This window comes from Micropterus dolomieu, linkage group LG23 (assembly GCF_021292245.1).
Source record: "Micropterus dolomieu isolate WLL.071019.BEF.003 ecotype Adirondacks linkage group LG23, ASM2129224v1, whole genome shotgun sequence".
NCBI lineage: Eukaryota > Metazoa > Chordata > Actinopteri > Centrarchiformes > Centrarchidae > Micropterus > Micropterus dolomieu.
Window position 1 is genome coordinate 20,588,628 of NC_060172.1, and position 57,148 is coordinate 20,645,775.

Sequence of the window (57,148 nt, forward strand, 5' to 3'; positions counted from 1 at the left end):
CATAAACAGCTTTTGTGGTCTGCAAAATCTCTCTTCTCTGGGGTGAAAAAAAAAAAAGAGCAAGAAAGGAAAGAAATCAAAATCAACCCGCATTCATAATAACTGTCAGTCTTACAGTCAGTTAATTCCCTGTGCTATTGAGCCTGTATATGAAAACTGAGAATGAAAATAAATATTCAGAGGATCCTGGTGTGATCAAACCATCCTCAAATGATGAAATCACTCCAGACTGGGAAGCCCCTCTATTCCTCCCTTCGCTATAGCTTCAGTCACGCAAACCACCTCAAATGGGTTTTTATATTATAGTGAATTATCTTCTCCGGGGGGAGCAGAAGGTTGAGATAAAGAGAGGTCTGTTAGCAACTTACTGGATCAACATCAGAGATGGAGCTATTGGTGATGTGATGTGGTGCAGATGATCATACTGCTGAATCAGCTAGTTTGGAAACCAGAAACTAAAGACCCTCGATCCCCTGCCTCCATGCGCAACCAAACTTCCCTTTAATCCTCAACGACCCCATGCACACCAGACACACACAAGCCACCACCACGGCCCTCTCCTCCTGAGCTCCTCACCCCTGGGAAAACCGTCCCCTCGCTAGCAAACTCTCGTCACTGCTCACCACACCTCCATCTCTAATTTAACCAGAAACCTCATGTTTGGTGCCAAGCAGGCTTTGCCTCAGATGATCCCTCGTGTAACCTCCAGCGCTGAGAGCTTTATTCAAACTAAGTGTCAACATTACCTTACAATCAAGCTGCAGTCAAGGCTCTCAGGACTTGAGGGTGGAAATCAAATAACTGCACATTAAGATCAGACGTCATTTGGGTTTCCGTGAATGAAGCCAATTCAAACTGACGTACCGTGTGTAAATTTAAAAGTGGGGGGTGGAGGGTTGCAAACACTTTCACTGGCATGTTTCTGCTTAACAATGTTCAAAAGCAACAGGATTTTTTTTTCTATCTTAAGTGTGAGGACGTCTGTTACATGGTTTCACACCAAACCAGCTTGGTCCTCAGTTCAAACAAGCTAATCCAAGTTGTATTTGTCTTGAATGATTTTTTTACTTTTTACCTTTTCCACAGCTAGTGTCCATTCTCATGGGGGATTCCCATGCTCCTGTGTAAGTCACATATTAACAGATAGAATCAATGTGCAGACGGAACATCCCAGTAACAAACAGATCCGATTTAAAGCTGAGCTGATAAGTATACCCATGATGCATCATGTGAATGTCTAATCTGATTTTATTTGGCATATTCATGTGAGGGTTGTATACATCATCTCATATATCTTTTGTGGTGGCAGACATTGGTTACATGCTTCTCTGTTTCCACACTAACACAGTGGTCCAGTAACTAAGCATGCAATCTGATGGGATGCCTGCCAGGATTTCTGATGTCCATTCATCATCCGCAGGACATTTGCATGCTTACACATTCTCCTTGAATCTCACAGAGACAGGGCGAGTCTAAGAAAAATAGGTTTCACATGCATGCATGCATGCATGCACGCACAATAATGACCGCTCTCTGTAGAGGATAAAGAAAGGAGGTGGGAACCTTGGAAAATTCGGTACAGGAAAATCACATACAATAACTTTGAGGTGTGAGACAAATGAGGATCAGTGTCAAGTTAAAAACTGAAGTGTTGGGAGCAGAAAAAAGGCAGACTTTATTTCACTTTAATCAACAGGAATCAGTCACCAACCATTTTAGATTAGATTTAGATAGATTTTTAGATATTAATTGCACTTGGCAACTTACATTCTGCTCAAAAATGACATTTTTCTAGTATTAGGAACATGATGTTGCGTGGAGAAAGCTCTTAACTAATTATCAGACCATTAAATTAAACCATGTCTGTGCTGACAACATAATTAAGTTTGTTATAGTTAAACCTATAGAGTTTTCAATAGTCCCATTGTAGCTTTAAAAAAAAAACAGGGAATCTAGAGCAGGGTACACTTAAGCATTTTTAATGAAAATGAGTGAATACATATAAGAGATTTACAGCTACATTTATATATTTAACAATTTCATCTATTGTAAGACAGCTTACAGGATTAAAAACATATCCTAACATAACATATTTTCTTTATTACCATGTCTACAATAGCTGGGTATTTTATGTTGGGCTTTACATGTCTGTTACTGGCTGATGACATTTGGGGGTAGCATGTCAGTGTGCCTGTAAGCCTGGACCAAGAGTGACACCTAGTGGCTAATATATAAAATACAACATCACTTACAATGTTCTGTTCTTAAGCTGCATGGGAAACAGCATACATATTTAAATAAGAGTCATGCCATAAACACCCACAACTTAAAAGACAACCTAAAAATGAATGTATTTTATTTTGTCACCGCTAACTGGTGAATCTGTGACTACAGAAAAACTAACCTTGCAACTGAACTCTAAGCACAGAGTGGGGAAGGGGCAGCCTGATTATCAGATTTGTCATTTTGTTTCACTTCTTTCAAGTCGGTTTGAGTCATTTAACAACTCAGAGATGTGGACGCAATGCAGAGGTCTACAGCTAAGCCGAGAATACTTTTTTCTCACATTTGTGATTGTGAACCTGATTGTTCTTGATGTATTTTGCCCTTTGGATTGTTGACAAGTATTTTAGGATTCCAGTTAAGATCCATGGTTTAATTTGTTATTTTAATTTCCTGAAGATGTTTTCTCTTCATCTTTACCACCTAACATTAGACATGATAACAATGTCTGCATATTTTTATTGACCAGATGTCTAATTAGGTTGAAGGCCTTCCATCAAGATCGCTGCAAAAACACCAAATTCTTGCAAGTGCTTGCACCTAATCCTTGCCAATATTTAATCACATTATCGTTGTTTAAGACACAACACATAAATCTCCATTAGTGGTGGTTTTAGCAAACAAAAGGAAGTCTTGTCCATACAAATTTAATGTTAAGAGTCTTTCTCTACTGTTCTTTGAAACAGTGTCAGAGGACCTCAGTAGATTCTCACAGACAACCACTTCCTTGCTGTTTTGTTTATTTATTTTTAAATTGTACACAAAGACATAAACATACACATTAAGGAAATTGATAATAGATACCACACGTGAAAAACATTTTAATTGTTTGAATATTTGCACTTTTGAGATAAACTTCAAAAGAAAGAAAATAAACAAAACACAAAACTATATTTGTGTATGTGTGTCCAATTATATTTGTATGATACATTTGGAATTGATTCACAAAACAAAATAGTGGTTACTAAAAATAAAATAAAAAAACTATGTCATTGCCTGTTTTAATTTAATAGTTGTAGCAGAGTAAAGGGTAGACACATAAAAATAACATATTCTGGTCACACTTTATAAACCACCCACCATTTTTCCATCAAAAACCTTTAATTAACTTTAAACATTTAATTGTTATCTTTTTGTCATTTGAACTTGAAAAGCTTTTGCCATCATAAGGCTCTTTTCCTTCCTTATCATACCAATCGCCTAACATTAATGTTAGAGGACAACTTTAATAAAAGCGTCATAAAAACAGCATAAAAGCACTGACTGGTTCCTTTTAAAATTCCCAACCTCGCTCTGGGGGATACATGCTTCAGGGTTTGACCTTTTTTAGACATTCACATGTACAGTATGCTACAATATTTGCTCATTTAATTTGGGTTCCAGATTTTATCATTAGCATTTTATTAACTAATTGTAGACTTGTTTGAAAGATAAAACGGTAAATAGTAAACAAGATTTGTGTGACATTGCATAGTTGGTGTGTTGAATTAAGTTTCCTCTTAGAAACAGTTGCCAGTGGAGCTGTAAAGACATTAACTAATATTGCACTAAAAAGGAGAGACAAAGAGACAAGTCACATGGCAAATCATATCGCACTGTAAAACTATATGAAAAGTGAAGTTCTTTTTCAATGTGTAGCAGTAATGTCAGGCCATTTTGAGGTATAAATAATGTCTGAAAATGCTAACACACGATTCCTAATTAAAGACCTGTTATATTTGATGCATGTATGTCACTTAACATGTCTTCACTGAAATGCTTTATATCCTATTTATGTTACCACATTGACATTTATTTAATTCAACAGTGTTCTTAATCACTGTTTCAGAACATACACAACTCCAGGTGCCCCCCCCCCCCATAATATTCAAGTTAAACAGTGCAAACAACCACAGCAAGAGTAAGACATAAGAGTCACTGAGGTACTTTTGGAAAGGTATCAGAATAAATGGCTATATATTGTATTTATTAAGTGCTGGTGAGATTTCTGCAGTCTATGTGGCTCTGCTAAGAGGACTGGTGTCGTTCTGATCTTCAAAAGAATCCTCCTCCCCTGAGACGTCAGGCTCTGCCCGTTTTGCCTCTTCGGCAACATCCACTCCTATCAGACCCACCACCCTGAAATGTGGAATAACAGGCATAAGAGAAGCAGGCAAACATGGGATACATTACTGTCTCTATACTATTCCAACTAAAATGGGCAGTTGCCTCCTCTACATTTTTTCCTCTACACACCTGCCCCGGCTTGCCCGAGTTAGAGACATTTCCACCAAACACTTTAACCTATCAAAATTCCAATGTTTCAACGAGACCTAACACCCAATTGGAACATGCAAGCAAGACATGTGCTGTTTTTTTCCTGTATTAAATGGGATAGTGATGTTAAAAATGGCTGCAACATACAGGTTTCAATTAAGATTGCTGAACCAGTGGCTTTGTTATTCTATAACTACCCAACTATGTAACAGAAGAAGCAGTACATGTGACAGGTGGGTTCACTTAAGGGGTTTTGTTTCACACTACACCGGAGCCAGCAGCACTACTTTGCCAACTCAGATGATAAATGCAGGAATGAGGAACTGAGTTTTCTTGTTTGCTGACAGCCCCAACTAAAGCACAGCATTTCTCTTTTCTAGTTAAGCCAAACTGGCAAGTAGTGACTCAGCAGAAAAAAGTTTGTCATGTAACTCTAGCCACAGAGTACAGCTCTACACCTGAAGCATATCTACGACAAACTGCTCCGTTTTTATTGTAGAAAGAACAAAAAATAAATAAATAAAAAAAAATACCTTGGGTAGAATACTCTCTGCTTAAATTAAATAGTTCTCCATCTCTCTTTACCAAGACAAACAGACTGACTGTATTTGTATGTGTTGGTCAAGTAATTATTCATCATTAATGCAAAAAAAGGACACAATGCATGAGAAGAGTTTTGAAAATGGAGAATGGTTCCTGCTTGCAACGTGTTAAAACATAACCTGGACAAAAAAAACAAAAACACTGATGGATGACCCATCTCAAGCACAATTCAAGCTGTGACATTTTAATATCTATGGCATACTAAAGTGAATGAGGCCAAGAGAGCCTGGTAGGTACAACAGGAAATTAGTTGTTGAAATTTGTGATTGTATGCTTTAATAGCATTTGTAATAAAACATGCAAAAGCAATGTGGTCATTTAATGTTGTGTTATCTACACTGGTGACAGGATGAACTTACCCTAGGAGAAACAAAGGGATGACACAGAGTCCTGCAGACAACAGGAAGATGAACCCAGGGTACCATGCCACCGTAGCAGCATAAACACTGCTGAAGACTGCGCTTGATACATTGTTATTTAAACTCTCCAGAAAGGAAAGACAGGCAAACAGGGCTCCTGCAAAAACACATCCAGGAAAGAATAGAACAGAACAACTACTAAGATATGGCAGGGTCACTGACAAGATAGCTAAAAACAAACAGTTTAGTTCAATGATTCCCCTTCACTCTAAGGTAGAGAAACTTGGAGTGCTTTGTTTTCAGTTTGCTGTGACAGGCAAGTCTTCAGTGGACTCAAACACAGACATGGTTTTGTGGCTCCTCTAAAGCCTTAAACTCACTCACCCTGCTCAGACTTTGAGATGATCTTTGACATCATGGAGCGTAGAACAGGGAATGGCATGATGGACAGAAGCATTGGCACCCTCACTGTGGTAAACAAATAACAGACAGACATTATATTATATGTCATATTGCATGCAATGCACTATAATGTAGCCACTCCAAATTGTAAAATATATACAACATAATTAGAGTAAATCCATATTTCACAGTTGTTTAAGGTTATGTTTCCAAACATGTGCAAAACCTTATGAAAGTAATTTAATTTGGATAATGGCAACATGATAATTTAAATAAACTATGAAGTGATAACATATCCAAATTATCTCTTATTTATAATATGATCTGACATGTCTTTTTTTACAGCCATTTATTTTAAATACAGCACTTTGAGCTGCTTGTAATATTTTGGAAAAGGGCTACATAAACAGATATTTACATTGCTTCATTTGTGTTGGTTATTATTAGTCAGTTATTAAACAAGGCTAAAAGGTCAAAACTCCAGTACATAATATAACAATTTCCAATATCTAACCTACAGTTAAAGTGAAACTAAATTATACATTACTTCTCTGAAAACAGGGCAAGCTAAAATAAAAGCAGGTACAGGTAATAATTCAGTTCCAGCACATGGTTAACCTTGTAAACAGCTAACAGGCAAGGTTTAGTCATTCAGCAGCACAGTTGTTATAGACGTTTTTCCTCACCTATGAACATCAGTAAAGTGGTCTTAGCAAACGCCAGCAGGACCATGCCTGATACGACGGACAGGATCCCCATCAGGACAATGACCAACTGCGGCACACCACAGTACGTGAATGCTGAAACTCCCACAAAACTGACCAGGAACACAGTGGTGGACAGTGCTGAGCCGTAACCAATCAAAATCTCAGTCCAGCACAGTGGCTCATTAAGCTCATATAGTGTGATCAAGGTGATCCCACCCACATATGCAAAGGAGAAGCTGGTGAAGATGAGCATCAAAAGGATCAAGACAGTTGTGTATTTGCGGCTGGCCCCTGCAAACATCTGGTAGACCCTGTGGATCATTTGTTTCAAGGCTGAGCGCTGAGGAGACCCATCTAGAATAATGGCATTAGTGGGAACCTTCTTTACAGTCTCTTCTAGGATGAAAATGGCATAGATTAGGATCAAACACTGGCATAACGCAGATGTTAGGAAAGGCCAGTTAAAGCCTGCAGCTCTCAGAAAGTAGCCGGTTGATATTGAGGCAACCCCAGACAACAGGCCAATCATCATGTCCAGTCCAGCCATGCGCAGTGTCTTCTCACGACCATCCTCACACAAGTCTGCTATATAGGCAAAACAGCCCCCCAGAAATGTACCCAAGCCGCCAAACAGAGAAGTGAGAATTGAGGAGCCAATGAGCAAGTAAATGTTGAGCTCAAAGAAGGACACTGTCAGGAAGGCCGAGGTGTAGATCAGCGTGCCAATCAAAGGCATTATGATTGTGATCTTTCGTCCTCCCTTGTCACTATAGGCCACAAGCAAGAGTGTGACAACCAAAGAGGGGATTGTGGAGAAGAGGTCTGTGTAAAGGAAGAAAATAGATGCCTGCCTCTGTACCTCCTGGAAACACAGAAAGAGAGAGCATAGTTAAGCGTAAAAATGTATGGACTAACACTTGATTGTCCACATTCAACTGTGATAGCAGGCCTCAGAATGCAAAATAACTACTCACATGCTGGCAACAATCCTACACATGACATAATTTAAACAGAGATAGTGGCAATCTAATGTCATGAAAGCAGTGCAGGTTTTCTTATTCAGGGCCAAAGGAACAAAGTGAACAACAGGTGCAGGAGTGGCTAATCTCAGACAAAAACAGGCATTTCCAGATCAGTGCGTTTTCTCTCACTTCCTTGTTCCGTTTTATTCTTCTGCTACAGGTACATGACCATAAAAAAAAATAAAAAAAACAAAAAAAAAAAAAACGGTACTAATACCTTTTGCTGAAGACCATTTCTTCTAAATCCTTCAGTAAGCCCTGGTGTACTGCAGACTCAATTGTTGTGAATTGAAAAGTGATTATGTGCTCTGAAAGGATAAGTGATTTAATAAGATTATCACTCTTTTGCAAAAGTGTTGCTACTACAGTATGTCTGTATGAGTTCAGAGCAGTAAACTTTAGTCTCATGTCTCCCTTGCATATCACCTTATAGCGCAGGAACTGAATCAGTTCTTTTTACGTGAGCTGTGTCGCAAGAGGGGATCTGAAAGGGTTGTGAATGTATGCTGTGTCAGGTTGAACACAGCCGCGGATAGTTGCGATATCCAAACTGTAGTTGTGGAAGAATAGATTGAGCTGCAGTTTATTTACGGAAGCCTGACTTTTTGCTGTCAGTAAGACATTTCTTTTCATAAACACACAGAGACCATGACACAATGATTTCAGTCATCGTCACATGCATAACAATATAGAAGGCAGGCCTGTCTCTAAAGTCTAAAAAAAATTATTGACATTATAAATGTTATTACAAAATGTCAGTCGTTCTTAGACTGTAAATGTTGTGTTTTAAGTGGAAGGAAAAATATAATGAAACATGCTCCAAATATTTGTAATTGGGAATACTCCTTTGCCTTGAGTTGCTTAAACGCATGCTCTCTTACATCCAGTGATTAGTGACTTACCTCATGGTAGCTTGAATAGTTGCTGCTGCTGTTTGCTGCACATCTGGAGGTGTTGTCAGAGATGGGGTAGGTGGTGTTTGTCACCTGCTGCCAGAGCCTCCGGTACACATATTGCTGAACAAGAGGATAGATGAGAAAACTGGAGAAAGCGTACAGGGCAACCACCGGCTCCACGAGGAAAAGACCCTTCATTTTGAAGGTCAGCAAGACTCCCTGAAAACACAGAAGAAAGGGTGAAAAGACAGGTTAACTGAAGCTGGGTTTTTAAAATATGACAGTGCTTAAGTAAGGCACTGTCATTTTTGTTTTACACTAAATGTAACTAATTTAGAATATTAAACAGCTCGATAAAGACCATTCTGTTGTAGCAAGTTGCAACCTTCAACACTTCACTTAGATGGTCAGGTACAGTATGCAGGGTAAACACACGAAAAAACACAGTTCCTCTTTAAAAAGCACAAAATTTTCTACCTCGTGGAAGTGCAGATAATATTTGTGTATTTGTTTTTGCCTTTTGAGGATCCTCCATAAGAGAGTTCAAGTCCTTTATTTGTCCCCAAGGGGCGATTAGTTTTGCTGCAGTAGCAAAGAAGTTGACACCCAGTACATAACAAAGACGACAACATCGATTAAAAATACAGGGTCAGACCAATGGGTAGATGAATACCACAACATTAAAAGTTTAAGTTCAAGTGAGCCTTATGTGCAGACGTTACCTATTCTTTACAGAGTTAAGCAGAGAGATAGCAGAGGGAACGGAGGAGAATTTATATCGATTTGTTTTGGCCTGTGGTTGACCGAAGCAGGAACCAGAAGGCAGTATCTTAAATTCTGCACGCAGGGGGTGAGAACTATCAGACATGATGGATTCTACCTTTTTAAGCACATGTCTATTGTATAGTTCAGTTAGCTTTATCTGCTGAATCCCAATGATTTTGCTGCTAACTTCATTTACCATTGCTGATGTGTTTTGCCGTTTTAAACTAAGAGAAGCATACCAGCAGAGTTTGCAAAGCATTATAACCATGTAACTTTAATGTTTGTTTGTTGCCTTAAATACAGAATGCTGTTGATCTGGGCTAGGTCGATATGTAATTTAGGCAACACACAATGTAAGATAATAACAGCTTAACCAATACCTTATTTTCTTATATAGGGTGTTGACAAGGACATACAGTCTAACACATACCTTTCAGAAAGTCGCTTTGATCAAGTTTCAATCCATTGAACCCGGCAAACATTCTGTTTACGAGGTCGATCAGAGCTCATTTTATACTGAAGTGCACGGCGTTGTTATGAAACACCCAAGTCCTGCCCGTCGCCATGTACGATTGGACAGCAGTCCACCAAGGCTTCGTTTATTCGACAGAGGAGCTGTCAGTCATAATTTAAAGTGGACGATAACAATTTGTGACTGTAAAATGCTTTTTAATGTATATTAACCTAACGTGTTTGATTTACCTCTAAGGGACTTCTAATGGATTTAGCTTGCAATTTTTTGTTATTTATGTACCAAAAAAAATGCTTCTGTTGCCCTTGTAGAAAAGCGCACGCTACCATTTCACTACGTATTACGGTAACGTGAGGTAGGCGTGCTTTGCGTCGGAATGTACCATTTTGCCAACACACCGGGAAGGATTTTGTTGTGACAGCGGAGTAACAGCCCGGCGGGGGAAACGGTAAGGTGAAATCCGTAGCACTTCCTCTGTGTGATTGAAATCGAACATACAATTGTAAGCTAAAGCTGAAATGTACATGCTTGCACAGATGTATATGATTTACATGGCCGAGTCGCTCAAATTAATGCATTAGTAACTGTCTTCTTGTTATCCCGGACGTTCAGGTAGTAAAATGACCGTATACCATCATCAAAATATCGTCAGCTAACCATAGCTATTCCTGTGATTAATTTAGCTCACTTAGCTAACGTTGCCAGCTAGCGTTAGATAGGTGAAAGATAGCAAGTTGGTTTCGCTTTATCATTTTATGTCTCTCGTTTTCTTAGTTTGTTTGTCAGTCTAGCGGCTATTAGCTGGCGTGTTAGCGTTAGCTTCGCCTGCTGCAGTTGCTCTACAAAGTCGTGACTGTCCGTGTCAGGATGGATGATATATGAGTCCCCCGGCCTACCTGCGATATTCAGTTAAAAATAAGATTAATTTTTCATATGTGAGTGGGCTCGTAATGTATATGTCCGTAATTGACAGTGACAATGAAAGTTTTCTCGTCATTCTGATCATCTCGCAATTTGTAACGTTATTGCATAATAATGACATTTCCTTAATTGGAAACGTTAGGCGATTCATTAGAAATTAAGAAAAATGAAACCCTACTATTGTATTACCCGCAAGCAGAGTGGTGTACAAGTAACAACATTTAGTTTTTGTAACGCATTTCTTTGGTTCAGTCACAACGTATGCAATACATCATTTTATAACTAAATTTTTGATCCAAGCATCCTAAAAAGCAAGAGCTGTAATATCTGATCATGTCATCTCTCCATCAAAAATAATTAGATCATGCTGTTCTCTAGTAACAATTAAATTGCAGATGTTGTGTCTGACTGGGAATGCCTCTTATCTGATCTTCTGTCATTCATTCTTTTTGGTTTCCAGGTCATAATATAGGTTTTTTCATCTCGGATCAGCAATGGCCTTCAGCAAGGGATATCGCATCTACCACAAGCTGGACCCACCACCCTACAGTGTCATAGTGGAAACCAGGACCAGGGAAGAATGCCTCATGTTTGAATCTGGGGCTGTTGCCGTTCTGTGTAAGGCACCTTGTTTGATTGCACTGTAATGAGAGATTATTGAAATACTTGTTAAACTCTTGCCCCAAATAAGGATGGTAAAGGGGAAATAAAGCTATAAGAGACATATGATTGACTGTATCTGTGCTATGATTAAGTCACAGGCTACATTTAACTTTAGGTTTAAGGGAGAGTACTACTAATGTTTTCTTTACATTAATTTGCTTTTGTTTGTATCTAGCGGCAGCAGAGAAGGATGCCATTAAAAACACATACACCAAGATTGTTGATGCCTATGGAATCCTGGGCGTCCTCCGCCTAAACCTGGGTAAGCTATAGAAACATCTTCTTTATTTATTGCTTCTTGTTGCAGAAATGTCCTGGGTCCAGTCCAGATTGTGACCCCCAGGTTCTTGTGTGACTGTGAAGGCTCTCTGGTTTGTAGTCCTGGTGCTGCTTACTTATAAGCTGCTTTGTGCTGTCCTCTACATGACCTTGAAGGCTCTTGTTATCACAACAAGGAAAACACAGTGTAAAAGATTAAAGCTCAGTCTTATAGATGGCTGAGATTTGACTTGGCTGGTGATTTCCTATAAAGCTGCACCAAAGTTTAATTAACCATTTCTTGTGCAGTCTCTAAATAGTTATTTTTTAAATATTGTCTTAATGAAATGCTTCATATCTGTCGACATACTGCTTGGTTCCAACCTTTTCCTTTTTACAATCCACCATGTATAATGTGTGTCCCTTTCTTTTTGCCATACTCCACCTTACTTCTGCAGGTGACTCCATGCTTCACAGTCTGGTGGTTGTGACAGGATGCAGCTCTGTGGGGAAGGTACAGGATTCAGAGGTTTTCAGGGTCACACAGACAGACTTTATATCACTGAAGAATGATCCAGCAGATGAGGACCGCATCGCTGAGGTGCGAAAAGTCCTGAACTCAGGACACTTCTACTTTGCCTGGTCTGCCTCTGGAGTCAGCATGGACTTGAGTCTCAATGCACATCGCAGGATTCTAGAAGACACTACAGATAACCGCTTCTTTTGGTAAGACCATGAAATGATTACTTCCAAGGTTATAAGGAGACTAGAAGGCAGGTGTTTGGCTTTTAAAATCTCTGTAGTAGTAGATGAACTGTACATAAGTGTTATGAAATCTGCACTGTAGACGTTGTGGTAAAATACTTTTTTCTGAATGTGTTATAATGGGGTCTGTGTGATTTACTGCTAAGGTGTGAGAATTCACTGTTTGCACTGAATTTGTCTGTGTGTTTACTATTGTGTCTGTCTTTTATGAACCAATAGGAACCAATCTCTGCACCTGCACCTGAAACACTATGGAGTAAACTGTGACGACTGGCTGTTGAGGCTGATGTGTGGTGGTGTTGAGATCAGGACTATCTATGCAGGGCACAAACAGGCCAAGGCCTGCATCTTCTCCCGCCTCAGCTCAGAGCGAGCTGGCACGCGATTCAATGTCCGAGGAACAAATGACGATGGTCAGGTGGCCAACTTTGTGGAGACTGAACAGGTGACTCAGACCTTTGACAGTTTTCTTAAATCTCTCTTCTTATGATGAGGTAATTTGATAAAAGCTGGTGATCATCAGTTGCATCAGTTTCTATAAGCTATAGGCATGTAAGTTCTGTTGTCAGGTGCCTGACAGAGCAAGCCCAGCGGGAGGCAGTGACATATTCTGCCAGACACTGAAAAGCTTTAGCCAATTTGTTTTTGCTTGTTTACTCTTTTCTTCATTGGTGCAATATAACAAAACAATAAAAGAAGTGAGACAGAGTTAAACAATGGTGGACGTGTGGCATTGAGACGGGAAAGCAAAATAGTTTGACATTGACAGTAATCATCATCATATACATATACATCATCATACAGAGGAAATGGGAGTGCAGTGCCAAGTAGTGTGGAAGTAGGAGTCACGGATGAATTGTGTGCAGTCAGTTTTCAGTGTGCGAATCCCATTTTAAACATTTTTTGCCAAGTGAGGTGCACTCTGTGGATTACCTTGTACTGTATGAGCTACGTGTAAATGTTAGTTATTCAGGAGACAGGAGTCGGCAGTGGGATTGATGAATAGGTCTTGTTGCCAATTTACTGGTGTTACAGATATTGTTGTCAGATTTGGATATCAGTTTTTTGTTTTTCTTAGATGGGAGTTTTTTTTGGAGATCTGTTGTTGAGAAAATCTGGAACTAATGGCTGAATAGGGATAGGACTAATTGAAAACAGATCATTTGTTTTTAGGTGTGTTGTCATTTTTATTGTTGCTGTTCTGCCCATGATGGATATTGGTAGCATTGTCCAATGTTGAAAGGTCATCATTTATTGTTCAGTGTAATTGGGTGAGTTTCAGATTAAACAACTCTGGCATGTTTGGGGGAAATGTTGATACCTAAATATAATATAAAGTGGTGTATGGGTTGCTGCTCCCAGCTATTTATGCTGAGAGGGAGGATGATTGGTTTAGTCCAGTCAATAGAGTAGCTTGAAACACAGCTCTATAAGATGGTGTCTTGCAATGATATTGAAGGGTTTTGGAGGAAGTGCACTATGTCATCTGCGTAAAGACTAATTTTATGTTGTGTGTTAGCAGTTTGGAGACCGGTCATATTGACATGTTGACGAATGGCGGCTGCTGGGGTTTAGTGAAAATTGGGGATAATGAGGGGGAGAGTGGGCATCCTTGCTGGTACCACTGTACTGTTGAAAGCTTTAAAGCTGTGATGTTAGTATTCTTTGTGCATATTGTGGCCTGTTCAGCTTCACTTCAATTGCATATTGCCAAATCAATAAAAGGTTATCTCAGAGCAGTTGTCATATTTAGCAGGTCTAGACCTTACATAAATAATATTATTTACAGAGACCCAATAATTCCCACCATGAGCAAGCACTTGGTGACAGTGGCGAGGAAAAACTCGCTTTTAATAGACAGTATCCTCGAGCAGAACCTAGACTCCTGGTGGTCAGCCAACTGCCTTGACAGAGGAGTCATGTGTATGGAATACTGACTCAGTTAATAAATAATAGGTGGAATAGTCTAAGTGGTTTCAACATGTATCATGGACACATTTGTGTTTAGAGTCACGTGACCTTGATTAATACAGTCTATTTAAACACTGGTTATCTATTGACTGTTCAGGAGCAAATCTGTTGCACGCTTTTATTTCAGTCCACACATTGACAGAAAACACATGACTATGAATTTGCAAGCTTACTTTTCAACTAACTGTTTCAGAAAATGACTCAATTAGCAATTTCCCTTTTTTATAGTTCCTTTTTTCCTGTTTCAGGAAACAAACACAAAGCTGTAGGTTGGACAGAATAAATGGAACTACTAGAGTTACAATGCAATGTAATGCAATGCATCCACACGTATTTGCTGCCTCAAAAATGACCATAGAGGTCAGTCAACATTAAAGTCTGAATAGAAATTGAACATTACAAGCTTCAGATGTATTGTGGTAATTGCAAAGTTTTTGTGTTGGATAATATGGTATTGTCAGGTGTTCTGATTATTTTGGCCCTGTAGTGTTGACAGCTTTTGGTGATGCTGAATGATTTGGGCCTCACAAATGTGCATGTGTCGTTCTGATTTCTCCTTTACGTTTCCTTTGTGTCCTGACAAAGCGGCCACAGACACACATGCTAGTATTGTTTAGAGTCGTTTCCCTCTCTACATTTTACAGTCATAGATGATTTTAAATTATGTTAGTTTGCTATAGTTTTAATAAGGCTGTATTACTTTTAATTTCCATAGTTTGTTTTGTTGTTTGGGTGGTCGATTGGGTCTGTTTTGAAATTAAGTGTTTAATCTGTTTTTTTTTCTCTTTTCTTTACATTTGTTGCAATACAGTGTTTTTATCACTACATGTGTGTTCTGTTACATTGCAAATTAACTTAACCAAACTTTCCTCTTGTTTTGTATAGGTTATCTTTCTGGATGACAAAGTCTCATCCTTCATACAGATCCGTGGGTCCATTCCTCTTTTCTGGGAACAGCCAGGAATCCAGGTAATGGAAACTAAATCTATCACGTACAGCCACAATTGAATGGTGAATGTGAGGTTTTTCATTACATGAAAATCATAAGCCCTCATCTTTGGAGCTCTTGCAAAACAAAACAAAAAACCTTTCATTTGGCATTTTGTGTGTTAAAGCCAGGGTATACAGAATCTTTTTTTGTTATATTTGTTGAAATTCTCTTTACATCCCGATAGCAATCAATAAATCAAATGCTTTGACACAAAAATGTGGCTGTCATAGGACTGTAAGGTTTCATTCTGAAATTATTTGTTGGCTTACCTATCTACCTATCCACCTACCTACTTACCCCGAACACTCTGCCGGTCCACTAATTACCTATGAAAAGATGCTTTGGAAGGAGACCTGAAGGAAGGGGCTGTTCTGTTGTGTTTTTTTGTTTGAATACGTTCAAAGTCTAGCTCTCTCTTGCTAGTTCTCCAACATGTCTACCCTAGCTTTAAGACAGTGTTTAGAGAATTAAATGTCTCCTTGTAATTACACTGGATATCTTTATCCTAGTTTTAACACATTTTGTCCATACTGTGTTCAGAAAAAGTCCATTAAAGGTGTTTTGTTGCACCTGAATGAGAATCGGCACCCTAAAGCGCTGGATGAGAACCCCCACCTGGTATAACCTTTTCTTTTTTTTGGCTCTTGCTGGTGCTGGCGCTTTCATACTGCAGATAGGGGGTTCTCTGTGCTATGCCAAAGGCCAGGGGTGAAAACCAAGGCAATCCCATTATTGATTTTTATCCAGGTCCCGTACACAGGACCTGTCCAGGTAATGCTATTTTGGAGATTTAAAGCAGGAACTAGAATCACCTATTACATGCACACCATAAACAAGATCTCTGGGATTGTCCTGCCCTTGTCCTGACATTGCACAGACTGGTGGATTAGTTCAGACGTGGGGGAGGTTAATGATAGATACAGTGGTTGGTAAAGGGCATTTTTCTGTTTTCCTCAGCTCCCAGACATCTTTGGTCAGGTGAGAGCCTGGTCTGAAAACATTCCCTAACCACTTCCCTTTCTTTCACTTAGCTGATATTCCCCAGGCAACTGGATAAGTGTTGATTGATAATATGGAAGACAGAGCTGTTAACTCTGTTGGAGGGCCAAGAGGAGCCAAGACATATTATCCTATTCAGGTCTATGGTTTGGTCAAAACACAGGGTCGTGGGCTCGGGGTTGTTTTCAGACATAACTGTAGTCCTCCTGCTTATAAAGCCATCTTTTAGGTCTTAGTCCCCTCTACCGATTGTGGCTTAGTAGGCTTCCTTTCTCCTGCCTATACTCTGTAATTCGTTCCCTGAGCAGGATGGATAGTTTCGGTTTATCCAGAAGAAGAGTTATTGATCTCGCTACAGTTAGTTTATGTTAGAAATAGTTGTGAATTATTCTCTGACTTGTACTGCCCTCTCTTAATCAATAAGTTGTTAGAGTCCTAGGTAGATGAAAATCTTAGTAATATGTTTTTTTATAATAGTTGTTTTGGGGAAAGAGCCTTTATCAAATCAAGAAATCCTTCTGAACAAGTGCGTTCAACCGTCTAATAATTCAATTACAGATAGAATTTCCTCACCTAATTTATTAGTTATCTATCATTAATAGTTAAGTAACAGTTTCTTTACTCAAGGACACACCTATTAAATGGCATGAGATATGTAACATTGAAATATGTTGTGGAGATTGCTTTTAGTAGTTTAGGACTATCAAAGTGAGTTCAAAGGGTTATTTGAACAGTTACACTCCATGTATTATCTGTTGAGCTGGAGTAAAATTTTGGTCTGAGGTGTACAGCTGTAACCTGAGTCCTTTCAGATGCCATCTCAGGAAGTTATTAAATATGCATAACATAGACCTGCACAACAGTAGAGAGAGGAAGGAGTGACAAAATGGACGCAGCATGGAGCAAAATGTCTCGCCCTGCCATTCGCACGCGTAACCAAAATTGGCACACATAAAGCAGAGGAAAATATTAGCAGACGGTGTTAAAGAAAGGGAGAAACTGGACTCAGAAGGAAGGAAAATTCCCACAAGGACACAGTGAGAGGCAAAGTGCACACTGGAGATCCCAATAATGTCCCCAGAGAAAACGCAGTGGTAAAAATGATTGACTGGTTTGGATCCAGAATGCGAGTATGGTGCTCGTGACCTGAAGTGAGTGATCAGTAGAGAATGAGGAGGCAGAATCTGAATGATGCAGGAGGGATGATGATGTTTTATTGTTTTTTTTTTCCCTCTTTTCCGTTGATGACAAGCTATTAGAGACAGGAAGAGCAGATATTTGAAAAGCAAAAGAAGATGAATAAATGTCAGGAAAGTTTGTGCACAGGCACAAATGGCTAGGGAACAACAAGGGAACAAGTAAGGACCTGCAGTGCAAAGGGAGTAGATTTCCGTTTTACAGCCACTGCAAAGGGGTCCTGCTAGGCCTGTCAAGGTGCAGCCATGCCTGACTTTGCTTCTCTGTAAGGCTCTTTGGTGTTTCTCGTGATTCAGCCAGCACCGGTATACTCTCAAAATGAAGTGTGTATGAGCGTTAGTGAGACAAAAAGCAAGCAGAAAGGCAATGGAAAACTTCTATTAAAAGTTCCATTAAAGGTGTTTGAGAGATGACAGGCAACAGGATTTCTCAGCTGCTCGGTGTCTGTCTCTGTATGAACAAATTTCCCTATGCTGCCCCTGTGTCGCTGTTGTCCTATGCCATTCATGTTTTTGCCACTACGGTATAAAGGTCTTGTTTCCGATGTTATCCAAAATTTCAATCCCAACCTAATTCTTCACCACCAGGTTTTCTGGTCATCTGCATCGTGTGTGTTTGGACAACTGTCTTTTAAAGGATTTGATTTTAAGTTAAGGACACTGTGACTTCTGTCTTTTGTGTCTTTTCTTGCTGTCTCTACTCTGCAGGTTGGCTCTCATCGTGTCAAACTTTCAAGAGGATTTGAGGCAAATGCGCCAGCATTTGAAAGGTAATTAAAACGCCCGTGTGTGTGTGTGTGTGTGTGTGTGTGTGTGTGTGTGTGTGTGTGTGTGTGGCAGTTTTCAGCTGCTTTATCTGGCCTCCAAAAGATTACCACTCCTCTAAGAAGCAGGCGAGACACCATAATGCTATGTCTCCTGCAGTCAATGCCTCAACCACAATAGAGGAAAGCTCTCCAGACTTCTTGAAGAGAAGATGTTAATTGAAGTGTGTCCTCAGAGGCTGGTTTATTGCACGGAACAGAAAGGACACATTAGTAGCCTTTGATTAGCAGTTGACCTGAATAAACCCGTATTTTATATTTACAGTTTCTTTGCAAAAGTACTTCTTTGACTTTTTGCATATCTCTTTTGGAGATGAAATTATTTAACAGTGGATTTAATGAAATATGTGTGTTGGGGGTGGGGTATTGAAGTTTTTTATGAATCATCATTAAACAATAAAGTACTGAAATTCTTTACTTATGAATTCAGATCCAGAGACTATTTTATACAATTATTTCTTCTCGGTAGTTGTATTTTTCCAAATTGTACTCTGAAAAATAGCTACAGTATTCTGTAGCTATGGATTGGCTCTTTGATTACTCGTCTTGTCTTGACTGGCAGTAAATTGTGGAGATCAGGTTATCAGCCTGATACCAAAAAATGAAATTTATACATACACGTTTTCTTTTAACATCATAAACATGAAATCTGTAAAGAGTTTCTTCAAATCATTCTCACTCTACCTTAAACTTTAAATATGGGTACAAATTCATTTAAATGATAATTTTGCAGCCTTTCCCTGTCTAGACACATTGCAGATGCTGGGTCAGCAACAGAGCAGCAGCATCCAGAGTTTCTAGTTTAGTTAAGGACATTTAAGACAGATTGTCACTGGGACTAAAACCAGGTTCTGTAGAAGAACGTTGATCACCCTAATCACTGTGGCACACCTTGATAGTTCCTTGATAGCTCCTTCCTTATCAACTTTCTGTAGCCACCCTATCAGTCTCAGAACAGCCATGCTGTTCACTCAAGGCAACATGTTGATGTGAAGCTATGTAAAATTCTGAAGACCACCAGTGGTTCTTTCATTTCTAGATCTAGATCTTGATCTTGGACTCAGCAGGGCTGAGCTCAGTATAAATGTTTCCTGTTGCTTATAAATATCTTGAGCATGTCAGGACAAGCACGTCAGATGCACCATTTGTGTTTAGCAACAAATTAGTCATTTTTTCACACTAGTAGTTGGCAGCACATCTGGTCAATATCTGTCCAGATTAGGACGTATGACTAATCCTTTGTAATATCTAGGCAGTCTAATGCAGTGACAGCCTAATATGTCTTTGTCGAAATTCCTTAGATAGTACAAGGCCAACAATAACATCTTTTTTAAACACTGTAACACTAGCAGAGTGTCGTCTAGGTCTGCTTTTCTCTTCGCTGGTTGGCGCTGCCATTCCATCCATATCCGGTCTCTACAACTTTGCAAAAACATGCACCCAGCTAAGAAACTGTCTTATTATGTACACCCATGATTAATCCCCATCATTTGTGTAATGTAGTCCCTCGGCTATTCAGGTGCAAGTGTCACAACTGAAGAAAGATGTATTGAAATATAAATAAAGATTACAGTTTATTAGGATTTATACAACTTTGGAATTCATTGCACATTCATATTTAATTTTTGATATGTCATGTCCCATTCAAAGTAATTTGCATTACACGTAAAAGTTTGGAAAAAAAAAAATGATACAGACCTGTCAGTGGGTTTATCAGGATTTAATCTGAGAGATCCTTATCAAGCTTAAACACTCCTAATCATGAATACTTTCATATGTTATGATGAGTGCTGGTATTGATGCACCATTATTCTGTGATGTCATTTTAGACCTTTACAATGCTTATTATGTGGTTGTGTATGTGTTTTCCAGACACTTCACTGCACTGCGGGGGTTGTATGGTAAACAGGTGATCATCAACCTGCTTGGGAGTAAAGAAGGGGAACACATGCTCAGCAAAGCGTTTCAGGTGAGAGGCACCTTTTTCTGTCCCCCGACACTGACATGTACTGTAAGACATTTATTTAATGCTCCTAGCAAAACAGACTTGGTCCAAAACGCACTGGCTGCAAATGATGCGTGTCAAAACAGTTGCTGCCTTTATTCTCTTTGTAAAGCCACACACTAGCGACAGCAAGGAATTCTTCCTTATTCCAATGCCAGTACTGTGAATTCTTGTAAGGTCACATTTTTGTCTATGGTCTATTTATGACATCTAGTGTGTGCTGTGGGTGTTTTAGCAAAGTGAAATGTACAAAACATTGCCTTTAAATGTAAATGTTTACTATTAATGAGTAAGCATAGTCGACTATATTAACAGCTGTTAACCGATGAATGTTCACAGATTACAATCAAAGAATTTCCTGGGAATTCAAGCCATTGGTTTTGTATTAATGAATGCAAACTGATGTTGCTATGTGGGTAAAGGCAACGCACTTTGCATGCACAATGTTTTTGCATTCAGTTTGAATTTCTGGGAACGAGTCCTCTTCCTCTCTCTGTCACTCTCAGAGTCACCTGAAGGCATCAGAGCATTCAACAGCAGTGAAAATGGTGAACTTTGACTACCATCAAAATGTGAAGGGAGGCAAGGCAGACAAACTCCACAGTGTCCTCAAACCTTACGTCAGCAAGTTCATGGAGGAATGTGGGTTCTTCTACTACTCAGGAGAGACGGGTATCGTAAGGTGAGAAATAAGTACCAACAAAGAAGTAGTGTACAAAGTACAAAGAGCAGTGTGTAGGATTTAGTGGCAACTAGCAGTGAAAACCACTCGCTTCGCCCTCCCATTCTATACGTGTAGGAGAAACTACGGTGGCTGTGAAACTCGCGAAAAAATGTGAAAGGCCCTCTCTAGATGCAGTCTTTGAGCCATATTCTGCAGATGGAGCCCCTTATATCTTACACACGGAACCTTTTAAATTATATAAAATAATATAATGTTTGTTATTGCTTCTTAACATTTTGACATCTTTTTAGGACTCAGGGTGGGACCATTAGGACCAACTGCCTGGACTGTCTGGATAGAACCAACAGCGTCCAGGCCTTCTTTGCCCTTGAGGTAGGACCGTGTCACATTGTGTTTTATGCTCTTGTTTTGTTATAAAATAGCATTTGCATTTCTTGTGTCAAAGGACATTGTATTTAGTGATAATGCTTTTAGTCAAACCCACTATTCTTTACCACACCAGATGCTGCCAAAACAGCTGGAGGAAATGGGTCTGACAGAGAAGCCCCAGCTGGTGGCCAGGTTCCAGGAGGTTTTTCGGACCATGTGGTCTGCCAACGGAGACTCCGTCAGTAAGATCTATGCTGGAACTGGTGCCCTGGATGGCAAGGCCAAGGTACACAACATGAATATACAAATTCACAGTAAATCACAATTTAACCATTGAGGCAAAAATGTGATGCTCAGCAGATTATCAAAGTTGTATTTGATGTAGGATTTCCATGATTTTACGAATTTTAGCACCTGATACTGTTAGAAGTTACTTACAGTAACGCTCAGCCTGTTGTAACAACATCCTCCCAGTCGTTGATACTGGCAGGGAACATGGAACTGTCAGTGACAGCATTTGATTGAAGCAAATTCAGCAAACTTCACTTTCAACTATAGAAAGAAAATATAGCAAGAGCTGTGTCAAAACGGTGAAATGTAGGTTTTACCACCTTAAACAAAAACTGTTTGAAAATTCAGTTATTTTATCATGAACTTCTTTTATTTTGGTACACCAAGAGAGGTTAACGGAGTCTCTCAATAGTATCAGCCCTCACAACCTACTGTCACCTGACCTGTGACCAGTTCATCTATGATCAAGCATGTTCACAGTCATGGCCCCTTCCATGACTGTGACACATTAATAGCCACAAACAGAACTGTACAATAAAGGGAGAAGTCCTGTACTGTGTGTTGACAGAACTGAGGACTTCAGTTGTTACTTTGGACTTTGATATTCAGCCATAGATGCAGTGAGTTCTGCATGAACAGTCAATCCTTTCTGAGTGTAGAACTGTGTGCTTCTGTTTCTTAACTTGTGTGCTATCTCTTTCTGCTATCCTCTGGACCTCTCTACCTGTGTGGTAAGTTAACGAGCCAGTTGATGTTGTTTTTGAGCTGTGGGTCTATTTCTGGTGCATTGGATTTCAGTGTCTGGATTAGATGATGATAATGCAGGACGGGGTATGTGGGACCTCCTTTTTGTATGAAAAGTGATTTTTATTCTCCTCGAAGTATTCTGGTGATGCATACTGTCTTGACCTGGCAACTCTTGAAAGCTCCATGGGGATCTCTGCCGATCTACGTCTAGTTAGAATCTAGTTAAGAGGAGCAAAAAAGCAAAGGGAAATAGCTGTTGTTATTGAGTGATCATTTTCTATTTTTGCTTAAATTAACTTGCAACATCTGCGGTCTTGGTTGGATGCACCTGGAGGAATCAAAATTATTATTGCCATTAATTATGTTACACATCAATCAGTGACATTTTAAAGTGCTATGTCTGGCAGTTTTGATCCTTCCTGGTCAGTTCAAAAATCAGTATTACTTGGGTGTCTCTCATGTGTTCCTACTTTTCTTCTCTTCCATGGTTGGAAAATACCAACTTTTTTTCCCGCCACAACAAGTGAAAATATAGCTAATAATTTAGATGGTTTTATCTAATTGAAGTGTGTGTGTGTGTGTGTGTGTGTGTGTGTGTCTGTGTGTGTCTGTTTTGTAGGCGGGAAAGCTAAAAGATGGAGCTCGTTCTGTGACAAGGACCATCCAGAACAACTTCTTTGACAGTTCAAAGCAGGAGGCCATAGACATCCTGAGGCTGGGCTCCACACTCAACAGTGATTTGGCGGACAAAGCTCGGGCCTTGCTCACCACTTCCAGTCTTTACGGTAATTCTTTGTAACATTGTTAATATGACCTATGTTTTATTGAGTCAACAGTTTGCATCTTCTTACAATTTACTTAAATTGTGTAACAAAGTTTTTGCAAGTTGCATATATCTTGTAATTGTAAATCAAAGAATATAATTTCCTTTCTGGGGAGGATTGTTTGAATATTTTGACGAGCTTTGTATCTGTTGTAGAAGCTACTCTGCACAAGTGTTTATCTGCTCTGTGTCAAGTAGGAAGTGTAATCTCCATGAGTCAGTTTCTGTCCCAGTTAGATTAACAACTGCTCTGCTAGAATTATCTGTTAAAGCACTGGTTAACCCGCCCTTCTCTCCTTTCTCTCACCCCCCCCCCTCGCTCTTGCGCACAATCTTAGTCACTGAGCCCGTCTTACAATCAGGTATAGTAACTGACATACTGCCCCCAGTGAATGGATCTTTTCATCCCGTCACCTAGTTCTCATATCATTTGTGTTTGCTACTCTATTATTGTTCATTCATTTATAATTCAACGTTGGTAGTGGTAACACTCTGTCGGCTGCATATCATCAGGCTTAAATGAAAGAGGATGCTGAATTTTGCAATGAATTTGACATCACTTTGGAAATGTACAGACAGAAATGAACCATTACCAAGGTTGATTAATTGAATGTTCTGTTTATTTCAGCGAGATTTGTGGTTTGTATTCTTAATCCCATGCCCTGTGTTTTAGAACATTCCCTCTATTGTATTTGTTTTGTTTGCCTGTATGCCACCCTTCCTGCAGACAGACACACACACACACACATACTCTATCATTTTACACTCTAACCCTACTCCCCTCCACTCTCCAGCCTCCCCAAGAGTATTGCTTGGAATGTGTCAGAACTACCATAAATACACAAGGCCCAAGCAGATCCGGGTTTGTGTCGGCACCTGGAATGTCAACGGGGGTAAACAGTTTCGCAGCATTGCTTACAGAAACCAGACAATCAATGACTGGCTGTTGGATGCTCCAAAGAAGGCAGGCCATCCTGAGTTCCAAGGTATGTTGGTATTTATCTGCACTCACTGTTAGGATAAATGTCATCCCTGGAAATTATGTTTCATAGGGCCTTATTTATTAGGTTAAAGGAATTTTTTATGTTTTGGTAAAAAATGCTTATTTGCTTTCACTCTCATATCGCTACATCTGATTTGTTTAGTCCATACAAAAAAAAACAACCTGTTGTGGTTTAAAAGCAGGGTTATGTGCAGAATTACCTCTTGGCTGTGTGCCTCACAGTAATGACAAGACTTCAGGATGTGACAGTGGAAGTTATAGATATAAAAGTATGATAGTGCCACTATTATACCATTATATCTATTGGTGTCCGTCTTCACTTCTAACTCAAGAAAGCAACTGGGCATATTTCCCAAAATGTTAAACTGTTTCTTTTAAGATGCAAGAGATTTCTAGTTTGAAGTTTCAGGGTGAAAGGTGGGAGAAAATGTGGACTGGGAAAAGTGAATAGAAGTGCTTCACTCTCCTTTAGTAACAAATGTTCAGGTACTACTTGCTGTAGCTGAGGTCCAGGGAACTAAATGGTCAACCGCAGCTGATATTGTTCATACTGAGCATTTGCTCGGTGAATGCGTTTACTCACACAAGAAAGAACCTTGAAACGTGAAAGTTAAAATAGGTGACCTTAAAGGACAATTTGATATTTTATACTATCATGTTGGCTAGTCTGCCTATAGATTAGCAGAACATTGTACTTATTACTGGCATTACAGAGTAGAACGTTTTCATTAAAGCACTTGTCTGCTGTCACTACAGTGACGGTGGTTTTAAATCAATATACTACTCACAAAATGTCATTATGTTAAGATATCCAAATCATTTTGATCAGATATTTATGTTAAACATTGTGTAATTTTTTTCTTTACAGACAGCAAAGCCAACCCTATAGATATCTTTGCCATCGGTTTTGAGGAAATGGTTGAACTGAATGCTGGCAACATTGTCAGTGCCAGGTATGTGTGCCTGAGATAACAGACCTGTCTTTGTCCTCCATAAGAATGCCATTTTTAAAGGTGGCTGTGAATTATCTCGGATTATGAATCTTCTCTTTGTTGTCATTAAGATCAGGAAACATACTGATTACACATTACATTACATTTATTCATTTAGCTAACACTTTTACCAAAGTAGCTTACAATTGCTGTATATGTCGCATGCCTCTGGAGCAACTAGGGGTTAAGTGTCTTGCTCAGGGACACCGTGGTCTCTCACACCAAAGGCATGTGTCTTATCGACTGCGCCATCACCACCACACATTATTTCAATATGACTTACCCAGATGGGATTTATGTAGGTTATATATCTATAAGAAGAATAAAGAATATTTTGTAACATGATGAAATGTTAACATTCCCGCTGACTCTGCTCTTTATGTTTTTAGCTTGTCTGTTTTTTAAATTTATTTATTCATTTTTTAATCTTTTTCTTTCTGTTCTTGCCTCAGCACTACGAACCAGAAACTTTGGGCAGCTGAACTACAAAAAAACATATCGCGGGACCACAAGTATGTGCTGCTTGCTTCAGAGCAGCTGGTGGGAGTGTGTCTGTTTGTTTTCATCCGTCCACAGCACGCACCATTCATCAGGTATGAAACCGTGCACATTCTCACTTACATGTACACTTTATCTAATGGTAACGTAAATCACAGGTATGGTAACAAATGTATATTTGTCATTCAATGTGTTTTCCAGGGATGTTGCTGTTGATACTGTAAAAACTGGAATGGGCGGGGCGACAGGCAATAAAGGAGGTGTGGCCATCCGCCTGCTGTTCCACACCACCAGCATCTGCTTTGTCTGCTCCCACTTTGCTGCTGGCCAGTCACAGGTCAAGGAGAGGAATGACGACTACAATGAGATCACACGCAGACTCAGCTTCCCCATGGTAATAACGGTGACATTAACAAGTGACTTTTAAAGCACATTTATGCATAACATGAGCATAAACGCATCCATCGTGTTCTTGCCAGGGTCGCTTGCTGTACTCGCATGACTACATTTTCTGGTGTGGAGACTTCAACTATCGAATCAACCTGCCCAATGAGGAAGTAAAAGAGCTCATCAGACAGCAGAACTGGGATGCCTTGACAGATGGGGACCAGCTGTTGGACCAGAAGAACGCTGGTTTGGTATGGTCTACAGCACACATGCATGTTTACAGCACTGTTATGTTTCACTTTCCCTCAACAGAAAACAGTGTACCATAACACTGACCCTGGGTTTTGTAGCCCGTACTGACGCAGACATTTTTTCTACAGATTTTCCGAGGTTTCATCGAGGGGAAGGTAGATTTTGCCCCCACCTATAAATATGACTTATTCTCAGAAGATTATGACACCAGTGAGAAGTGCCGCACACCAGCCTGGACTGACCGCATACTCTGGAAGAGGAGGAAGTGGAACTTTGACAAAACTGGTAAGATGCAAAGACACTGCAGCTAAGTCTTGCCAGTCTATTTCCCTTCTATCTCAGACCTATTTTCTGAAGACAACACTGGGTAAAAAAAAAAGTTTTGGCTTATTTGTCCTGCCTGCCTTCTTTCATTCTATATGTGTGTATAACAGAATCTAAACTTCTGAAACATACGAATACTTTTATCTGTTTGTGTGCTTCTGTACATACAGTATATGTATTTGTGAATGTTTTGCAGCTGAGGAGATGAATGTAGTGGGGGCATCTACATTTGGGGGGAATGAGGATGATCCAGACAACCCCTGGAGTCCTGGGATTCTAAAGTACTATGGCAGGGCTGAGCTTAAGACCTCCGACCACCGGTAGGTAACAAGATATATCTGTAAGACTGGAGTAAAATAATTATATTTCAGTGTCACCAGAATAGTATGCTGTTAAGTTGCTGCTTTTCCATCTTATGCGAAATCTGTGTTGTGGTGTCAAGTGGAACCAACTGATCATACAGACTCTGAAATAGAACAATGGTGCCAACACACACACACACATATATATATATATATATATAAAATCTCAGCACTGTCCTCAATGTCTTTCTGTAGGCCTGTAGTGTCAATAATAGACGTGGACATCCTGGAAGTCGACCCAGAGGCTCGGCACCAGGTCTACAAAGAAGTCATCGCCCTGCAGGGGCCTCCGGACGGCACCATCCTGGTGTCGCTCTGCTCCTCCGGCCCTGAGGACTACTTTGACGACGCACTCATAGACGAGCTGCTGGACAAGTTTTCACAGTTTGGAGAGGTCATCCTCATCAGGTGAGCCTGACATCCGAACACACTAAGGCATGTATCACCTTCAGACAGTAAGACTGTATTGACATTGTCCTTGTGTATGCAGGTTTGTTGAGGAGAAGATGTGGGTGACCTTCCTGGAAGGTTACTCTGCTCTTGCTGCTCTGTCTCTCAGCGCTTCCACTGTAAGTCTTCCCTGAGTCTATTAATAAGTCTTAACATCCATCTCTGTTGTCTAAATTCAAAGTCGCATCATTAATAACCCCTGCGCTACTTTTGAAGATCTGTGTCAAGCGCTTGTATACCTGGTAACCAATGTCTACTTCTCTCTTGTCTATGTCTCGCACTTACATTGTAGGTCCTTGGCAAACTGATTGACATTCGTCTGAAGAGTCCAGGCTGGATCAAGAGTCTGGAGGAGGAGATGAGCGTGGAGAGGATCTGTGGCAGCATCCCCACCTCAGCCAGCTCCACCCTGCTTGCTGAGGACACGGACATGGGCGACGACGATTACGATATGGAAGGTGAGGAGAGACTCTCTAGCAGTCCCTAATCCATATCCTCAAAAATTTGGATATTATAAATGCCAATTTACGTTTGTGTTTTTCACCACCACTAATATCCAGAGGGTTGTAGAGATTACCACTTTCAAGGACATGAATTCCTGCTCTCTTGTCTCCTGTACCAGGTGATGTGGATGAAGAGGTGGAGGAGATCCTCCCCCAGCACCTGCAGCCTGGAGCGGGCTGTGGCCCTGGATCCTCCCCTCTCCCCTCCCCGCGCAGTAGTCCCTGTTCCTCCCCCACCCACGGAGAACCTGCAGCCCCTAACAGGCCTAGTCGTGCACCACACCGACCATCACAGGGTAAATACAGCATGTGCAGCATGACACACACCTGGAATCAGGCTAATCATCTACTCAGGCTCCAGCCTCTACCTGTCTGAATATAAACTGTAATCTTGTTCTGTTTGTAATGCATGGAAGCAGATTTAAGTCCATCATCATTGAGGAGACAATTTCCAGGTAAAATGTGATGTGTAATGAATGAATCGATGTTGGGTGTTAGAAGGCTTGTTGTGTGTCTTACTATTAACTACCAGTTCCCATTTGAAACATGTGTAGTATTAAAATGTGTGCAGTGTTTGCTTCCTCTTTCCTTTGGTCTGAATGGTCTGAAACACTGAATCATGGCTGCGCACAAGGAACAAATTCTGGAAACAATTTCAAATGATGAAAAGTTGTTCCTCTGTTAAACCATTCCCTTTTCATGTATAAATGTGCAACTCTTTCATTTTCTTCTTTCCAGGGCCTCCTGTTGACTTCCAGCCCGGTGCCCCCACATCTCAAGGCATGGAGCCCAAACGCCCGCCTCCCCCTCGTCCCCACGCCCCCCCAGCCAGACCAGCACCCCCCCAACGCCCACCACCACCTTCAGGTAGAGCATCGTTCTTAATCTTCTTGTATACAGTTGATTAATTATTTTTAAATTATCTGATATTTGAATCACAGAAATATATCCTACAACCTTAGTCTGAGGAAGTAAATAAAGTCCTACATTGGAAGTGTGGATATTTATTTTTTCATATAGGAAATACTTGAGACAGATGTTAACATTTTTACTTTTATCCCACTGCTTTGCCTCATTCCTGAAGGAGGCATGAGCCCTCTTCCAGTTAGAAAGGAGTCTGGAGGTAAAGTGGTTGCTGTGGAACTGTGTGTTTATGTGCTTACATAGCTGAAGCATTTAATGTAGTGGCTGCTGTCTTTTTTTTCTTTTTTTCTTTTTTTTTTTCCCCATCTGAAGCGACACACTGAGAAGCGCATCATTGCTGATTCAGTAAGGTGCCAGTAGGCCCTGCTCATTCCAGTTCAGTTTATATGGTGCTTTATACCAAGAAAATGTTTCTGACTTATCATGGATGGCAATAATGTCAGAACAGGAATGGTCATTTTCTTAAGCATGCCATATTGCAAAAAGCGTATAGATAATCCAGAGAAACCCATCACTCAACTGTCAAAGAGGTGCTCTTGAGCATGTTGAACCTTGTTTGGGCTTCATATATGTCTACTGAACGTTTATTGCAGTATTTCAGACAATTTCAGACCTGCTTTTCCTTTTGATTTAGCATTGCACAGCCTGCCCACAAATTTTTATTTGCTCCTTCATTCTGCATATGAATCATTTGCTCTGCACAGTGGCATTGTCACTGCCTGGACATAGTACAACGTTAGCATGCAGATGGTTGTATGATTCTTTAAAGGTGACCTGTTATATTATTGTATCATATTTTAATATAAACTCAGTTATATGCTGTGTGTGTGTGTGTACACATTTGTGGGCCTACAAATGTCATTTCGTTATACAACCTTGTACTTTTCCTACACTGCATTTCCAGCCCTGTATTGTAGTTCTGGGACTCCTGTGTGACTTTGCATTTAAATCAAAAAGTATTATACAGGCCCCCATTTCAACCTCAAAACGAGCTGTAGATGCTCCTGTCTCTTTAAGCCAAAAACTGTTCAAACCGGAGCGTTCAGAACAGTGGGAAATCAGAGGTTATGGCTCACAGGGATTGCTTTGAAATACATTTACCTCATTGTTTGAAGCTTTGGCCACATTTAACATGAACATCCAACATTAAATAAACAGAAAATACGGAAAAGCATAATGGCTCACTTTGAACAAGAAAGTAATTTCTTTACTGAAACATCAACATGACAGGACTGAACCGTCTCCTGCACCTGACTGGGTGTACACACCACAAAGCTGTCCTTGTGTTTAGCTTCAGCTTTTTGACTTATTTTTGACCACCAAAAACAATCTCAGAATAAATTTAAGGGGAAAGAGGTCATGTGGTTGCTGAGTCATGCCATGCTTGATTTTAGATGAATAACTCCTGGATTAAGTATGTGTTCATGAGGTTTTCAAGTTCAGGGAGGATGTTCAAAATGCAGTGCCTCTTGTGCATCATCTAATCACTCCCTATATTATGTGATTTTGGTGAAAGTAGATTATTTTTAGAGAAAATGTGGCTTGCCTTGCCATGATATTTACGACTATCCCTCCTCTGTGGTGTAAAGTGAGTACTGTTGTAGTGTGATTATTTTCTTCTTTTTTTTTAACTGTCCTAGACATTGTTGCCCTTATTTGAATGTATTTAATGTGGAAGTAGCTGGTAGGTCATGATGTATTTTTTCATATTGTGACAACAACACTGCAGCTAAAATCTTATGTTCCCTGCTGTACTTTATTTTGAAAATACTTTTTTCCCTCTTTGACTTTCAAGACTGGGGCATATGTCCCAGCCCACTGCTTGGTAGGAGAGGCAGTGAAGGTAACTGCTGGTTTTAAATATCATCTGACCCCTGTAGTCTTACACCCAATCATCAATGTCATTGATGCTTTTTTGACATTGATGGATCACCATTGTCCAACTCTAGAGCATTGTGGGCCGTGTGTGTGTGTGTGTGTGTGTGTGTGTGTGTGTGTGTGTGTGTGTGGTAGCCTGTAAGCTTATTTAAATGCAAAATAAGCAGGGAATGCAAAAATCAAAGAGGTTAATTGGCTAGAGGGACCAAATACACATAATAACAGTGCCACTGGAGGCAAATTCTTTTCTATCTAGAAGACAAAATGTCTTCTTCCTATTTAATATTCAGTGGTGGTTATGAGTGTAATGCATCCCTACCAATTAGTGCCAAGTGTTAAGGATTAATAAAAAAAAAACAACAACAAAAAAAGAAGGGCAGGCATTTTTCCTAATGACTTATAAACATTTGTATTGAGGTCTGAAAGTAAATATCACAACTTGTGTAAAAGGGAGGATATGCACCTAAAATCGGCTACTTAAAAATTCTGTCACATAATCAGGAGTCATGAGGTACACACATTGCAGAGGAGCATCTGAAATGGTTGCACATAGTGAGGAAGTGTGCACTCGATCAGTATGAAGTAAGGTGTCAGGAAAATGCCTTTTGTCCAGACTTCAAATGGTCTTTCAGTCAACTCAGCTTCATAATCCACTATGATTAGTGGGAAAATCCTCATACTGCAGTATTACCACCATACGCTATTCCTAGTGCTTCTTGGAAAGTGTTGTTATTAGGAAAACCTGCCTGCCGTGACCAGTATTCCACTCTTGTGAATAACAGTAATGTGGTTTGGTTTACTTTGTGCTGCAAAGGACCAAAAAGCCCCGCTCTTTCTCGGCCAGATGCCGCTGCAGGTGAGTGCCACAAAGCATGACATAGCCTCACTTAGTTTTAATGTATCATTGAAAGAGGACTAAGGATTGTTATTCAGTTATGTAGGTCTGTATTTTTCCCACGAAAGCCCATGTTTGTGTGTAGTTTTTTTGTACTTGCTGGGAGTGATATGGGGCAGACATGATCCCTCTGTCTACTATAATCCTGTGTTATGTGTTTTTGCTCTTAAAGAAATTAAGCCTGCCTCAGGGCGGAAGATAGAGTTTGGTTGCTTAGCCTATCGGTGACTTAGCCTGTCTTCACCTGACCCATTTTGTATGGTGTGCGTGTGTGGTTAGTCAAATGTTGGTTAGCCAAGTGTGTGTGTGTGTGTGTGGGGGGGGGGGGTTATAGCAGGGTTGACTTACGTTTAGTGACTGTACAGTGAAGTATTACACAGATGCAGACATCTAAGACGCGTGGGAACATTTGCATGCTCCGAGAGGGATTCAGCAGGAGAATAGTGAAAGAAGATGTGTGTGCTTAGAAGCTGTGCGGTGAGCAGTTGGCTCACAGAACAAGGTCTGCCTCTCCTCCAGACCTCCTGGAGCACAGGAATGACTTGAGTCATCATTTATAATGAAGTCAGCCACAGGGAATTCAGTCTGTCATATGTTGGGATGGGTTTGCAGTATTTTCTTTCATTTTCTTGAACCTCCCATCTCCCTTAATGTGCCTGCTATTCCTTATATCTCTGTCTAGGGGCCACAGCCCTCTTGATTAATACAGAATAGTAAGACATTTTTTGTTGCTAACATTGCTGGTTTGTCTATTGTGACTCTTTCAGGTCGAGGCCAGGCCGCAGTGGGAGCTCCTGGACCTGGAGGTGCTCCCAGACCAGTGAGTTCTCTTATATTTGTGACAAAAAGGAGTTTGACAATTTTTTTACTGATTTTTACCCTAATTTGTTAATATTTTCTATTCCATCTTCATCATCCAGAATATCCCTCCTCGAGCTGGAGTAATCAGTATGCCCCCTCAGTCTCGCCAACCACCTCCCTCTCACCCTGGAGCACCCAGACCTATCCCAGAGGTGCATCCCGGGGCCCCACGGCCCATCTCAGACACCCACCCCGGAGCCCCACGCCCTGTGCCCAGTGCACTGGCAAAACCGACCGACCTTCCTCTGGGTAAAAGAAAATATGATTTCTCAGAGGGCAGTATACTAGATTATCGACACTAGAATCTTTTTAATCTTAGACAGTGTATTTAAGCCTTAACTCTGTTCTGTTTCCTTGCTCAGGTCCTCCCATCGCCGGACTGCCTCCTACAGAGCCCCCTGCAGTGAGACCCCAGGTTCCGTCACCCCTGCAGCAACCCATGCAGCCCCAACCAGCTGCCCCTTCAGCTCAGTCCCAACTCCCACCACCAATGCAGCCCACATATCCAGCTCCACTCCAACCACAGCAAGCTGCAGCTCCTAAAGCAGGGCCTCCTCCCGCTGCTGCTGCTGCCCCTGCCGGGCCTCCACAGGGTCTAGCTTCTCCTAAACCCCCACCACGCTCCCGCTCCTCTCATGCTCTGCCGCCTGATGCTGCCAAGTCTGAGACAGCCCCAGCTGCGCAGGTTGGTGCCAACTTCCTTGTCATGACATAACTGGAATTTCAGCAAACTGAACAAAGAACACTAACATAATTATTTGTTGAGTACACTCAATTAAGATTTTTTTGCTTGCATGTTACGGAATCACGTCCTACAGATTCTTGCTCAAATTCTGCTCATTAGACAAGATATTTTATGCAAAATTATGACGAGTGTAGGAGGTGGAGACAATAGGACAATAGCTTCTTCTTTGTCTCACATCAGATGAGCTCAGTTGCCTGTGTCATTCTTCCTGCTTTTGTCTATCTGATACATTTGTCTCTCTCTCACAAGCTGGAGAAGCCCTCAGGGTGACAGGTACTTGATATTAAACCATCACTTTGTCTCATCCTTCATTGCACAACAGTCCTCTTCTCTGATGTTGTTACCTCTCATACATTACACCAAGTAACCTCCCCCTCATTTCATAATTGGTTTTCCTTCCTTTTACATCCAAGTTATTTTAAATGTTATTCCTCTACAAAGCCATGCATTGTTTTGTGCCAGGCTCACAAAATGGAGCAATATGTCTTTTTTTCCCTTTTTTTTTGGCCAGTCAACACATCAAACCATAAATGACATGGAGAAAAAAAACAGATGAAAATGTGAGGTTTGTTGTTGGCCATTTTTCCCTCTCTAGTCCTTTCATATCTGCTCACTGTGGTTCAGCTGTTGAGCAGATATGCAATGACCTCATAATTTGATTTGACATTTTGTTAAATTTGTACTATTTCATGTATTTGTGTTAGATTTAGTGAATGTGATACATCAGTAGTCGATGTAGTTCAATACATGTTTGTAAATGTTTTGAGTTGGCCAGTTTTAAGGTTCCCCTTTGGAGTTTTTGACCACTAGTGGAGCTGTCAATGTTTTGATAAGCCCCAATGCCCCACAATCAGACTACACGACTTTTGGCATATCACTGTGCTGTTCAGACTACATGACTTGCTGTTTTTCAAATTGGGACTCTTGATTACGTTGAACGGCAACAGGGATGTCGACTCTATCTCATCTAACCAACATGCACAGAGCATGTTTACAAATCCTGTGTGATAATTGAGAAAATCTTAATGATCTTCCTTTCTTGTTGAGTAGTTCACATATAACGATCGAGTGCCGACCCCTCGCTGATTTGCCCCCGATTGAGGGGTTTTGTTAGTGAGCGCGGCGTTTTGCAAATCGGGCAGCCTATTTATGCACACAAGCATGTCTGTGACATGATAGACATTCCCGCCGACTGTGTAGTGCATGCAAGTCATAAAATGCAAAAAAGAAGTCGACAAACAGATAAAACATCTAAAATAGCTAGATAAAGAGCTGTCTAACACTTCTTATCAGTTGCATATCATATCGCCCATTGTAATAGTAAATTAAACTTCCATTTACGTCAAAGAAGTGGTAGTAATTCCCCAAGAAATATGGCTATGTACTATCAAAGGGTTGGGAAGGAGAGGGCAGCTCACTGATGTAAACATCTATAAACAATGCAGGTTTCACCATAGTTTGCAAATGCTTTATGAGAAAGGAAATGCATTGAATAGGTTTGTGAAGGATACGCACACTGCGCTTAAGTAAGAAACCCTGAATGTTAATATAACTTATACCTATATAACTGTTTGTGTACAAGAAAGCTCCAAAGGGTATCTTTAAACTTTGTTCTGAGCTAAAGAAAGAAGACTATAATAACTGTATGTAAAACACTCCAGTAATTAATATTAGATCATGGCTCATATTTTCGCAAAGCATTTGTTGTGACAGCTGAATGGCATTTTCTTTGTTTTGTTCCTCCTTAGACCAATGGACTGAATGGAATCCCAAGTGAAGCACAATGGAAGCCCGACCCCCTTGATATACTTGCATCTGAGTTCCTCTCCTCCTCCTGGCACACCACCCAGTCCCTGAGCAGAGGCTCCTCTCTGCGTACTCCCCCCTCGGTTCCTGCATCTACGTTGTCCTCCAGCACTCTCCCTGCATCATTCTCCCTCCAGTCCTCCGCTCTGTCAGACCTGCAGGCACTTGATTCGTCCTCCTCTTCCTCACTCTCCACCCCGTCACCGTTCGCCTCTACCCTGCTCCCACCTCCCCCGGTCCCATCTCGTAGTCGCTCGCAAGAGACTTTGCGTGCTTCCCCAGGCCTCTTCCCGATTGACCCGCTGCCTGCCCGACCCAGCAGCACCAATCCCTTTACAGGCCCACTGGCACAGCAGCACCGCTCGCTCACCCCGGACTTCAGCGTCCAGCGTCCAGTCCCGGCGCTAAACCTTCAGAGCACCATGTCTGCTCTCAATCAGCCACTCATCCCCAGCTCTGCTCCAACAGCAGCCGCTGTGCCCTGCTTCCAGCTCCAAAGAACCACGTCCCTGTTTGAACCATCATCCACTCTTAATCCTACACCTGCTCCTCTGATCCCCTTCGCCCCTAACCCGTCTCCGGTCCCCTCCTTGCCTCTGGCACCTCCCTCCTCCATTCCAACTGTCCTTGCACCTCGTCGCCAGCCACCTCCACCAGGAGGGAAACCAACCCAGCAGTGGGTCACTTTTGATGATGATTTGGCATTTCCCCCTTCAACCAAGACTCCACAGGCACCCATCTTCCCTCCCAGTTCCATAGTGTCCCAAACTCAGATTCTGCCTTCCCGCTCTGTGTTTGACTCAGAGCCCGACTGGTTATCCTCGACCCCTTCCGTATTCCCAGCCCTCCCTCCTCCCATCCCAACTAGAACTGTAACCAGTAACCCAAAGCTCCCAGAGGGACCCAGTGATGACAGCTTCTTCCCCAGGGACTCAACCGAAAGATAGGACTCTTAATATGTAAAGGGCATATCCAGATATGTATAGATCTATGATAAATGTGTATATGTGTGTGTGTATGTACAAAAGAGATGGTATTTAAGAAGTATAGACCAATCCCCTTCTGAATCACAGGAAAGGATTTATATCTCAGACATTAACATGAGAAGTGTATGAGCCTAATTGTGTTCTCCAACTTCACTACAGAGATGTTTGCGTGTTCCCTGATATTAACATTTATTTTAATATGAATCATTTTGATGTTTATTTGTATTTATGGCAGCAAACACGTGCCTGTGTCTACAGAATATAGTTAAATAAAGTACATCTATACACACACAAATCATGTGTGAAACCACATGTGCAATATTATGTCTGTGGGGCCGTGCAGCACACTGCATTCGCCTTTGAGCTTAAGTGTTACCTTTGCATTTGCTGCATTGACTGACGCACTGAGGCTCACATTCATCATTTTGACTGATCTGTACAGTAGAGCGGGATTCTCAGAGTTGAGAGTATTCTTCTTATTTCTCAGTTTACATGTAGTAGAAGGCTATGCACCGCGGGTTTTACGTTCGCACTCAAAATTGCTGTAGTCTGCAGCAATGAGAGACTGCTTTGACTTGCAAAGAATTTGTTGGAAGTTTTTTTTTGTTTGTTTGTTTGTGTCTTGAGGGGTGCAAATTTAAAGGTCATATCGTGTGCTCGCTTTTATCATGAATGTACTTTATGTTGCACTGGGTTTTGTCATTGTCTCCTTGCTGACACCATGGTGTGAACAAAAGCAGTCAGTGTCATAGTCAGTCAAACTGTCCGCTCCCGCAGGACTGATGCTCTGTAGTATCATCTCCACTTGGTAGTTGTTTCCTCTGCTCAGTCATCACTCTTTGTCTTTGGGCTTAAGCTTAGCTCAATATCAAAATCTATACATAGTGATTATGTATAAATGTATGTTTTCCATTTGGAAACTACTTGCTAAATGTGCGTATGTGTGTTTGTGATGACCGTATCAGTGATTTGCACAATGTAACTGATATGCACTGAAATGCTGTGCTCTCTTGAGTGTATTCTTGTTGATGGCAGAGTGTGACAAAAATGAGAGCCTGCGGATTGAACGGATGAGAGGGCTTTTAGACCTTTCCACCTCTGTAGTGTTTTGATCCGTCTTGATTCATCCAAAGCATTTAACCATACTATTGTAAATTCAGAGAATGTGGACGTATGCTTGTGTATACTTCTGTTACTGATGTGATTTGGATCTGTGGACATGGCGGCAAAGACATGCCATGCATAATAATAGAAGACGGCACTTTTTTTTTTTTTTTTACTTAAACATTTGTTTATTGCAAAAGTCATGCTTTTAGTTTCTAAGAACATTTACTCTAAATAATCTACTGTGATGATACTGTGGTGAGAAGTAATGTGTTGTGTTTGAGGTGCATATATTCTGTTGTGGTGTGTGTGTGTGTGTGTGTGTGTGTGTGTGTGTGTACGGAGTTAGGAGTGGAATACCAGAGCTTTTCCCCCAGGAGTTCTTTGCTTACAGGTTCTGAACAGCCACTGTATTCACTCACTCATGGCTGTATTTGTGTATTCCCGCTCTCCAGCCTGCAAAGGGTGTGCATAGTGACTTCACTGTATGCGGAAATGTTAACGATACAAGACAAAAGGACTTTTTTTCCCACAAAGCAGTCACCATCTGACTGAGAATTCCCTGGTAGCAAAGACGCTTATACCACACCTTGACTGAATAAACAGACTCAATTGCACTGTATTCTCAGACCCAAATGCGTCACCAAATGATCATTTCCAGTTGTTTGTTGTGTCCTTCCCAGGCGCAGTGTGACCCACATTCCAGACAGTAGTGCGACTTGAGAGCTGGGTGTTTAAAACTCTTCTCAGCGTTCGCAGATCCACCTGTGATATCTTACCCATATCTGTTTCCTCCAGTTGAGAGTAATTGTTGCTGATTTCGTAACCATTGATGAGGTGCGTGTGGTGTTTTCAGAGGTGATGTATCAGTATTTCTTGCCCGTGCTACCTACTTTCACTCCTGTTGAGTTCTATATGTCAGCGTCAGTGTTGACAGTGATGACAAGCAATAGTGTTGCAAAAGGATCAGTGAGAGTACAATCCTCCCTTACACGACACATGCCAGCTGTGTCTACTCAGATGTTGCGCCCCCCCCCACCCCCAAAACCTTCAGAAATTATGTAACGAGCTGAAATGTCTTGGTTCATGGAGGATAAAACATCTAACCCAAAAAAGTACCAGCTATCTAACGCTTCTGCTTACACTATGTAAAATACATAAAAATCTAAAAGTCTTCATTCACTGCACTGAAAGCAGTAGCGATCTATGTAAGCAAGTGTATCGGGTTGCCTTTGCTTACATGTCAATGTCATCTCTAAAATGCATTTGTGTAATCCAGATGTGTGCAGTAGATACTGTATCTGCATTATAACCTTAGGTGACTAGTCAGCGCTTTGTGTCATGTTATGTTCTCCAAGATGAGATTTTATAGGAAACAAATTGCTCCTTTTGTGAAGTCGGTGTCCCTTTTTATGGCTATAATCCATAGTAAATAGGAATCTGTGTTGTTGAACATATTCTGTATGTATTAAAGAGAAAACATGAAGCTGCGATTCATGTTAATATCCAACGTTCCATATTTTCAGTGCACAGCTGATTGCACATTAATGTATGAAGCAGTTTATGTTGTATGTATGCAAAAATAAATGTAACTTTACCTGAATGCTGCTGTTTGTGTTCTTTGACTGTAGACCGTAACATTATTGCACATCATAAAGAATTATATATCATATACCTCTGACCAAAATTTATTTGAGCAGACATTTTGCCATGTTTGTTAATGGAGACATTTATATTTCCACAACAAAATGATGTGTACTATGTGCTCTTCAGTTCATGGATAAATAGCATCCAAACACACCAAGCCACATATTTATATAAACCTATGGCATGCTGGGGTTGTTTGCACTAAAAACAATCATAACTACTGAAGTCATCTGTATCATTGTATAATTTATATTTTATATATTATATTTATATCTATATTTTCCTCTTTTTCATCACATTCAAGCAGTATACAACATAAATATTCATAAGATATGTGTGTGTGTGTGTGTTAGTGTTGTAGTCAAGACCGCCCAAACTGAGACCAAGTCAAGACCAAGACCAGAGTTTATCGAGACTGAGACAAGACCAAGACTTTTAGGGGCTGAGACCAAGACCGAGGGAACTGATCTTGACTCGGGTCAAGACCAGATCCCCACATTAAATGACACACAATAAAATGTGGAACGAGATCACAGGTACTTCTCAAACTGATCTGAAAGATCCACATTCCCATTAAACACCCACATACAAACACTTAGAGCTGAAATCAACTTAAGCATCTTTATTCAACACTCCTTTTCCATGTTTACCATCGCGGGGAGGGGGGACAGTCGTTAACGGTAACAACACATTTTTAATTAGGGTTATTGGTTCCATTTGAAGCAGTATATTTTACATCTAGTCAAAGTTAGGATGTTAACAAATAAGTCAGGCTATGCAAAAGCAATTTATTGATATTTCCAAAGTTATGGTCTTGACTGGTCTTGAAATAAAATCCCAAGTCCTCAATGTCCGAGACAAGACAAATTCCGTTGAGTCGAGACCAAGACTGGTCTCGAGTACTACAACACTAGTGTCTGCATTAATATATATATAGTTATACATAAGGTTTATTAAGATGCTGTTTTAACAGGATGTTTAATGTCAGATGTAAGACTACCATACCCTGCTGCTCCCAAATTTGCTCCTTTTTCTCTGCTAATCAGCCAAAAAATTGTAGTGTTTTTTTATTCATTGCTAGAAGTTAGTAGGGACAGTAAGTTACCTGCATATTTATTTAAGTTTTGAAAGAGTATGTCCTCCTCCCTCACATGACTCACAGTGGTTTGGTCTGCTGCCTACCTTTTTCAGACCTCTTTCTAAAAATGAGAGATGTTTTTATTGTCCCCTCCAACATTAACATGACCAGCTAAAACACTTCATAAGGACCTTATTCTACAAACTACAGTATTACCACCATTTACCATTAGAGGGCAGTGAGACTGATTGGATTAATCTAACCTGCCGTAAAAGGTTAGAGAAGAAGAAGTTTTGGCCCGATGAATCCATCATGCGTTCAGCTAGTAACGTTATGTCACAGATTGTAAACGAAGTGTGAGCTCAGTTTGAGCAGTGTAGGGGCCGTCTTGTGCTTGTCGTTTCACTGCACAAGTAAGTGTTACCATTTCCTGTAACCGTAGAGAAATTACTCTTTAAGAGATTGAGCCAGTGAATATAAACAGTTAGCTACACGATGTAGCTAGTTGAAAGCTAGCATGTGTGTTTTCTAGAAGCGTCCGCACTTGACTGTTGCTATGGTTACACTGTTTTCCTAAAGACCCCTGGCGCTGCTCTTTATGCTTTTACACGTACACGTCTTCAGGGTTGTTAACGGGTATATTCAACAACAAAGTCGCATTAAACTCCTGTCCCCGGACGTCTTATTTAAGTTTGAAAGAAAGATGGTGCAGCTGCATGTGAAGCGTGGAGATGAGAGCCTGTTTCTTTTCACCACCACTGTGGACGCGACTCTGGAGACGGTGATACAGCAAATTACAGCCATTTACAACAGAAGACTCAAAGTGGACAGAATATGTTCAGGTGAAAATGACATAAAAAGCTACACACTGTACACACTGTGTAAGGATGAGAAGCTTGAGTATGAACACACACACCTATTGGTTTACTACAGTACTATTTAAACTGGATAACGAAATACAATTAGCCTAATTAAGGTGACATAAGCAGAGACAAATAAGTAACTTTTCACACTTTCACACACCTGTTTTATTCCTAAATAAGTGACAGTATTGTTATAGGTGGATTTTCTGTTAAACAAATAGGTTTCACCTACATGTGTCTGAGCTCTTTCAGCCTAATAGGATACAGTGACAAAGGCTTGCTCGTTCATTTATGGACCCTCAGAGATCCCAGAACTGGCAGACCACGGCATCACACTGCCACCCAACATGCAGGGGCTGACAGAGGAGCAGATTGTGGAGCTGAAATTGAGAGATGAATGGGAAGACAAGTGCGTGCCCAGCGGAGGGCCAGTATTTAAGACGGATGAGATTGGGAGGAGGAACGGACATGGTGAGCCAATGACCCTTGACTCTCAAATTCTGCAATTAAATATTTTTTTGTACATTTTAAGTATGTAATTTCCTTCCTCTAGTTGAACTGTTAACATACAGATATACTACTGTAAATGGTTTTGTTAAGAGTTTAATTTTCTTATAATTTCTTTTCATTCACATGATAATATGTTGAAAGGGGCATTTCACTTCTATGCAAGCAGGAAACAAAACAAATAAAATAGATCTGACAATCCATCTCTTTACCTTCTACCAGCTCCAAATGAAAAAATGAAAGAGGTTTTGATGAGAACAGTGGAGGAGGCAAAGGCACTGATCTCCAAAGTAAGTATTAATGTTAACTAATACTTACACTAAATCTTAGTTTGTCTTGCTTACTAGGGGTCAGTGACATTGATTCAGTCTGTCTTTTTCTTCATCTTTCAGAAACAAGTTCAAGCTAATGTTTGTGTCACCATGGCGATGGTAAAGGAAGCTCTGGATCAGCTAAGGGGTGCGGTCATGATTGTATACCCTATGGGGCTACCTCCTCATGACCCTATCAGGATGGAGTTTGAGGACCGGGAAGACCTTTCAGGAACACAGGTAAACAGTAATCGGAGTTTCCTAGCAGCTATTGATGAAATTAGTTTTCAGTCAACAACAAGGGCTTAAGCTAATATGGTTTGGTACATTGAGAGGTGAAGCTGTCTTCACGGTCTCCTTGATAATCTCTTCACCTGTTTGTCCTCCCCCATCATTCTTCTGCGTTTGTTTTCTCTCCCCATGCCTCAGGCATCTCTGCAGGTGATCACAGAGGACGAGTGCCAGCTATGGTGGGCTGCCAAAGAGATGCAGAGGGGGAAAAAGCTGCAGGACTACATTGGCAAAAATGAAAAGACAAAGCTTGTGGTCAAAATCCAAAAGGTGAGAGCCATTTCAGGGGATCTGAAGCGAGTATATATGTTGTTTTATTTAATTTTTTTATGTATGTAATTTGCTAGTTTTGAGAATAACTGTAATCTACTTGTTGCTGTTCCCTTCAGAAAGGGCAGGGGGCACCAGCGAGAGAGCCTCTGATCACTGATGAGCAGCAGAAACAGATGATGATGAGTTACCACAGGAGGCAGGAGGAGCTCAAGGTGAGCGGTGAACGGCTTGAATATATATTTTTAAAGTGGTGCAAACATTAAAAATCATGTGTCTGTTTTTACTGAATGTCCCTTTCTAACTTCCTCCTGAAAACCTTTACAGAAACTGGAGGAGGCAGACGATGATAGCTACCTGGACTCAAAGTGGTCTGACAGACAGGCCCTAAAAAAACAGTTTCAAGGCCTCACCAACATCAAGTGGGGACCGAGATAGACCACCTGTCAGATTCCCACCTTGGATCTGCAGCTCCAACTGGGTCCTTTACAGCTCTATATGCAACTCAGATGCCTTATCATAATCCTGAAATCTGTCTGTGTTATTTGAAGTCTTCCAGAGAATATTATGCACAGGATATGTTTTCATATGCCTCGGAGTAGATGCATTTCTGCACTGAAATGTGAAGAAGACATTTGGACATTTGTATGACAGAACAGGTGACAGGATGTCACATGGAGACTGATAAACATGATAAAACCTTTTTATTTGAAATTTAATGTACTTTACAGATTGTTTTAACGCTGTTGGAAAGTAAAATGTTTATTAAAGCTGTGCAAACAAAATCAAATTTTAGTTTAATCTAAATTTACTGTATTGTGTAAAAAAAATAATTATTTATTTAAATGCAATGTGGCCTGTGTATACACAAAGTTCATACATTTTGGATTAACAATGTGTAAGAAATAAGAAAGTCTCAGAGGTAGTAATTCAACTGGAACACAGTTTTACATCCCTTGGACTGCTGGGACAAGGATGCCACACCTTTCCTCTCTTTGTTGGTGCACACACACACACACGAAAGTCCGTGCTACTCTGAGGCAGGAAGTTGCCACGTAGCAGATGGACATTCCTGCTCTTTTACCAGCGAGGATGAGGAAGCCATAGAGTTCAGAGTGAGAGTGTTTAATGCACCGGAGAGCTGTCGCAGTGATTTGTAGAAGGAACACTGCATTAATTTTAAAAAACATGCTGGACGTCGTGTACATTCGATAATTCCACCGTAGACAGTGATGACTTGTGGCAGGTGACGTTGGAACACATACCTGTAGTTATACTGTAGGGAAAACTCAGTTTGCGCCTATTTTTGTCAGTGACATCAAATCAGCGTTGACTGAACATCAAAACATTTCAACAACTGATGGGAAGGAAATCACCTGACACTAAACGCCAACTCTGTCAATGAAGAAAAGGCTTCACTTAAAACCTGGAGGGAGTTGGGAGATGAAAGCAACTCCGAAGGTGTTATGACAGATCACGTTCTCTGACGCGCTCTTTGGTTTATAGTGATCTATCCGTTTCAGTGACACAGCTGTTATGAGACCCCTGAATGATTAATGAACACAAAATATCTATTGTAATCATAATTGTCTCCCCACACTGTTGCATTTGCAGGCCACAAAACAACTCTAACAATATAAGGCATCTTGTTCCAAATGATACATCGTCTTCTGGTAGCTCTACAGATTTGTTGAAAGCTGCTGCCCTAGCAAGACCCTCAAATTTGGTTTTATAAATATCACATCACTGTCTACTAAAGCCTCACTGATAAATAGTGTGATTCTTCAGCACAGTCTGGATATGATGTGGTGAACATAGCTTAAACCAAATGAAGCTTCCCCACCTGACTGTACCAATCCATGTGTTGCTCAGGCTACTAAACAAGGTGGAGGTGTTGCCTTAATCAGTAAGTAAATTTTCAATTGAACCTCCTAACCTGATATTAAATGTAACTCCTTTGAGGCTGTTCTGCAGACCTCTCAGGTCAGCTGGTTGAATCAGTGTTGGTTCCCAGAGCCAAAACTAAACATGGTGAAGCTGCCTTTAGCTTTAGCTGCTCAAATGTGCAGCAAATTGTCAGACTTGACCCATTACTGACTACTTTCAAATCCAAGCTAAATACCTACCTATTTATCACTGCTTTTAATTTTCTTTTAAATAAAATTTATTTTATTATTACTCTTTTATTGTTTCCATTCTATGTGCTCTTGCCGGTGTACTCTGGTCTCCTGGATTCAGTTGCACCTCTTTCTTTTAAAACAAGACGGTCAAAGAGGTCTACACCCTGGTTTACCAAAGAAACAATGGCTTTTAAGCAGGCCTGCTGGAGACTGGATGTTTTCTACATCAAATGTGTATTGAATTACAAGTGTTCTCTGTTCACTGCCAAATCAGCATATTTCTCTCTTTTAATCAGTAACAACAAACACCATTTCTGAGACCTACAATACTGAATATTGTTAATTTATCACTTACAACTGGCATTGTCTACCCACTACCTTTAAGACTGCTGTGGTTAAACCACAGACTTGTCTGTCCTCTTCCAGGTCTCTATGGTGAAGAGGAGAGAGTGTGGCTGTTTGGAGGCAAGTGGAAGTTGTCCCGGAACTTCATATATGTTCACAATCTAGCAATCATTTTGTCATCCGTATTGTAATTTCACCATGTTGATCTATTCTGTAAGCACAACATCTACTGCATGTCTGTCCATCTGAGTTTTACGGGGAGTTTTTCCTCATTCGAATCAAGGGTCTAAAGATAGAGGATGTTGTATGCTGTACAGTTTGTAAAGCCCCTTGAGGCAAATTTGTGACATTGGGCTATAAAAATAAAATTTACTTAACTTGACCGAACGAGGCAACTGTGTGATTTCTCTCATGACAAGTGATTTTACACTTATGTAGCAGTAAATTTCAACCTGAAATCCTAGCGTAATTTGGTGGTGAATGTGAATAAATACAACATTTAAACAATTACAGAATTTATGTGACCACCCATTTTACAGCATTAAACCCTGTTGATCATTTAAAAATGGCTAGTAGGCCTACCGCAGTTTCACCCAAACATTACATCCTTCACAAAGTGAGTGCTCCTGCACAAATGGCAAAACACGCTAAAGACAAAAAAACAAGTTTCTTGTTTTGTTAATTATCAAAGGCTGGGAGCTGCTGCAGAGAATCCTGAAAAAAAACTTGAAGGTGCTGAACAGCATCCAGGGGTCACGGTTTATTTAACATGAGGTGCCATTCAGATAGGCATTCATCCATATCTCCTGCATGATCATCTCTCTGCGCTCAATCCTCTCCGCCCGTTCGGCTGCCTCGCTCACATAAGTCACTTCCTCCCATCCGTACATCGCCTTCCTTTCTGCAGCCAAGATTGAAGAGTTTTCTGTTCCCTCTGCATCATCATCATCATCATCATCTTCATCCTCGTCCTCCTCCTGGCAGTTGACGGTCTGGCTACCAGACTTGGGTGCGAGTCTGTGATCTCTGAGCGGGCGCACTCTGCAGGTCACTCGGACTGACACAGCCAGCAGCGTGAGCAGAAGACCAACGCACACGCTGGAGGTGAACAGCAGCGCTGCCATTTCTGGATGCTCTGTGTAGGAAATGTAGAGAGGAGATGATTAATTGTGCATTCATGAGTGCATGCCTGCATGTGAACACTGCTTACCTTTGATGTAGGCGTAGGTCAGGAGAGAGTTGCTCATCATAGCTCCTGAGCTGTCTGGCCTTCTTGACCCTTTGGAGAAAGGCTCCTCCAGATCTGCAGGAGGAGCTGTTGTGAAAACTAGAATTTTAATGGGAGATTCCACATAAGACCTGGAATAGATGGCACGATGCGGTTACCTTTTTCTGTGTCCACAGTAGGAGATGAGGTGGTGCTGAATCCGTAAGGGTCTGCCTCCCTTAGTAATATCTGTGGTACTAATGGAAGCAAGACAGAGGAAACAGTCATTATTTTGCTGTGGACAGACTGTGTATTGGTGAATCTATAGTAGTTCATTCATCGGCATGCCTCTTCCCACACCCATACCAAACCTCTGCAAGAACCGGGCCCACAATGGAATGACACTCTCAAATTCTGAATGCTTTTTGTCCAGTTATGTTGATAACCAGACTACAAGGTTAACACACATTGTTTTGCACTAGCTGGAGCCAACACAGCCAGTCAGAAGAATTCTATCAACACCAGGCCTGAAGTCAAATCTCCAAACTTTGATACATGAACAATGTTGCTGCATGACCTCATTGGCATTGGTGCCAGTCGTAGGAAAGATGTCAGCCTCAACCCGTAAATGTAAGTTTATTATTCCCCGCTACTGTGTTGTTGGCTGTGATATGATAAGAATATCTGGTGGAGGAGATCAGCAGATATGAATCCACAGTAGGAAACCACAAATGTTCACTGAAGGGACTGTCACATCCTGGAAAAGGATGTGGGGTATCCATAATTTCATGCAAGCCTGTTCCTATAATTTATCACCGGGCTTGTTATTGTACCGTGCACATGAGGAAGCACATAGAGTCCTACCACAGGAATACAGCACACTGAGGTACTTCCTGGTTCCTGGAAAGCAGGGGTCCCTAAAGGTCTGGTTGCTGACAGCAACAACGCACTTCTGTTTGCTGTAGCAGGACTTGGACACCAAGTGTACAGCCTCGTGGTTCAGACACTCTGTGGGGAACAGCAAAGAGAAATGCTCACATTAGCTACAATAGCTGAATCACTGGTGCAATATTTTGCAGATATGTTGGGTGACTCTTTTAAAAAAGCAGCTGAAAACCCATCTTTTCAGACAGGCATTTAGGTAGCATGTGGTAGTTAGTTTCAACTTACATCTCTCCCTCTTGTAATTTTTATCTGGCATTTTATCTTTGCTTTATTTGATTTTATTTCTTTGCTTGTGAAGCATTTTATTACTGATGTCTGTGAAAGCTGCTATATAAGTAAACTTTCCTTGCTTCCTTTAACAACAATGGTATCACCTTTTTTGGCAGCCATGTGACATTTGCGTTCCAGCAAAGCAAATGGTTAACTCAGTGCATCTAAGGTAGTTTAACGTCATCTCCAAATAGTCTTTGCTTATTCTAAAGCATTCAGTGGCCAGATAAGTTTAAAACGTGTCACATCATTGCAGAATTAGTAGAATTTGGTCAAATTGCTAACAAATGAAATCTAGCCTGTACCTCCCATTATTCACAGAGGGAATTTTCACAGCAAACATTTTGACTTGTCATACCAGGAAAAGCACAGGTGTAATCAATAACGTTAACGAGGGCTGGGGCAAACAGAATGCAGCCATTATTGATGTTATTATTTACACCTGTGCTTTTTCTGCTATGGCGTGTCAAAAGGCATGCTGTGAAAAAAGCTTACTGTGATTTCTTGTGTTTGACTTTTATTAAGGCCACATTTCCCATAAATCCCCATCACTTTCTGATTTTAGTGAACAGATTAGAGCGGCTATTTCCATTGGGCCTTCACTCATGTCACCATCTACCATAGGCCTGTTTTACAGACATGTGGAAGCTAAAGTACAGCTGTTAATGTTAAAACTAATGTCGTCTGAATTTTTTTTTTAGCTGCTTCAGTTTCAGGGTCCTGGCATTGCTCATGCTGGCTCACTGTCACACTTACCTGACTGACTGGGATGCTTGAAAAAAACAGAGTTGTTAATGTTATTAGTAACACCTGTGATTTTCCCACTATGACAAATGTCTGCTGTGAAAAAGGAGGACGTGTCCGAAATCACTCCTTTGTTCACTCATTCATCACTCCCTGTACAATAGACACTACTCCATAGTGAGCAGTTAATTGAGATTTCGGACACTTACTTATAATCATTTTGCAACATCACTGACGTGTGTAGAGTTGCATGGTGATTTTCGCATCTATTTAATGTGGCGGTTTGCACGGTGGGATTGGTAGCAGAAAGTAGCGTGCATGCCATGGACAATACTTTTTCATTACATTGTGGAATTTCATAGGGCATATATTTAATGGATATCTAGTAAATTAACACGATCAGTATTTGCACATTCGAATTAAATGGAGGACCGTAAATATAGTGCACTATGTTGTAAATGTGGGGTGATTTCAGACACAGCCCTATTGTACAACTATTGGCTTTGAACAGGGGGCTCTCCCTGCCACAAAGCAATTCAGCTAAGTTTCAAAATGATTGTGGAAATTATCAAATGATATTGAAATGCTCTATATTGCTCATTTACATGGTCAGAATAGTGACCTATTCCGTACAGGTGATTACCTATTGGGCATGATAAAACATCCTCTTCCTAAAACTTTCCACTTTCACTATGAAAAGTAATTTCTCAAGACATTGCATTCCTGGCTTCATTGTTCGCCTTGTAAAAAAGAAACATCTGTTAGTTACCACCATATGAGAATACTGAATATCCCGTTGACTCACCAAATGGGGGTGGTCTTGTCAGGTGTGAGGGGCAGGTGTCAGTCTGGCCCAGACCTCTCCCATAGACAGCTGCGTAGATGATCAGAACCCTGGGGGGCTTACAGCGCAGGATCATCGTCTCTCCCTCACACGCCACATATTTCTTGTGTTCAGCTGAGCGAGTTGGGGGGGAAAAAACAATGAGGATGAAGAGGTGAAGAGAATGCTGGCATTGGGAAACTGAGGGGCTAAGACTGGGGGAAGGAGGGGGGGCTTGCTGTGTATAGCTATGCAGGTATTCCATGCTCATCCACCAGTAAATGTGTGAGAGAAACTGAAACTGAAATGACAATAAAAAAGGTTGTTAACAGATAGGGACACATGGGAATTGAGCTGCTGAACTTACTTGGTTTACACTTGTAGTCCACATGGAGGTATTTGGCAGTGCCAGGACATGGGTCCTTCCCAAACAGCAGGTGGTTAACAGGCAGCTGGCAGTCTCTGTGGCTCTGACACTCCGACAGCAGTTTCTGCACAGCAAACACCAGGGACTGTCAGCTTTTACCAGTACATGGGGTTTGATGTTACAATCCACAGTGAGCACAATGTAAAGACAACCAAATCAGATGCAAAAAGAAAGCTGCACTAACTGGCTGACATAAGAAACCAGTGTGCTGTGCTTTCATAAATCTACATTCCCATTAAAGAGTCTGCACCAGCCAGCTCATGTAAACGTGGTGTGTTCACTACAAAACAAAAACACATATGGGCATAAAGCGTTCCCAATAAATCAGCTAAAACTGATGAACACCCAAATACACATAGATGACCCAGCAAGAGTGAAATGTGCTGCATATCGCCACACATAAAATGCACCTGTAGAGCAGTAAAAGCTGAGCAGCTGTGGTTGTGGGCGCCGAGTGGAGAGTCTGCTCTGCACAGCCGCACCTCGCTGCTCCCGTAGAAGGCGGACTGGATGGAGATGGTGGAGTGACGTGGACAGTGGAGTCGCAGAGGCTGTCCGTCACAAGCGTGAGCAGAGTGACTGGTGATGATCCTGGACAGGTAGTCTGTTACACCAAAGACAATGAAGAAAACATTGTATAATAGTATTTTACTCTAGTACTCTAGACGGAGCTTTCCAAAGTTTAAAAAAAAAGATGACATCATTAGGGTTATTTTGGTCACGAGACTTAAAATTTAAGCCTGCATTATGAATGTGAGTGATGTTACAAGGCAGGGAGGATGAACGAGGCCATTGAGATGCATTATGGGAAATGTAGGATCCAACATATTTGGAGTTTGGCTGATGCTAGAGACTAAAAGTCAGGCCTCTGTCACTTTGATTTTCATCATTAATCTTTTTTTATCTCTGTCTTGTGGGTGATTTTTTTTTTTATATAATCTACTGCATCTGTGGTTTCAGATCAGTTTGTTTGGCCTCTTTGGAGCTCTGTTGTCTCATGTTGCTTTGAAAACTGACTCCCAGATCTCTTTCCTATCCACCAACTGGCATTAAACCCAATAAGGCCCACCTTTGTTGCGTAGTGTGTAGATGTGATATGGTTACTTTTGATTCAAAGCCCTTTATCTTGAGATGTTTACATTATTTGTCTAATAGAAAATGACTCAGAAGACATTGAAATAGATTATGGACAGTTTTGATAAAACACTGGGAAACCATTCTCTACACAAAACAATGCTGAGAATGGCTGGTCTCTAACACCATTGAATTGAGATTGGTGCCATTTCTCTAACATTATTTTGTCCACCAATAGTATATGACAAGACAATGACAAAATAAGACAGGTATTTTGCTACTCATGCTATCTTTTACTGTATCTATTCTCAGACAGGTGCACAGGTCCATGGAAGGTATTTTACAGAAAACTGGAAATGTGAAAAAGACTAGAATCACCAAATATCTTGTCATGTATAGGCCTACAAATATGTTTCAAGCCCCTACTTAAGCAATTACACCACTTATAACAGGGCAGCCCCATTCCAACCCTAAGGAACAACAACACTTTCAGTTAGGGAACTTCTTGGGACAAAACCATCCCTGTAATATTTAACCATTTTTTTCCCTGATTCATCTCCATCACAGTCACCATCATCTTACTTGAAAAGTCAGCCAGTCCGTTCATGCGTCTGGTCCACAGGAGTAAAGTCAGGTAGAAGAGGCTGTGGCTCCAGTCTAGTCCGTGGCAAGGACGCGTCCGGCTCATGACTCGCACCCCCTGCCTCTGAGACCATATTAAGAGACTCGAACATTCACTGTAGGCTACAGGACTTCATTAAAAAAAAAAAATCAAAAAGTTCAAATGATCCGCGATAGTACGTCCCCGCTTCATCCATCGGTCTTCCTTCACAAAAAATATCACCGTAAAGCCGATGAAGCACTAATCACCCCTTATGCCACTGCACCAGAGAGGTTAGAAATAGCAGCTGCGCAACAAGTTGGTCAAAACTGACAGACGAGGTGATTAGTCCGACGCGTGATGATCCTCCAAGTCCGACTTCCCCACAGTTCAACACCGCAGATTTGTGAATAGATGCATGTGGAAACTGAAAGCGACTTACAGTAACAGCTGAGTGGGAAATATGGTGTGGGCGTGGCAGATAAAACTATTTTAAAGGGAAGAGGGGCGACACGCTCGATGGTATGACGCACTGGCAGCAAAGACCTTTTTATTTTTTCCCCTCCACCATGAGGCACGTGTTTACTTTTTGGATTATGGCAACATGCTTTCATTCTGTGAAGCTTTTCCAGGGCTGATCTTTTCCTCCTTTCCTACTACGTACCCTGCTATAAACTCGCAGGTGCAAATTTCATTTATGTCAGGAGCCTTAACTTCAATGTGAATTTGTTTGATTCATTTAGGTAGTGGTAGTCAGTACCCTCTTTTGGTTATTTATCCTGTCTGCGCACTACTTTTCACTATTAATGCTGACATTGGTTTGATTTTAACATGCAACAAACACAAATCTAACTAATTGTTATTAGTGTTGCTGTATTCGATTGAGCTTTTTCTTTACATTTCTGAGTTCTAGCCTCTAACATATAGGTCTAGTATATAGGCCTATATGGCATTTTATGTAGTATCTGTCCCACAAAAATGTATGTAAAGTTTTTTCTTTCTTTTGTTCAAGAAAGAAACCGTTGAATTAGTGAGGCAAAGTTAGCAGAAATAGACAAAACATTTGTTAAGTGTTAATGACACATGAAACAGGGGGCCTACAGGGTAAACTGCTCCCAAGCCCACATCCATGACCCACTCCATGGTAACCGGTCAATCTACATGTCAGACTGCAGCGCAAACCTACAACACTCAAACTGACAGAGACGTCGGGGTCTCCTCCACGCTCGGTTCCACTGGCAGGGGGAGGAACGGAGAGGTGATATTTTGCATACAAACTGGACAACAGGCCCCCTACTTCCATTCTCTGTACTTTAGCTTTAGGCACCCAGGGAGTGGCTCCACAAACCCCTTTCATGTGCTGTTATCCCTCCAAAGCCTGTGGAATTTTGTTGTCAAAATCAAGACGTTTCCTGCACTTTGTTTTTAAGACAAGATTCAGACATGAAAGTCAAAAAGGAAAGTAGAAATTGCAAGAGTAAAAGTACTCAAAACATGATTCGATGTGTTTTTTGAATAAATAACCCACTGGAGAATTAGAAAAAATAACAACTGATTATGCCATTTTTGTCCTATTGCAAGGCAGGCTGGTGTATAATATGTATATTACAAAACAACTAAAACAAGTGTTTGTTACTTTTGAGAAGATTGTCATATAGACAATTTTAACACATTGCGGTAAATTCCAACACACTGAAGGCATTCAAATAAAAGCACTTATGTTTAGGCAGACAATGTTTGAATTACGTTTGGATAATCAATATGCATCTCGCAGACGAACTTGATTAAAGAAAAATTCTCACGACATGTTGTTAAAGCTTGTTCAAAATGGAAACACGACCCCTCAATGTGATAGCAGAGACAAGAAAAATAAAGACAAAACATTTGATTAGCGTTAATGGTGTTTTGTAATAAACGGGAAGGAGGAGGAGATAAACCCGAATGAGTTCAACCAAAAGAAAGAAAGGTCATGTTTTACACTTTCTCTTTGATTGTGGCTTGAATTGCTCACAAATCTAAATATTTCAAGTTTTCAAGTGCAAGTCCTTTAAAAGAAATCAGCTCACATTCCCAGTCGAGGGAGGTTGCTTTATTTACTTACAACATTCAAAAGAGGGAGACAGTCATGTGATTTGTTTGAAGGGGGCACAATTGTACAAAATGCAACCAGTATAAAATGCCTTCCTAATGACAACAGATTCTGAAAGACAAATATAGATACAGCGTAACAAAGATTTCAAGCTCTAAAAAGGTTTAAAGCAGGAAGTTGTAATCAGAAATGCTCATAATGCCTTAATTTACACAGAAAAAGGACACTGATGGCCTTTAATAAAAGTTGTTTGGAAGTTTTAAGTGACTTTGCACATTGCAGTTTTGGTAAGTTGCATAAGAAGAGCAGTTTTTACTGAAAGAAGTACATTTTGATTTTAATTCCCCAAACTTTTTTTGTCTTTAGAGCAGACGGAATGGCTGCTGCAACACACGACAAAGAGTGGAATTAATTGCTTACAATTGTACAAAACAACAAAACATCTTCAATTGAAATCCATATTCATCTCAAGATGGGAATCAATTGCAGCCTGGAAATGAGGAAACAAAATGGCATTAAACTAAAAAGAAGGCAAGCACATCTCATCAATCATTAAACAAACTGTTTAGATACTCACCAGTTCTCTTTTCGCTTCTTCTATTTTCACTTGAGCAAGAGATGGGCTCTGTTAGAAGGTAAAAACATTTCATGAAGCCAAATACAGAAACATAAAGTAGTAGCTCCAAATATCTAAAAATGATTCACCCATTTACAGTTGCAGGAAAAAGTATATGAACCCTTTGGAATTACCTGGATTTCTGCATAAATTGGTCATAAAATGTGATCTGATATTCATCTAAGTCACAACAATAGACAAACACAGTCTGTTTAAACTAATATCACACAATTATATGTTTTACTGAATACGCTGTGTAAACATTCATAGTGCAGGGTGGAAAAAAGTATGTGAACCCCTAGGTTAATTGGAGTCAGCCAACCTGGAGTCCAATTAATGAGACGAGGTTGGAGGTGTTGGTTAGAGCTGCCCTATAAAAAACACACACCACGGAGGAAGTCACTAGGGGTGGAAATTAACTTTTTTGCTCACCTGCCAAGGTTGCTGTTAGATGAAAAAAATCCACCAGCCAAACATATATAATAAAAAATTGACTTTTGTGTCACATATACATTTGTTTCTGTACTTTTAATTGAAATAATAAGGTATTATGTCAAATCCAAACTTAAAGAAGAGGAAATCTGAAGCAAAATTATATTTTCTGACCAATTTATGCAGATATCCAGATAATTCCACAGGGTTCAAAATACTTTTTGCTATCGCAAAAATATTAAGAATAATGTGAAGCCCTTTTGGTTGTTGGACTGTTGTGAGACAAACATACTGGGCTCAAGTCCATGTAAGGCTCCAGTTTCTTTTTCAAGGGGATTATTTCTTGTTTCAGCGTGGTGACTTCCTACAGAGAGAAAAATAAAGAGGACACGTTTCAAAATCTGAAAGCAGAAAGTGTTACGTTTTCATTACTATGGTGCTTGACAGTGGTGCATGTGTTGGCAACAGAAATTACCTCGGAGAGCTGCACAATAGCCTGGTGGGTGATGGAGTTGTCCATGTTCCTGGATACAAGTTGAGCCTGCAGGATTGATAGAACAGAATAAAACAGCCAACCTACAGTAACTCCATTACAGAGCTCAGTCTTGGATGTCATATTTAGAATATCCAGACAATGAAAGGGGCGTTAACTGTTGGACCTGTCCGCAGCATCATCTCTGTGCTCTAATTCAGAGGCAGTAACCTGATGCACACATTATACCTGGGTCAAACTACAGTCTGTCTTTCTTAGCAAAGTAAAACTGGTAACTCCATAGCATATTAGCTTTCCCATCGCAAACTGACAGAGGACACTAATAATTTATGCCTCTTCAGGTTGCATAGCAAGTTGTCATTAGTACCTTCTCACCCAGAGCAACGCTCCCAATAAGATATGAATATTTTATACGAAACAGAGCAAAATTTAAAAGAAGCACTCTTAAATATCTGGACATTTTCAGTATATTGTACCATGTACCAGCACCTTAATGCACAACTTAACGTGCAGCATGCAGCAGATAAAGGTATAAAATCAAAACATACCTCTGCACTCTCCCATCTGTTGCTGAGCTCTTTAGCCTTTGCTGTCACAAAATCCATTTTGAGCACTCTCTCCTCCGCTTTAGCACTCTCCACTGCCTGAGATTTGACAGTTTTGTTGATATCCCTGTAGACAATTAAAAATACTGATGACGTACAGTATGTAGCAGCAAATGGTTTATGTCTGTTATGACTGGATTTTGACATTTGCCTACACACAGTATTTAATAGCCAAGGACTGTGGATTTGTTTTTACTTTGACAATGGTACAAAGCAGTAATAATGTCAACATGCCAAAGTCATCCTCTGCATCCATGTTCTTACTCTTGTAAGTTGCTCCGCAGTACCAGAGTAGCCCCAAGTCTCTTCCTGAGGGCCCTGAGCTCCCTCTCAAGTCTCCTGTTGGACTTCTCTGCTTCCAGAAGTTCATTGGTGAAGTTGTTCACTGCTGGCATAAAGCTAGAAAAGACATACACATTTCTGTAAAATCTCTCAATAGTAACTTACTACCTAACCCTAACTGACAAGATAATAGAAAGAGAAAATAGTCTTCAACAGTACAACGACAGTGTACCTGCCCAGGGATGTGTCTCTGACTCCAAGCACCATGGCAGTGTCCACTAAAGCAGACAAGTAGTCAGCAGCGGGCTTTGACAAGCTTGCACAGGACAGCCCAACACCTTGTAGAAGAACATCCTGGAGATGAGCACCTAGACGGTGGCGTGAATTAATGGTCAACAGTGTTATCTTACACTTGACTTAACAGTATACAGTAAAGTGAAGTGATTCAAGACTGAATCAGCCTATTAAAGGTGTGTAACAGCCTGGGTCTCATTTGCGTAGCTGTGGCCATCATTCCAAGTAATTATAACATTGTACTCACTGTACTCATGTTAATTACTGAGATCTGGGTGGCCCCATTGCAAGTTCATGCGACAAGAAACACAAGTAATCTGACGATCATAGTAATCATAGTAACAATCATTACAGACATTTTGGAACTGGTAACACTGTGTCTCTAATCAATCGTGTGCCTTGCCTCATCAGACCTTATCGCAGCAATGCCACTGTGTTACCAGATCTCATCAATTACTTTAGCGAATAAACTGTTGCTATAACTGGGATAAAGGATGGCTAAATCTACTCAAATATGAACCAAGTTGTAATAAACTAGAGTTATCCTTTAAAATAAGCGTTTCTTTTGGCTCATACTGTCAGGTAGTCTTCTTAATGTACCAACTAATACCCACTTTGCATAAAAACCACTGCATTTAACTCTGCTATCTGTTAGTTAATCACCTTCTGCCTGATACTCTGATGCTTTCTGTTTGAGGTCTTCAATGAGGAGCGTTGTGTCACTGCACCGGGCTTCACTGGACTGTGCCAGCTGGTACAGTATGTCCACTGTCCTTGTGTTGACCTCAAAGTGTGGCACCGGCTGATCTCCAAACACTGTGCTGAGCCAGCGGTTCACCTGAGGAGCGACAGGAAAGAGGGTGAAACAGAAGCCAAACGACCGTCACTGCAATATATTATAATGTTAGAAAGACACTGAACATTACCTTAGTGATCTTTTCACACATGGCGAATGAAAGGCAACAGAAACCACAGCAACTAGGTTCTTAAAACGTTTACATGGTCCAGTAGCCTTTAATGAAAAAGAGAAAAAGTTTTTTCGATCTGGTTTCGCGCCCCCAAAATCATTCTGATGACTTCCTGGTTACCAGCCAATGAGAGGCGGAGTTACTTCTCGCTGCGTTTGGAAACAGCAACGATTTACTTTTTTAAACACAATAAAAATAGACATAAATTGCCGAATTCAATAAATACAAGCAAAACAGCTGACTAATTCATTAATTAGTTAAAATACAATAAATGCTGGTAATGAGAAAGTGTATCCGGTTCACGTTTCCTGTAGACTCCCAGAGATAACGATCAGTTCAAGATAGTTCATGTCTGGTCCCTTTAGCTTTCACCTTTTGACTCTCACTGGAAACAGTTTTTATGTGTATTTTATTTATTTATAGAGTAATGACTAAATTAATAAATCAGTAGTATCTGGTTTATTATTTTAAATATTTTTATTTGATACAGCAGAGAAAGAGAAGAAAACATCTCATTAATGCAATATCAATATTCATATACAGCACAAACATCTGTCATTGGTATATATAAAATAAATAAATATTCTGCGTAATTCATAACCC

At 40.6% G+C, this 57,148-nt stretch overlaps 5 protein-coding genes across 12 annotated transcripts; 2 read left to right on the top strand and 3 right to left on the bottom strand.

Moving 5' to 3' along the window:
• Positions 1 to 4,209: 4,209 nt before the first annotated feature.
• On the bottom strand, positions 4,210 to 9,874 carry slc46a3 (solute carrier family 46 member 3). Its single transcript, XM_046038939.1, has 6 exons — positions 9,724 to 9,874; positions 8,535 to 8,747; positions 6,590 to 7,472; positions 5,886 to 5,969; positions 5,502 to 5,658; positions 4,210 to 4,401 (listed from the first exon to the last, which is right to left on the bottom strand). Exons 2-6 carry the CDS (start codon positions 8,724 to 8,726, stop codon positions 4,278 to 4,280), a joined length of 1,440 nt encoding a protein of 479 aa, XP_045894895.1. The 5' UTR covers positions 8,727 to 8,747; positions 9,724 to 9,874; the 3' UTR covers positions 4,210 to 4,277.
• Positions 9,875 to 10,182: 308 nt separating this feature from the next.
• On the top strand, positions 10,183 to 38,846 carry synj1 (synaptojanin 1). Of its 3 annotated transcripts, none has more exons than XM_046038941.1 (28): positions 10,183 to 10,218; positions 11,147 to 11,304; positions 11,525 to 11,611; positions 12,066 to 12,333; positions 12,592 to 12,817; positions 15,229 to 15,312; positions 18,238 to 18,299; positions 20,226 to 20,322; positions 20,865 to 21,040; positions 21,334 to 21,415; positions 21,546 to 21,698; positions 23,070 to 23,235; positions 24,068 to 24,259; positions 25,145 to 25,229; positions 25,721 to 25,861; positions 25,968 to 26,160; positions 26,246 to 26,404; positions 26,534 to 26,690; positions 26,926 to 27,049; positions 27,287 to 27,499; positions 27,582 to 27,660; positions 27,834 to 27,999; positions 28,164 to 28,340; positions 28,783 to 28,911; positions 32,509 to 32,561; positions 32,662 to 32,851; positions 32,965 to 33,287; positions 35,096 to 38,846. In XM_046038941.1, the coding sequence occupies exons 2-28, from the start codon at positions 11,181 to 11,183 to the stop codon at positions 36,098 to 36,100; spliced, it is 4,911 nt and encodes a 1,636-aa protein (XP_045894897.1). In that variant the 5' UTR covers positions 10,183 to 10,218; positions 11,147 to 11,180; the 3' UTR covers positions 36,101 to 38,846. The 3 variants fall into 3 exon arrangements, with proteins under 3 accessions (XP_045894897.1, XP_045894896.1, XP_045894898.1); XM_046038940.1 differs by having other exon boundaries at positions 10,192 to 10,213; XM_046038942.1 differs by lacking the exon at positions 10,183 to 10,218 and adding an exon at positions 10,249 to 10,267.
• Positions 38,847 to 40,230: 1,384 nt separating this feature from the next.
• Positions 40,231 to 43,000, top strand: cfap298 (cilia and flagella associated protein 298). Of its 3 annotated transcripts, XM_046039668.1 has the most exons (8): positions 40,231 to 40,381; positions 40,660 to 40,810; positions 41,135 to 41,302; positions 41,561 to 41,628; positions 41,707 to 41,889; positions 42,079 to 42,210; positions 42,330 to 42,425; positions 42,538 to 43,000. In XM_046039668.1, exons 2-8 carry the CDS (start codon positions 40,672 to 40,674, stop codon positions 42,646 to 42,648), a joined length of 897 nt encoding a protein of 298 aa, XP_045895624.1. In that variant the 5' UTR covers positions 40,231 to 40,381; positions 40,660 to 40,671; the 3' UTR covers positions 42,649 to 43,000. The 3 variants fall into 3 exon arrangements, with proteins under 3 accessions (XP_045895624.1, XP_045895622.1, XP_045895623.1); XM_046039666.1 differs by having other exon boundaries at positions 40,260 to 40,810; XM_046039667.1 differs by having other exon boundaries at positions 40,264 to 40,810; positions 41,731 to 41,889.
• Positions 43,001 to 45,177: 2,177 nt separating this feature from the next.
• eva1c (eva-1 homolog C (C. elegans)) lies at positions 45,178 to 51,224 on the bottom strand. Of its 4 annotated transcripts, none has more exons than XM_046039663.1 (8): positions 50,748 to 51,216; positions 49,502 to 49,695; positions 49,032 to 49,155; positions 48,647 to 48,799; positions 46,747 to 46,890; positions 46,062 to 46,139; positions 45,886 to 45,978; positions 45,178 to 45,810 (listed from the first exon to the last, which is right to left on the bottom strand). In XM_046039663.1, the coding sequence occupies exons 1-8, from the start codon at positions 50,851 to 50,853 to the stop codon at positions 45,440 to 45,442; spliced, it is 1,263 nt and encodes a 420-aa protein (XP_045895619.1). In that variant the 5' UTR covers positions 50,854 to 51,216; the 3' UTR covers positions 45,178 to 45,439. The 4 variants fall into 4 exon arrangements, with proteins under 4 accessions (XP_045895619.1, XP_045895618.1, XP_045895621.1 ...); XM_046039662.1 differs by having other exon boundaries at positions 45,886 to 45,990; positions 50,748 to 51,210; XM_046039665.1 differs by having other exon boundaries at positions 45,533 to 45,810; positions 46,716 to 46,890; positions 50,748 to 51,224.
• A 1,619-nt stretch (positions 51,225 to 52,843) lies between these two features.
• Positions 52,844 to 56,702, bottom strand: haus1 (HAUS augmin-like complex, subunit 1). Its single transcript, XM_046041137.1, has 9 exons — positions 56,504 to 56,702; positions 56,241 to 56,415; positions 55,516 to 55,651; positions 55,266 to 55,400; positions 54,945 to 55,068; positions 54,379 to 54,444; positions 54,196 to 54,267; positions 53,433 to 53,480; positions 52,844 to 53,345 (listed from the first exon to the last, which is right to left on the bottom strand). Exons 1-9 carry the CDS (start codon positions 56,522 to 56,524, stop codon positions 53,301 to 53,303), a joined length of 822 nt encoding a protein of 273 aa, XP_045897093.1. The 5' UTR covers positions 56,525 to 56,702; the 3' UTR covers positions 52,844 to 53,300.
• Positions 56,703 to 57,148: the final 446 nt, after the last annotated feature.

What these genes read in the sequence shown, in the direction of transcription:
- slc46a3 (XM_046038939.1), bottom strand. Translation starts at nt 8,726, where the DNA reads ATGAAGGGTCTTTTCCTCGTGGAGCCGGTGGTTGCCCTGTACGCTTTC. An exon ending in ACTATTCAAGCTACCATGAG is followed by an intron (nt 7,473 to 8,534) that starts GTAAGTCACTAA and finishes CTGTGTTTCCAG; the next exon opens with GAGGTACAGAGGCAGGCATC. An exon ending in CACTTTACTGATGTTCATAG is followed by an intron (nt 5,970 to 6,589) that starts GTGAGGAAAAAC and finishes TGTTTACCACAG; the next exon opens with TGAGGGTGCCAATGCTTCTG.
- synj1 (XM_046038941.1), top strand. Translation starts at nt 11,181, where the DNA reads ATGGCCTTCAGCAAGGGATATCGCATCTACCACAAGCTGGACCCACCA. An exon ending in GGAGAGACGGGTATCGTAAG is followed by an intron (nt 21,041 to 21,333) that starts GTGAGAAATAAG and finishes ACATCTTTTTAG; the next exon opens with GACTCAGGGTGGGACCATTA. An exon ending in CTTAAGACCTCCGACCACCG is followed by an intron (nt 27,050 to 27,286) that starts GTAGGTAACAAG and finishes GTCTTTCTGTAG; the next exon opens with GCCTGTAGTGTCAATAATAG.
- cfap298 (XM_046039666.1), top strand. Translation starts at nt 40,567, where the DNA reads ATGCTTTTACACGTACACGTCTTCAGGGTTGTTAACGGGTATATTCAA. An exon ending in CAAAGGCACTGATCTCCAAA is followed by an intron (nt 41,629 to 41,706) that starts GTAAGTATTAAT and finishes ACATTGATTCAG; the next exon opens with TCTGTCTTTTTCTTCATCTT. An exon ending in GGAGGCAGGAGGAGCTCAAG is followed by an intron (nt 42,426 to 42,537) that starts GTGAGCGGTGAA and finishes AAACCTTTACAG; the next exon opens with AAACTGGAGGAGGCAGACGA.
- eva1c (XM_046039662.1), bottom strand. Translation starts at nt 50,853, where the DNA reads ATGAGCCGGACGCGTCCTTGCCACGGACTAGACTGGAGCCACAGCCTC. An exon ending in CGGACTGGCTGACTTTTCAA is followed by an intron (nt 49,696 to 50,747) that starts GTAAGATGATGG and finishes TTGGTGTAACAG; the next exon opens with ACTACCTGTCCAGGATCATC. An exon ending in CAGTGTGCTGTATTCCTGTG is followed by an intron (nt 46,140 to 46,746) that starts GTAGGACTCTAT and finishes TGCTTCCATTAG; the next exon opens with TACCACAGATATTACTAAGG.
- haus1 (XM_046041137.1), bottom strand. Translation starts at nt 56,524, where the DNA reads ATGTGTGAAAAGATCACTAAG. An exon ending in CTATTGTGCAGCTCTCCGAG is followed by an intron (nt 54,268 to 54,378) that starts GTAATTTCTGTT and finishes TTCTCTCTGTAG; the next exon opens with GAAGTCACCACGCTGAAACA. An exon ending in CTTACATGGACTTGAGCCCA is followed by an intron (nt 53,481 to 54,195) that starts GTATGTTTGTCT and finishes ACCTTCTAACAG; the next exon opens with AGCCCATCTCTTGCTCAAGT.